The 72,089-nt window shown below is 41.5% G+C and overlaps 3 protein-coding genes across 4 annotated transcripts in view; 1 reads left to right on the forward strand and 2 right to left on the reverse strand.

Moving 5' to 3' along the window:
• The first annotated feature begins 9,394 nt into the window (after positions 1 to 9,394).
• LOC115400594 (TRPM8 channel-associated factor homolog) lies at positions 9,395 to 21,589 on the forward strand. Of its 2 annotated transcripts, none has more exons than XM_030108588.1 (12): positions 9,395 to 9,482; positions 12,553 to 13,220; positions 13,440 to 13,656; positions 13,858 to 14,143; positions 15,177 to 15,469; positions 15,710 to 15,884; positions 16,037 to 16,131; positions 16,957 to 17,167; positions 17,566 to 17,802; positions 19,851 to 20,074; positions 20,245 to 20,358; positions 21,022 to 21,589. In XM_030108588.1, the coding sequence occupies exons 2-12, from the start codon at positions 12,592 to 12,594 to the stop codon at positions 21,262 to 21,264; spliced, it is 2,724 nt and encodes a 907-aa protein (XP_029964448.1). In that variant the 5' UTR covers positions 9,395 to 9,482; positions 12,553 to 12,591; the 3' UTR covers positions 21,265 to 21,589. The 2 variants fall into 2 exon arrangements, with proteins under 2 accessions (XP_029964448.1, XP_029964449.1); XM_030108589.1 differs by having other exon boundaries at positions 9,416 to 9,477.
• An 11,394-nt stretch (positions 21,590 to 32,983) lies between these two features.
• LOC115400763 (endonuclease domain-containing 1 protein) lies at positions 32,984 to 35,021 on the reverse strand. Its single transcript, XM_030108784.1, has 5 exons — positions 34,944 to 35,021; positions 34,746 to 34,846; positions 34,320 to 34,434; positions 33,756 to 33,912; positions 32,984 to 33,375 (listed from the first exon to the last, which is right to left on the reverse strand). The coding sequence occupies exons 1-5, from the start codon at positions 35,019 to 35,021 to the stop codon at positions 32,984 to 32,986; spliced, it is 843 nt and encodes a 280-aa protein (XP_029964644.1).
• A 15,091-nt stretch (positions 35,022 to 50,112) lies between these two features.
• Positions 50,113 to 72,089, reverse strand: part of dpf1 (double PHD fingers 1) — a 49,677-nt gene continuing 27,700 nt past the window's right edge. Inside the window, exons 9-12 of the mRNA XM_030108100.1 lie at positions 55,617 to 55,736; positions 52,522 to 52,634; positions 51,415 to 51,496; positions 50,113 to 50,311 (exon numbers count right to left, since the gene is read on the reverse strand). Of these exons, the coding sequence (XP_029963960.1) occupies positions 50,241 to 50,311; positions 51,415 to 51,496; positions 52,522 to 52,634; positions 55,617 to 55,736 (386 nt within the window). The 3' untranslated portion in view covers positions 50,113 to 50,240. The remainder of the gene's footprint in view (positions 50,312 to 51,414; positions 51,497 to 52,521; positions 52,635 to 55,616; positions 55,737 to 72,089) is intronic.

Raw genomic sequence — 72,089 nt, forward strand, 5'->3', positions numbered from 1 at the left:
TTTCTATTGAATTAAAGATCTTGTGCAGAGACTTCAACGTTTCGAGCATTTTTAATCACTCTTTTCTTCAGTTTTTTGCTCAAGTCTCAACAAAATACACTCAGCCGCACCACATGGCCTGCTCCCCATTCTCCCTGCACTACTAAAGTGAGAAATAAACTCCCGGACTCTCTCTATAGTCATGATTGATTGGGCAGGTTGTAAACCTGGAACAAAAACATACATTATAACATCAGTCATTAAATGTTACACCTCTTAGGGACATGATTGTTTTTAACTTTAACTCACCGACACCGTGTACACTCACACATCATGAACTCACACTAATGAACACACCACAAAGTCACACCCCCTTGTGGCACGCTTATATATACATCCCTCCCAAGATTTCAAACACACGCATTAACAACATTCATATGTGAACAAATAATAATGATCAACAATAATCAAACACAAATATGCCTATCTTTCTCATAAAAATAACAGAAATAATATTTCAATCTCTTTCCACACTGGAAAGTTATACATTCAGGATCCTGATGCCCTCCTGCCATACCTGATCAAGAATGACACCTCCATGCCTGCCGTGTACAACCAGCGAATCCAATTTAATGTTAAAACCACAGGTCAGTGTTGGTAGTAAATGTATCAAATGGCAAGATGATCATGCACATAGCTTACATGTAGCACCTATGGTGCCGTATTGTACCCTTGTATATTTATGTTAAGCAATTTAGCTGCCTCAGAAAATATGAAAATATAAGGGACTGTTAGGCCAGATGAGAAACTCTAAGTTCGGCTGGGAGCCTAATGTAAAAGCATAGACACACACAGGAGTGCAAGTAAGGGATATTTACTTGCAAAATAATTTGAATGCCAAAAAGGTATGTTTACAAAAAACAAAATTCAGCTTTCTAATCTTTTATAACATCCTTTATTTATCGCAGGTGCAACGACATTAGATGACTGGGCAGTGCTGTGATCAGCTCCTTCACCCTGGACAGAGTTGAGTTTGACAATATCATCCTGACTTTACCATCGTGCTTTGCCCGTGATCTGGAACGCCCCGATGAGGTGGCCGTGCTCTGGAACAGCATCATGAAAGGCATTGCAGAACTGGCGGTCATACCAGAGAAATTTGCTCGCAAGGAACGCATCGTTGCAGATTTCAGCTGGTGAGCATGTTTTCAGAATGTTACTCATGGCTGCATTCAGAGTGTGGCATCAAGCCTCCATTTCACCTATAGGCTGCAGATTAGCTTCATTGAAATGAATTGATTTTATCAAAAGATATTGATCATTTGAAGGCATTTTGCATTCATTCATTCATCTTCTGCCGCTTCTCCCTTTCGGGGTCGCGGGTGGCTGGACAGGTCGCCAGTCTGTCGCAGGGCTGACATATACAGACAGACAACCATTCACACATTCACACCTAGGGGCAATTTAGGGTGACCAATTAACCTGACATGCATGTTTTTGGACCGTGGGAGAAAGCCGGAGTACCCGGAGGGAACCCACGCACACACAGGGAGAACATGCAAACTCCACACAGAAAGGCCCCGAGCCCGAGCAAGAGCGCTAACCACTGCGCCACCGTGCGGCACTTTGCATGATTAGATTAACTCTTCACATTTACTTCTTTAGATGATTCTCTGTCATTTACTTTAGTCAGGGGAACTTCATGTCATCAGGTGTTTCAACCCTGAACTGCAGCACCCCTCCAGTAGTGGGTTGGTAGTGGGAGCCAAATCACTGGCCATCTCCTCCTGGCTTCCAGCTTAGCTGCTTTCTCCTGTTCTATATCCCAAAACAGGTCCTGGTGCCTCCTCCATGCTGGCTGCTGACTTTTCTCCCTGCTTTGCACATTTGATTTCTTGTTGGTATTTTCCAATATGGTTGGCATTTCCTGCATCTCTTGTGATCCGTTGTGCCGGCTGAACACCTCGTCATGGTACCACCTAACCTCGTACACCAGCCCCGCCCTCTCCACATTTGGATTGTGGCGCTAGGGTGGGTCTGGGGACAAGCCAATACAAACTTGGGGGCAGGGAGTGTCGGTTACTCCTTTGAGTGACAGCGCACTTCAGCCAATCAGCGCTTCAAAACAAATATGTCATCAAAATGCGTTAGCTTCTCTACACGCAAAGACACGAAATCGTCCTTTCCTGTTAGAAACTCACCAGGCGCAGACTCTTGCTCTTGCTCGATTGTTTTAATACTTGGTATTTTGACGAGAACTTTACTTATTGCAGCTTTCAGACGATGGTTAAAGTACATCTCCATAATCTCCGCTATGTCTGTTTGGAAGAAGCGACGCACAGTGATGGCATCACTTCCAATTCTGCCACCAAAGTCGCCCAAAAAATTTGAAAACGAAAAGCGGCAGCGCTGATTGGCTTGGCCGTAACACTGCTCCTGTCACATTCTCTTTGTATAGAGTTGGGAAGACCACGTGACCTACACGCAATGCATGATGGACGGGGGAGGCCGGGAAATGTAAACAATGAAATCGAACGCTATCACCAGCGAGCTGACTACGACGTAATTACAGCTACTACTCAATTCAGCGATTTAAAAAAACAGAAGGACGTTTGGATGGTAGAAAAAAATAGACAAGGCGAAGAAAAGGAACGAGGAAAAAGTACAAAGTCTGAATGGAGTGGACCTGTATGAGCACGCCAACTGGATAACGTCAGCGTACTGCCAAACTTTCAGCACGCACACATCTAAACTCTTAATCTGAGTGACTCCTTTGACAAGATCGTTGACCAACTGTTTAGTTTTCCTTTGAATGCTCTCTGCACTGCAACAGGATGGCTTTAACATATATTGAAGGATTCCCAAGCCTGAGTGCAGGCTTCCTCGTCATACAGATGTAAATTAGTCCATGGCTAACTCGGGCATATTTACACTACTAGTGAAAAAGAAGTGTTGATCAATATGCGTTGTCCCCGATAAATCAATCAATCAACAAATAAATAAATAAATAAATAAATAAATAAATAAATAAATAGTCATGGTACAAAAAGTTCCCTCTAACACACCAAGAGCTTCTCCACTTACTGTATGTATCTTTTCAGATGGTCAGTCTGTAACGACTCGCCTGCCTTTTCCAAAAGTGAGTCACGGGCAGATTAACACCTAACAGCAGGGATGATTAACAAACAGACCAGAAACATAAAAGTGAGTACAAACCCGACATTTATTTTACCAAGAATCCCCCCAACAGAAAACCTGCTACTCGTCGCTCGAGCACTCCTCCTAATAACTTTAACAGAAAACACCACATGTATATAAACGTGCATAAATGTATACATGCTACGCATCATTCTGCGCTGTGAAAACTGTGAAAATACATGTCACATATTATGTATATTTTATTGTATATACTTTTTCTTTTCTTTTGATCACTTGCCTCTGGCAACATATTTTGTTATGAAAGTCATGAAATAAATCTGAAATGCTCCTCAATGTCCAACTCCGCCCCAAAAAAGTTTCCCAGTCCGAAGTGCACGTCTCGATTGAATGGGCCGATGACAGATACTTACTTGCGGCCAGTGGCGGCTGGTGACAATTTTTTTTTTTTTTTTTTTGGGGGGGGGGGAGGGGGGCAAATTATCTTGGAGGCACAGTTGATGGTGCAAACCTAGCCAATTTAATGTCCAGTCCATGCAGTTACAGAGTTAGGAGGAAAGAAAAACTGAGTATATGTATTTAATCAAACATTGTCATCTGTTTTATTTTGAAAAAAATGGTATGTCTGCCACATCCACAGGTCCATTGTTCACTGTATTGGTCTTTGCAACAATTACACATTAATTATAGAACCAGACAGAAAAAATAACTAATCCAGTTGCCTGGCAATCAGCTTATTTACACATACAGTAATATCAACATTTTCTGAGCAGTTAATTGTCTCAGAAATTATTGCAATAAGTGATAATATTGCACTAAACAACAATGTTACTTTGAGACCATTTTCAACTAATATAATATGCCATAATAATGCAAGAACATCCTATCAAAATCAATAAACTTTCACTTCTAAAGAACATTTTATCCTGGAACTGGAAGAAAATTTAAACCACTAAACAAACAAACAAACAAAAAAAATAATACATATATATATATATATATATATATATATATATATATATATATACATATATATATATATATTACACTATATATATATATATATATATATATATATATATATATATATATATATATATATATATATATATATTACACTATATACATATATATATATATATATATATATATATATATATATATATATATATATATATATATATATATACAATGGGGGAAATAAGTATTGAACGCATTAACTGTTTTGTCATTACATTTATTTCCAAAGATGCAATTCATGTGACATTTCTTCCAGACACTGGTATTAACTCAAATAATCCACACATGAAAAGAAATCACAACATTCAAATCCATAAATAGTGATTATGTGGAATTAAGTGCAATAACACAGGAAAAAAGTATTGAACACACCATGGGAAAGCTGTATAGTTTGTCAAGGAAAGGCACCATACCATCTCACACCTGAAAGTAATTAGTCTTTGTACTTCCTATAAGTGCAAACCAACATCAGCTGGGTTAGTGCTGATTGATGGCCCTATAAACAGGTTGTTTTTTCACCAAGTAGTCAAACAAGACACATCTCATGATGGGTAATAGCAAGGAGCTCTCTCAAGACCTTCGCAGCCTGATTGTTGCTCAGCATCAGAATGGAACTGGTTACAGACTTATCTCAAAGAATCTGAGTATTCCAGTAAGCACCGTTGGGGCCATTATCCGCAAGTGGAAGAAGCATCACCTTATCATCAACAGGCCGCGCACAGGAGCTCCTCGCAAGATTTCTGACCAGGGAGTCAGAAAGATGGTCAGAAGAGTTCTCAAAGAGCCAAGGACCACCCGGAAAGCACTCCAGCAAGACATGGAGGCAGCAGGTACAAGTGTTACAGAGAAAACGATAGGCAATGCACTCCACCGCCATGGCCTCTATGGACGCTCAGCCCGCAAGACTCCGTTCCTCAAAAAAAGGCATGTTGAAGCTCGTCTAAAGTTTGCTAAACAGCATCTGGATAAGCCTGTGGAATACTGGGAGAATGTTGTCTGGTCAGATGAGACCAGAATTGAACTTTTTGGCTGTCATACTACACACCATGTTTGGAGGAGAAATGGCACTGCACATCACCCAAATAACACTATACCAACAGTGAAGTTTGGTGGTGGAAACATCATGGCATGGGGTTGTTTCTCATCTCGTGGTACTGGCAGACTTCATATAATTGAAGGAGCAATGAATGGAAACATCTATCGGCAAATTCTTGAGATGAACCTCCTGCCATCCACCAGGATGATGAAGATGAGACGGGGCTGGACCTTTCAACAGGACAACGATCCGAAGCACACGGCAAAGTTGACTCTCGAATGGTTTAAAAAAAAAGAAAATCAATGTGTTAGAATGGCCCAGTCAATCACCTGACTTAAATCCGATCGAACATTTGTGGAAAGAACTAAAGATAAGGGTTCACCAGAGGGCACCAAAGAATATTCAGGATTTGAAGACAATCTGTGCGGAGGAATGGGCAAAAATCACACCTGAGCAGTGTGGGCGATTAGTTCATACATACAACAAGCGTCTGGAAGCAGTCATTGCAAACAAAGGCTTCTCCACAAAGTATTAAACGAGTCTCAGATAGTGTGTTCAATACTTTTTTCCTGTGTTATTGCACTTAATTCCACATAATCACTATTTATGGATTTGAATGTTGTGATTTCTTTTCATGTGTGGATTATTTGAGTTAATACCAGTGTCTGGAAGAAATGTCACATGAATTGCATCTTTGGAAATAAATGTAATGACAAAACAGTCAATGCGTTCAATACTTATTTCCCCCATTGTATATAGGGGAGAGCGGGGTAATTTGTGCCAAGGGGCAAGTAGTGCCACCCCTATTATTTAGAAAACCATAGTAGTTTTTGGTCATGTGACCACATATTTTTGAAGAGGCATCCATTCCGCTCATCTTGCAAAAAAGGGAGACACATGGCTTGAGAGGTAAGCACATTTAAGTTCAAAAAACATTTTTTTGCCCTCCAAAGTAAAATTTCCATGGTTAAGGTTTTTTGATTGCTGTGTTTGAACAATTATAGAAAACTTTGAAAACATTTCACACATGTTTTATTGCTTTAGTAAGCTACTTCATGAGTCCATACAGTTAACATGATGCTAGCTCAGAACAGCTGGAGGAGGCATTTTTTTCAAAATGGTGGGCCTGGGGTAATTTGTGCCAAAGGACCTGGGGTAAGTTGTGCCACTGACACAACTTAACCTAACTTATGATTAAGTTAGAAGGGAGCGCAAGTTCATATTCCACTGCAGCAGTGACAAGTGGAACATCCAGTAGTAGGTCGAATCTGTGAAGATATTAAGATGCAGTTAGGTGCTCTTTTTTGATTTTTGATTTTGTTCTTAGCATGTGTTCATGTGGCACTGGGCCTTGTTGAAGCAAATTGGCCTTTGATGATGTTAAAACTTTAAATAAACATTAAACAAGTACTTTTGTATTTAATTTGTCTTGTTTTTATCTAGCATTATCATTTTTATATAAACTTTATTTCAGACACAGTTGGTCCATATGAAAAATACAAAAAACATTACAAAACACTACATTTCTGATATTAAAATGATCTTTTTTACTTCAGTTATAAGTGGCACAATTTACCCCAGTGTATTCTGACTAATGGCACAATTTACCCCACACTTGGGGTAAGTTGTGCCACAAAACCACTTTTTTTCCAAAGCTATATTTCTCACACAGTTTATTTAAGATCCAAAGTGATTGCTCCCAGGGATGCACAACATCCTAAACTGTATGAACATATTTTAGTTGCAGGTATTCCTGTTATCCCCTTGTGTAAAAGGCACTTTAAGTAAAAAATGGCACTACTTACCCCACTCTCCCCTATATATATATATATATATATATATATATATATATATATATATATATATATATATATATATTTATATATATATATATATATATATATATATATATATATGTATATATATGAATTTCATTAAAGTGTGCAAAATTAAGTAATCAAGTGAGATACATAAGAAAATAAAGTTGACATAATACTGCAATACTCAAAAGTAGCTGCCATGCTTTTGCCTTGGGTATCCAACATTTCCACCTAAAGTGCAAAATTAAGAAAAAAGCTTCTTACAAAAAGAGTAACGTATGTAAAAGTATGTGAATGTAAAATGTATGAGAAATGTTAATAATTGTATGGTCAAGTCTGTTTGTCCATCCTGTCTTCCTGCCGGTCCTCGTCGTTGCTTCGTCTGCTGCTGCCTTCTGACTGCAACTTTGGTTACTTCTTCCTGTGATAACAGAAAGACAGATGTTGTTTTTGGTATTTTTTTTTTTGCACTTTGCGTCAGCAGTGTACCATACTTCTATTTTGGAGATGTTTAACTTGATGTGTATTCAGCCCTTTCAGGCAGCACTGTGTTGCAATATTGGGAATAACCAAAATGCCATTCAGTTTATTTTTGTAAGACCCAGTATCACGACAAAATGTCGTCCCAGGGGACTGACAAAATCAAGTTATCATTATTATTATTATTATGGAATAACATTGTGCTATGCACACTCAAAACAACTATACAATATTATACTTAAGAAAAATAACTTAGAGCAAAATTAGAATGTCCACGTATCTATTTTGTGCATCTGTGAAAACAACTCTTTGCACAGAGTGCACAGAGTTTATGTCCTAAATACAATCTTATACCTTCCGATGTTTTGGTTGGCATTCAAGACGAGCTGCTTTTCAAAGTTTCTGTCCCCCAGCCGGTTTCTCCTGGGCCTGAAAGACAGAAAAAAATAAGAAAAAAAATTTGTTTTTTTTGTGATTATAATATACCCTAATTACTGTTTCTCAACTACTGTACATCACTATACCTATGACATGCTTTTATTTACTGTGTGTTGTGAAGACCATATTATTGTAAACTTGATATTGATAACACATGTTGAATATGCAGCACAATCATATTTATCATTACCTGAATATTTGACCACCGATGCTGAAGAGCCTCTCCACTGGCGCACTTCTCTCTAACTCGGTGGTTAGGGCCTGTAGATCCGCTCCGCGGGGTTGAGGTCCAGCAGCACTCGGGCTGCTTCTCCCTGAAGCGCGAGGGCAAGGCTCGTAGCGGTCTCCTCAGGGCTCCAGCTGTTTCACTGCGCTGCTCACTCCGCCTGAGCACGAGGCAAGATCTCTTTCTCCGGTGTATTTAGGCAGCTTGACGGGCGCTCTTCGCACGGCGGTGGAGACGGGTTTCGTCCCACTCTCAGTCAGATTAGCCGTGGCGTTAGCCTCGAGTCAGCGGTGACGTTCTTCATGTCGGCGGGCACGCCGTCTGCTTCTTCGCCGTCTGTAGCTGTCCGCTGGGCGGCCAGGTCCTTGGTGTGGTGGAGCTGTCAGGGATATCGGGAGCATGCTGTCCACTGGCCGACTCTTGGGAGCAGGCCCAAGAGGCAGCTCAGGCCCTTATTGACAGTTAGAAGAAGCTTTTCCAGGTCTTCCTTCCCATGCAGTCGCGAGTGCACCATGGCACTTCTGACACCAATGTGGCAACAAGCAGACTTCGAGGTGCAAGGAAACATAGGAAGCTTCACTCATGCAGCGAGGGCTTTTATTTCAAAAGCACACAAGCGAACACGCACACAAATATGCCGGCTCGCAGGACCCAGGTCATGTCCCCAGCAATCCCCCTGGCTCACGGTCCGACCATAAATAAACATAAATAAGCAAAAAGGGCAACAGAACATAAGAACAAGACAATAATCACAACTTCACAATAAAAGGGAACGACACACAACACAAATAAAACATCCCCACGAACGGGCCCAACACGAGTCCTCCCAGCTTGCCTCGTGGCATGCGGAGCGTGACAGCGACCCCCGGGTCACCAGAGTATTATAGCCAGTACATCTTTACTATCATGAAGTTAGAATTTCATTGACAATAACTTTAAGCTCCAGATTCATTGCTTTTATTGCAAGTGCTGTTGGAAAGTTGCACTTTCAATTTCTCTTCCTACACTGCTAAATAAACCATCATATAAGAATTTAACATTAGTATTATCACAAGAAATGATCCTATAACCAAGACGTGTATTTTTCACTTCAGCTCCAGTGCACTTCCTGTTGGTATTTTCCATCCCATGGAGGATGAAGGTGTGTCCCTTACTTCTGTCCACACACACACCCCATTCTGTTTCCATCCAGGAGATATAAATACAGGACTCTCGTCCTTTTCTCTCATTGCAGTCCTCCTGCAACTGAAGAGTTACCAGCTGAGGCAAAAGCAGTGTCTGACGTGGACCTGTGATCACTCCCGACTTTCACCAGCCCAGAAGTAAGGTATAGTAAAGTCCAATAGCAATCAATGTCATATATTTTGTCTGTTTCATGCATTTTCAATGTATTGGTGTGTCACATAAACCGCAGCAACCACTTAACCATAGTGGGGATAAATATTTGGTTTATTTCAGCGATGTAACTTTTTTTAATCTCTTAATTACAACAGTGACAGCTTATCTGGGAGAATGCATCTGTTTTCTTATTTTGCAGTATAGTGCATTGAAAAGGATAACTTACTTTAAATGACCTTTACTTATTATCTTTTTTTTTTTAATTGTCTCATTGTCTTGGGGAGCTAACTGTGTGCGCACCTTGAAAGAAGAAAAAAAGCAAGCTTAGTTTCCACTATTCATGTTCCAGAGTGTTTCAAAAGTTTGAATTGTCATGACTCTCTTTCAAATATCAAAATCTGATAAAACCCCTGAAAGCTTACTGACAGTAAGCTATCCCCTCATTAATCTGCCGTTACCCCTGCTCCAAGAAACAGGTTTGGACTTGAGTCAAATTTACACTGCTCATCTCCTCCTGTTTCCTCTATAATACTAAGTTTTTTGTCACCTTAATTTTAATTTTTGTTTTTATTTTCTGTATATATATTTACCTTGCTCGTATTGTGCTATTGTTGCACTGACTGCTCTAGGTGCCTTTTGAATCGCCCCTTGGGGACCAATAAAGTTTTTTGAATTTGAATTGAATAATTTTCCTAAAGTCTGAACTAACATGTCTGTTCACGGCGATGAGGCAGACCTGACATTAAATTCCAGCACATCAATTACCCTTTCCCCCCGTGTCATTAAACAGGCATTTGGCCTTTTTCTCACTGGTTACTGGATATGGTGCTATTTACACTTAAACTAAAACTCTAAACATAATTTATTTCATTGATATCAAATTCAGTAAATCTGTAGGTTAGCTTGGATTAATGTGGAACTGGAGCGTCAATAAGAGGATGAAAGGGGGGTAGATAATGCTGCCTGGGGAGACTGAGCCCAGATCAAACTTTTGGAAATCCAGTTTACCTGGATTCCATGAAGCCCAATAGATAAAATACTTCATTGTGATTTGTCTGTTTGACAAATCATGTTTGACACAAAAATCATGTTTGTGTTTGACCTGTGAGGGATTAGCGGCTTAACACTAAACTACCGCTTCTCAACAAGCAGGTGGTGTGAGAACAGAATTATGCACACTCAGAAATGAAGGATCCTCACCACAGCTGCCTGCTCCCCCATGGATATGAAGAAACCCAATGATTAGACAGAAACATCAACATATCTCAGCAAACCAACAGCATGCCAATACAAACAACACTGTGACTCATGTCACAAATCATGTTTGGGACCAAACTGGTCAAAACTCAGGGGAGGAACTCCACTCCTGGCTTCTTGCTTCTAGACTGGAGTGTATATCAGATAAATGCTCAGACGGGAGTATATGTTAAGCTTCACATGACTCTGTTAATCCTGCACTTGCAGAGTGAAGCCGAGGTTTATTTTCTTGAGAAGTTGCTTTCAGATATCTATCAACGACTTATTATAATGTTCATGACAGGCGAAGCGCTGGCAATTTAGGAGTCAGACGGAGGATAGACAGATGGCCAAAGAATCATCAATAATCCTACATTTGTCTTGATCCAGAGAAACAGCTTTGTGCGCATTCTTGTTATTGTAATTCCACCAAGGCCATTCATCATACAAATTAATTCATACATTTAAAAATGAATTAAAAAAAAACATTTAACACGTTTTTAAAAATAAAGCGCGCGCACACACACACACACACACACACACACACCAAATAGGTATTTTAAGAGGAAACATATATACAAATTCAAAGTGTTTGGTTTTAAAGAAATGTCTGTAATCTGACAAATTTTTGCAAGTATTTAAAGCGATACTTCAACATTTTGGCAAATTGGCCCATTTAGCGCAATTCTTTAGTCATTTCGAACAGCATACTTACTTTTTTTGTGAGGGCGAGCTGTTGTTTATTCAGAGGTGAGTCGGGGAAGGTTTTCGGGACGGACACAATGGAAGTGGAAGGTATTTTTGTTCCCCCTGAACACTAACAAATAATATTGTAGCGTTACGGCACTGAAGCAAATACTGGGAACTACTTTTTCTTTTGAAATCACTACACCCAGACGCCATGTTTAGTAAGTAGTTCCGTCTTAGCAATCTTCACATAAACAACTCAATCTCGTAATTTTGCATTAATATTTCACAGCGTAGTGAATGTGCGAATTATAACGTGTCCACCAAAGTGTTTTGGGGTTGTTGGATTGTGTATTTGATGAGTTTGACGAGGGGAACCAAAAATACCATTCACTTCCATTGTGTCCGTCCCGAAAACCTTCCCCGACTCACCTCTGAATAAACAACAGCTCGCCCTCACAAAAAAAGGAAGTATGGTGTTTGAAATGACTAAGGAATTGCGCTAAATGGGCCAATTTGCCAAAATGTTGAAGTATCGCATTAAGTAAGTCAATTTTTAAAAATTATTTGTACTGTACTTTTCACCGGCACTAGCAACACATTTCATTGACATTGGACAATTTACTGTCATGAATGAATGAATGACAATGACAGTAGTGAAAAATATGACTTCTTGTGTATATTTATAAAAGCTAGGCTGATTTGATGTTTCTCCAACCTAATGATAATAGTAATAGTATGATCATAGCTTTTTTTTATTTTTTATTTTTAATTCTGTGACCTCAGTTTCATTTAAACTTGAAACCACCATGCACTTAACATTTGTAGAAAAGAATGCTCTCATGGCGCAATAAACACATCGAACTACATGATCTCATGCAGCTCCATTATCTTTACCGTCAGTTAATTTTATTGACCCAGGGCCAATAAAACCTGTTCTTAGATTTCTCTTTAATTTCTTGTTCCTGCATGTTTATTATTTCAACTTCAAATGAACTCTCAGAAAGGTGATCTCTCTTGGTAATGGAAACAAACAGAGTTATGCTGTTTATATCCAGACTAGTTGCAGTTTTGAATTCAAAGATTGTAGGAAGGATGTGATGGAATATTAAAAACAATTCTCTTTCTTTTAACAGATCTTTATACAAATACAACTAACTTGAAATCAAGCTACAATGAATTCCAGCATGTGCCAGGAGTCCTACCGCTCTCTGATGAAAGGCCTGAGAGAGTTCGATCTGCGGAAGGAGGCTGTTCCCGGCGAGCTTGTGCTGTCTGGAGACGACGCTTTTCCCCTCTTAATGAACGGGCAAGGCCAGGTCCTGATGGCAGCCTCGCTTTATGGCCGTGGAAGGATCGTGGTTTTAGCTCATGAAACCTACACCTTCCCTGCTCTGGTAGAGAACGCCGTGACCTGGCTGAGAGGGGATGAGAAGAACAGCAGCTCTGTAGGGGTGCACGCAAAAATCAGCGGAGTTGCTGACAACCTCCGAAATTCTGGTTTCCAAGTCAACGTCGCCGATGCGTTCAGAGATGATCTGGGGGTTGGTGTGTACGTGACGGATGCCTACTGTGTGGATGCAGATGCAGATAGGCTGGTGGATTTTCTGAAAGCAGGAGGAGGAGTGCTGATAGCAGGGCAAGCAGGGCACTGGGCCTCAGTCAACCCAAACAAGAACACATTTCTCCAGTTTCCAGGAAATAAAGTGTCAGGAGTGGCAGGGATCTACTTCACAACGCAGTATGGATCAAAAGAAAAACTGCCTGTTCAGCCCCAAGTTCCATCATCCTGGAAAGCTCTCGGGTAAGAATATATTTGTCTCTTACGAGAATTAAAGTAGTTGTAAGTGAAACGCATGCATTGTTCAATTTGTTGTCTCAAAGTTCATCTGTATGATATCCATTTCTGCAAAAACATAGTCTGCTAAGATTTGTCCCAGAAAACCACATAAACATTCAACAATCTCTGAATTTACCACCGTGTGAACCCATGTTTACATTTCTCTCCTCTTCTTTCGTACAGTGTTGGTAAGGACTTCAAGGAAGACCTTGCGTTCCTACTGAACGGGACTTCACAGTCTGACTTTCGTTCGAATCTTCTAACTTCTGACATTCTGACCCATGGGCCTCTGGCCTTCCCGATTGGAGTCACTGGGAAGGGCCACTCTTTCCTGGCAGGAGGCTACTATGGGCGAGGACGGGTCATTGTGGTGACCCATGAAAGGATTCCTTCCATCGGGGTACAGCTCAAATTATGACTTCAGCATTTGTTTTTATTCCTTTGATAAGATGCAGCATAATATATGATGTTTTGACAGGCAAAAATTGTTTGATTTTTTGGGGGTTTTAAAAATAGCACTACTGAAGCTGGTTTAGCTAAATCCATACTACATTGTCTGTTTTAGCCATGAACTTATTTGTTTTGTTTTTTTTGTTTACAGAGCTTGGCTTCATTTTGGAACAAAGCCATTCAGTGGCTGGCCCAAGGCCGGAACGGGGTGGTTGGTTTTGACCAAGGACTTGATCTCATCAGTGGCGTGGAGCTAAAGTGCGAGAAAACAGCTTTCAGGAGGGACCTGAATGTGTTCGTGTGTAAGGCGTACGACGATAAACATGCAGAGGAAATCCAAGACTTTGTTGCGCAGGGAGGAGGCCTGCTGATTGGTGGACACGCTTGGTACTGGGCATCAACTCACCCTGATCAGAACCCAATGACTGATTTTCCAGGTACAATGATAACTCTCAAAAAATTGAAGAAAAAGTGCACTTCTGTTATGAAACAAAATGCAGCCAGAAAGAATCAACAGCATTATTTTTTTTCAGCATTTTGTTATGTTTTCACCTTATTCCAAATTGAATTCACTCCAGTGTGTTCCTCAAAATATTCCTCACAATACCCGATGCTGACACTGTCGAAGTTTATTTGTTCATATGAACTTTGCTGATTTATTAAACATTTTTAGAGAAATTTCAGAAATCCTTCAGGAATAAAGCTTTAGCACGACAAAATGTGGAAAAGTGAAAAGCTGTGGACACTTTCCAGATGTACTGAAGCATGATCATACCTGTGTGGAATGTTGGGCTGCAGTAAAAAAAAAGAATAACTGTTGCTTAACAAAATAAAGAAAGGAGTAAAAGAAAACAGTCATCAAAAAAATGTATCAGCATGTACTTACAAGACAGCACAGGAACAAATGTATTGGAGGGGATGAGGAACATACAACCCACAGTGGAGAATCTATAATTAAAAGCAAAAAGTGAGTGGGTGACAAAAGTCGTCAGATACCCTCTGGAGATCAGTTTATCATGACTACACAAACTGAAAACATGAAATACACAGAGGAGCTTATGAGATCAGACTATGACTAAGAAAGAACAGGAGATGATGGGACAAAGTGAGACACACATAGAAAGTTATGAGCCTGAACCTCAGACCATCGAACTCTAGACAACTACTCTCTAGTTGTGCAGGGAATTTAGAAGGGAATTTAGAAGGAATCCTGAGTTGCATTAATAGTTGGCCACTGGCCCCATTTTACTGTGAATGGGAGTGTTCAAAATATTTTTGAAAAATCTGACAAGATCGTTTGTTTTTTTTAAAATAAAAACGATTTTTTTATAAACTGTTATGTTATTGCTTGTAGTAACTAGTAACTATCAATCAGTTGTTACTCTGCATGTGACTAAAACAGAACACATCTATTCATTGTCGCACAGAACAAGATGAGATCAAGTCACCTTTATGTTTCTTCCGTTTCAGGCAACAAGATCCTGAACAAAATGGGATTGAGTGTGTTGAAGGAAAAAATCGAGACAGGCGATGCTCCTGAGCCAAAGCAGCCTTTGAGCAGCAACTTCAACTTCCGTCAACTCCTGAAGCGCTTTGTTAGTCACGTCATTGAGGGTGAAGAACTTACCGACCAAGAGCAGCGGTGGCTTTTAAAGCTGGGAAAACAGGCTGTCAACTACCTGAACTTGAAGGCTCATGATAGCTACGCCTACACACAAGTGCTGGCTTTCCTCACCGAGATTGTGAAGCGTGGCGTGCCAGAGGTGAGCTTCATGAAATTCTATGAATTTAATTACTTGTATTGTAAATTATCTTCCACAATATGTGCTGGCAAAACACACGAGTAGCAAATACATAAATCAAATCCATGTTTAGCTTTTCTTGGTGATATGTGAAAAAGTTGCCCATTGCTGTCATTTATTCATTCCTTAGGATTCATAAATTCATACTGTCAGTCGCTCTTTTAAATGGTCTGTTACTCTTTTTCATCAATTGATTTCAAGGTGAGTGAGGAGAAACCTCTGAGGAATCCCAAAGACCTTCTCCTCCTTCACGTGGCAACAGAAGTGTTCAGAGTGTCTCGGGATCCTGATGCCCTCCTGCCATACCTGATCAAGAAGGACGCCTCCATGCCCGTCGTGCACAAGCAGCGAATCCAAATTAATGTTAAAACCAAAGGTCAGTGTTGTTAGTAAATGTATCCAATGGCAAGATGAACATGAAGGACAATTGTTTGTCCAGTGCTAATTTATATCACATGAATGTAAATGTTGATTGTGATTGTTTCACATTTGCCCCAGAGTGATGTTTTGCTTCCTTTTGGTGAACAGATGGAGAGGAGTGGATCAGCACAGGTCTGTACCTCGCTCCTGGCGTGAAGACCGACATGATTATGCCAACTAGCATCGTCAACAGGAGATGGATGGTAAAGAATAAAAAACGTGCTGGGTACATCACTGTTTCGTCAGTTGTCTGCTAATTCAGGCTACCAAGTCAAGCTTATCTGACAGTATGAAAATATGAGTGAAAGGGGGAGTCCCAGTTGGCTTTGAGGAGTGACCTCCAGAGAATGGGAGCAGAAGCAGATGTGAACTCTTCCACTAGACCTCTGCTTTACTGTACATGTGTGGGCTGTGACTGGAGGTTACTGCTGGCTGAATTGTGCTGGTGAAGGAGTTTGGACAGATTTGATGAGCTACAGGTAATTTAGGGCTTTGCAAGTCATGGAGATGATTTTGAACTGGGCAGCGATGGAGTTTTTGGAAAACAGAGATGATTGGATGATGAGCATGAGAGTGGGTGAGAAGTGGAGCAGCACAGTCCTTGATGTGCCAGAGCTTCTTGAGAGTCTTTGTTGGTGAGCATGTTAGTGTTGCAGTAGTCCAGCCGGATAGCCAGGTGTGATGAGGGTCTGGGAAGGAAATGCATGGGTGGAGCTTAGGATCGTGTTGAGATGGAAGAAAACCGTTTTGATCAAAAGAAGATGAACCTCAGCAGTACAGGAAACTGCGGGCCTGTTGTTGCTAAGACTGCTGTTATGGAAGTATTTTCTGTGTGTTTTTTGGTTTACTGATTACAAGTAGGTTAAGCCAGGTGGCCAGAGATGGTGAGATGGGATCATGATTTAATGCATGGTCAGAACAGTGAAAGAAGAAAAAATCAGAATGTGACCATGGCGAAAATTTGACATGTTGAGTATTTCAGTGAAGTCAGTTTTAAAGTTGCTGCACCCGCTAACTGTTGTCCACAGGTACAGATAAGCTGCCAGACCGACTACCTCAACCACGGAGAGCTGAAGAGGGCGCCGAGTGTTTCTGAGCGATTCCCAATAACCTCAGAAGTCATGCAGGTGTGGAACCTGTGGGGGGGGCTGATCTACCTGGTGGCTCCAACTAAGACAACCGTGGAAGGGCAGGAGGTCATAGTGCAGACAGCTGTGTCTGCCCCATACTACAAACATGGTGAGTCTGCGTCACTGTGGTTTCAGAAGAGTCTCCTAGAAAAAGCACCAATCCATGATGAGGGAGTCACATAGTTATTCATAGTTATCATTTATACTGATTCTGCACGTTGTCTAAACCTCATAATTACTCAAGGCTCGAGGTTGTGTCTAATTTGTAGGAAGCATGCGGATTATTTAGCATTTGTTGAGTGATAGTAAGTTCTGTTCTATGCAGGAATTCCATTTAATCTGCTCAAAGAAGACAAAGGATAAATCTGAATTTTGCAGATTTATTAGTCACAATTAGCGTCATTCTTGGGTGTCTGCCCATACTTGTGTGAACTTATTTGTCATTCATTCTGCCCATAATTCAGCTTTCTAATCTTTTATGACATCGTTTTTTTTTTTTCATCTCAGGTGCAACGAAATTAGATGACTGGGCACAACTGCGATCAGCTCCTTCACCCTGGGCAGAGTTGGAGTTTGACAATATCATCCTGACTTTACCATCGCGCTTCGTCCGTGACCTGGAGCGCCCCGATGAGGCGGCCAAGCTCTGGAACAGCATCATGAAAGGCATTGCAGAACTGGCGGTCATACCGGAGAAATTTGCTCGCAAGGAACGCATCGTTGCAGATGTGCAGATTTCAGCTGGTGAGCATGTTTTCAGAATGTTACTCATGGCTGCATTCAGAGTGTGGCATCAAGCCTCCATTTCACCTATGGGCTGCAGATTAGCTTAGTTTAAATGAATTGATTTTATTTAGAGTGACCAAGCGTCTTCTTTTACCTGGACATGTCCACTTTTTATGTCTTGTCCGGGGCGTCCGGGCGGGTTTTTTAAATTCAGGGACATGTCCGGGGTTCACTGTTTCTCATTTGTTAACGTAAATTGACCAGCGCTTTGCACACAATGCTATGATGATACTTTGTCACGTGACGTAATTACCGAGAGGCTGCCTTGTGAGCCGATTTGCGCCGCACGCACACATACACAGACGGAGCGGAGCAGAGCAGACGGTTCTGCTCAGACAGCGGAGCACAGAAAATGCCTCAGCTTAAAGCTCGTATCTGGAGTTTCCGTTTGTTTCCGACGGATTGTGGCAATCTCGACGGGCGGCGGCGACAGTGAAGGAGACCACTCTTTAGTTCACAAGCGATGAAGTTTATTGTTACAACAACTGAACCCAAGTACGCACCAGCACCCTTCCAACATCGCACACAGGCAGGTCCCTCCCCCACAGGTCCCCCTGAGCCACAGTGCTCAAACAAACGAAAACAAAGGGATATTAAACAGTGGCAACAGCACACGAAGAGTAAACAAAACACACCCATAATGAAACGAAACATGAATAAACCACACATAACACAAAAACTGGCCCGAAACGGCCCAAAACCCAGTCCTATTACCCATGGTGCCTAGCAGCAAACACAGTCAACAGGGCAGCGGCCCTCGAGCGACCCCCGCGGCTGCTACAGTATGTATAATTTTTTAACAGAGCTTAAATACGGTGTGTTTCCACCGGATGCAACGCAAATTTTTTGTGCGATGACATTACATACAAAGTCAATGTAATGACGCGATTGTCGCTCAATCTTGAGCGACAGGTGGGGGACGGTGAGCGATGACATGGCGGGCAGCTGGCGGCGAGCGTTTCCAGCGAAAAATCTGCGCGCCCTTCAACTTGCACCAGTCGGCCCCATCCACCGCTCGCCGCTCACCGCCCGAAGCCCGCCGCTTCATCACTCGTCGCTCATCGCTCGAGTTGAAATAATTGAACTTTTCAAGCGAATTCGCGCCAGGACAGCCTATCAGCGTGGAAGTCTTCACGGACGTGCTGACGTAGGGCATGTAGGACTCCGACCACGCAAAACAGTGGGCGTGATGCCAAGGCGAGCGGCGTGCTCAATTGTTCACCGCTTCTGGTGGAAACACAGCGTCAGCCTGAAGTAGCGCTGGAACCGGTTGTCCAGGCGCAGCTCCTGCAGAAGACGGTGGAACTCACCGAGCTCAGACCGCCTCCGGAGGGCAGCATGCATCCAGAAGCGGCCGCAGCCGGAGCTAACTTCCGCATGCCAAATACAGAGCAGTGATGGCGGTGGGCAGAGCCATCTCAATCTCAATATTTATTTGTAAAAGCACTTCTCATATTCATAAAAAAATGCAAAGTGCTGAACAGTAAAAACAGTCATAAAAACAAAAAAAAAGAACAAAAACCGCACGATTGATCAGTATGTACTCACACACACACACACGCACACACACACACACACACACACACACACACCACACACACACACACACACAAACACAGATCGCCAGGTGCACACAGGACTGTGGGACAAACAGAAGAATCCTGCCCACTGCTGCTGTGCAGGAGACGGTGATGAGGAGGGCTGTGATGTTTCTGCAGGATGTTTTGTGTTGCATATTTGTACCAGCGTGACGCGTCGCGCGACTGAATTCACACACCAGGGACAAAACTCGGGCGTCTAGCGTGGCACGGTGTCATTTGTCACGCGAATGCAGTCGCGTTAAACGCGTCCGATGGAAACACACCGTTAGTCTGGTTCGATACTATAATATAATATTAGCATAAAGCATGTAAAGTAAAGTAAAGTAAAGACTTCATGTAAAGTATTTTCACCCATAGTTACTTTCAGCCAAGAGTCAGGACAGATTTTTTTTTTTCTCCTTCCAGGTTCTATGCATGCAGGCTATCCAGTCATGATGCGCTCATCTGAAGCATCTGAGCTGGTTAACCTGAAACGTGCCAGGATCAAAGGTCTGTGGGGAGAAGTTCATGAACTGGGACACAACCAACAGCGAACCGCTTGGGATTTCGAAAAACAGACCGAAGAGGCCACATGCAACCTTTGGTCAGTGTACGTGCATGAGGAGAAGCTGGACCTCAACAGAGCACAGGTACTGTTGAGAACATCTCGAGCCACACCTGAAAAGACCAATTTTGAAGTGTTTATCATCTTGCAGCTCTTTATCTCTACTTTGTGGTCACTGTGTTTCAGTGGATTGTTATTTTGTTTTTGTTTACAATGTATGTTATTCCTCTCATGAGTTTGATGTCTTCAATGCAGGCTCATTCTGCCTTGACCAAACAGAGTCGAGACTCTACTGTTGATAAGTATGTCAAAGCGGGAAGAAAGCTCATCGAGTGGAACAACTGGACAGCTCTTGAGACCTACTTGCAGGTGTGGAAAAAATGTTATGGGATAGTCTTTGGTTGTTGTATGGTACTTCCAAATTCACAAATGAAAAACTCACTGAGTATATACAAATATACAACTTCAAAGCTTGTTGTGTTGAAACACTGCAGAGGAGAATATTAAAAACTGTTTTGTTTTGTTTTTATATGAAGACATTTCTCCACGTAAGAAGCTTTGATAGACACCACACGCTGCACAGGGGTGTAGTGGTTTACACTCTCACTTTCCAGTAAAAAAACCCCAGTATGAGTCCGTGCCAACCGGATCTCCCTCTGCATGTGTATGCAATTGCTCCAACAGTACTACGACTTGCATTAGTATGAAAGTATGATTATGTGGTATTCAAAATGAACCTCTCAAACCTTGTAGGTTTGTTTTCTCTTTGTTATATCAAATCATTTCTCGGCTTGTCATGATAGCCTAAAGACCTGGTTTATATAATTGTTTATTAAAAGTAAACACGGTTTATCTGTTTATCTGCTGATGATCTAATATCACTAATTAACTGACAGTGGGCTCATCGATATTACATTCTGGATACTCCTGTTGTCATACTGTTGGGTAAAATTGCTTTCGACTCCCTTATTGAATAGTCAAGTCTTTTCATCCCTTTACGTCTGTTCACATTTCTCTGTCTTTGTCCTGCAGCTCCAAGAAAAGTTTGGCTGGGATGCCTTTAAGCAAGTCTTCTCTGCCTACCACACCATGAGCGATGTCCCGCGTGACAACGTAGGGAAGATGAACCTGTACACCGAGACCTTCTCACAGAAGGTGGGGATGAACCTGACTGGGTTCTTCAAGGCCTGGGGGTGGCCCATTGAGAGCGACACCGAGAAGAAACTCTCCCATCTGCCTCTGTGGAGCGATCATCCCATGGCCAACTACATCTGAGTGTTACTCTGCCACTGATTGAGATCCACATGACAACTGAAAGTGAATAATGAGTGGTTTATCTATAACAACCCTCACAACTGCTGATTGTTTCAGTGATGTCAAGCATGAATTATCTATCTATCTATCTATCTATCTATCTATCTATCTATCTATCTATCTATCTATCTATCTTCAAATGAATTTCTATGAAAATGAGATTTGATATGGCAAAGTGATTTCTTGATAATGATCAACTGCACAAACCTAAGCAGAAATTAATCATGGAAAAAATGTAGGAAGTGACTGGAAGAAACCAATAATCAATAAAGTCTTGTCAACAACATTGTGAGCAAGTTTTCTTTAAGGAGATTTGAATCATTCTTTGAAAAGTATTCATGCAGCTAAGGCTCGAAATAAAGTATGCCAAAAATGGATAAAACTTGATTGCTTGAATACAATATAGAAGGTATACATCCAGACCACAATGGGGTCCTAACAAAAACCCTAAGCTGCTTTCACAAAAAATAAGACATCGTCAACTCTTATTCGGACTCAAGTCAGATCAAGTGAGGTTTGTTCACTGTAAAGAACTGTACTTTAATATACTGGAAAAAGTATATGCTCAGCTCTCCAAATCGTTTAATTCAGGTGTTCAAATCACTTTCATGGCCATGGCTGTGTACAGTCAAGCACTTAGACATATAGACTATTTCTACAAGAATTTGTGAAAGAATTGCCCGCTCCTGGGAAAATTAAAAACGTGTCATAGGATTAAGTATGATACATCATTGTAAGGGACTTGATCAGGCGATTACGATGATGTCAGACTGGAAGTTTGAATTTGCTCCTGCTCAGAGATATTGACCTTTGAACTTTGACTTTGGTGCTTCTTTTAAAGGTTCTTTTTTAACAATAAAAAATGCTAGAATCATGTCATTGTCATATCAATCATTTGTATAACCAACTGTTATACAAAGCTCTTGAACTCTCCTTTCCTGTCAGGTTTGATTTGATGTTATCACCAGCAGGGGGCTTGACGATATCTGGTAAAAACTAAATTGCACCTATGTATATCAGTTTCGTTTGAAAAAATAGCCCAAAGGAGCATGTTCCTCGTCAATCTAAACCCCTAAACGTGCTTATTAGGGACCGAGCCCAGAGGGCAAGGTCTCTATTGTTCTTTGTCCGTTTGTTCATCTATTACTCTCCTGACCGGAGTTTGACCCCAAATTTGACCCCCTAAATATGAACAAAAGCTCATCAAATTTGGCACGCACATCATGACCGGTGAAAAATTTTATAAAATGGAAAAATTTACCCCATCTGCTCTCTAGCGACACCTAGAAACAGTAAAATAGGCGCCACGGCCCGTAGGAATGTCGCAGAGAGATCAAACCAATGTTGACGCATTCGTCTCATCAAGATCTACATTTCGCGTGCTGACACCCCTGACCTAAATCCAACAGGAAGTCCGCGATTTCCCTTTCAATGTAAAACTTTGCTCAAAATCACTCCTCACAAAAAAATTTTCTGCTCCGAGACCATTTGTCGTACAGACATCAGACTAACGCGACATGATAGAGGACACGTTTGTCTACAAAAGTTGTTAAAAACTTTGTGAAAGTTGGAAGTCTGAAATCCAGCCTTGCTCCTGCCCTCATCCGTTATAATGGGAAAAAAAAGAAGAAAAGTCCCCTTTTTTCAGCACTTCGAACAAGTGTGGAGTGTGGTTAAACCGTGACTCCTATCAACAAAACGAGCACACGTGAAGCATCACAAGGTCCTTCTGAACAAGATGATGTAACATAAGTGGGGAAAGTTTCATGATATATGTACGTTTTCACGAGTATGAAAAGGGGTGCGCTCTACATTTTTTTTGCACTCAGTTATAATGGAGCCGGATGGCGGAAAATCTCGCGCTTCTCACAAACTGAGGCCCCTACCGTCCAAACTAAAAGTCTGACTGCTCTGAAAGCCTCACCAACTGAAAGACAACTAATTTTCCTATCAAACGTGATATTTTTTGTTCAGTTTTTCCAAACAGGAAAGAAACAAGCAGCAGTTGTTTCCCAAACAGAAACTTTTATTTTCTCCTCTCTCCCACTCTAACTGACATGACCATATATGGGCGTACAGTTTAGGGCTGAATGATATGGGAAAAATTTCATATCTCGATATCCATGCCAGATATCTCGATATCGATACGATATATTACAATGGATTCAGTGAAAGTTAAACATTTTTCAGAAAAATAAAAGCATACAGGGCATGAAATTCGTCAAAATTTTAACAGGCCCTCCAAATATTTTCAGCAGGTCCTCAGAAAATTTTAACAGGTCCTCACAAGTTTTAACAGGTCCTTAGTTTTCAATTTTGTAAAATGCTGATCAAAAATAGGATCCAACAATAATTTTTTAATTAACTGTGGTATTTTGTTGTGCTTGTTTAGTTCTGTTTATATCTATTTGCTGCACTGTGTCTGGGATGGTATATCTTCTTATGCTATATGGCCCACCCTAAGTTGCAAATTTATAAAATGATTTTTATTTTGTTGCAGGTATGCATGTTGCTAATTGCTGATTGAAGCATCCCGGCTTTGACAAGTTCCTTTGGTGGTGGTGGCACATTAACGCTAGAATCCATACCAGCACAAATCACATTTCATATAATGTAGCTGCACCAAATTGAAACAAAGTATTTTAGCTAAGATCCTGCTGATGGCTGTGAATGTTAGTGTAGATTCTGATTCTATTCAGTTCTTAATCTGACCAGGTTTTGTCTCTGTATGTATCAGACCCTAGAGGACCTCTCTCACTGATGTTCATGGATGTCGTTCTGTATTTGCGCCCATGCCTGCAGCTGTGATTGCCTCATTCAGGGGTGGAGAACTGTAGTATCGCAGTAAATCAATAACTGTTTCGGTAGATTTGCACATTTACAGTTACTACTGTTTACACCCATTGCTGTCCTTGTGTTCTGAAGTATTTGTTGTTTGGAGTTCACAGCAGCGCCTGAATCAAGCAGTACCTCCTTCAATCCAGCAGAGGGCGCATTGTGATTGTTAGCTGCATAGTGCAGCGTGAAGCACAGAGAAGAAGAATGCAAAAATGGAATCCCAGAGTTACGAGGCGTGTTGGTTATGACTGATTCATTAAAAGAGAAGCAACGCAATGTCATGAAAAAAAAAAAAACCAACAGGCAGTAAGGACCTGCTTATATGGCACCTAAACCGGCGGAGATTCCATCTCAATTGGTCCCCGCCGCCATTTTATAGGGAATTTCGCGCCCTGATACAAAAGAATGTAAAAAAATGCATTTTTTTTTTTTTTTTTAATGAGAACTCACTGCCACTACCACCAAATTCGTTTCTGCAGATTCTGCAGAAGCCCTCTCTACAGCTCTCATGTTGTTGTGCTTTCTCCGCTGCATGTAGCACATGCGAGTGTGCGTCTCAGTCTCCCTCCTGCCCCTCCCTCTGATGTTTCTCATTGGCTGCCATCAGCTGTCAACCAGTAAACGAGGTTTGTGGTTGGCTGGCCTGACCTGTGCACGGGCAAGCTTACATGCAGGGCAAGCAGGGGAAATCTTGATATCGTCGATTTTGGCAAACTAATGTCCTGAATGTTCATATCCCGATATCGATATGATAACGATATATCGTTCAGCCCTAGTACAGTTCATTTAAGGTGCGTTCACACTGGACGCGTTGCAAGCGTCACGGGCGTTACTTTTACATTCAAAGTCTATGGTGGACGAGCTTCAACGGACCTAACGCACGTCAGACGCTTTTCGAGCGTCGCTTTCCGAGCGTTTCGAGCGTTGGCGACGCGCGTCACGCGTTGCAGGCGTCAACGCCTGAAGTTGGGAAAATTGAACTTTGGAAGCGCCAACGTGCGCGTCATCCAATCACAGACGAGCACTCCGAGCGCTGATGCGGGCCAGAAGGTCGTCAAACTGGGCCCGGGAGAGGCGGAAGTACCGCTGAAAGCGAACCTCATCCTCACGCTGGCCCCGCGATCTGGGTCCGGCCCCGGAGGGTGTGAGAAACTCTTTGCTCGCCGGCGGGCCCGCCGCTGGGGTGGCGCGCCGCACTGGGGGGCCCGGGGGTCCGCCGCCGGACTTCTGGGACCGACTCAGTGCAACGCCCGGAGCGGGCCCGCTCCATAGGACCGCTGGGTGAGACCGCGCATCTCGGTCCTACTGCGGGTTGCCAGGGAGCCGGTCGGAGAGGCGGGAGCGGCCGATGGTATGATCCGCGTCACCTGCCACTAAAGCCCGACCGGGCCTGGAGGCTGGGCCGCTGGGTCGGGGGAACAGCCCGCCACAGCGCTAGGCACCGTGCCAGGTGGGGGGCCCCCGTGGCGGGTCCAGGGTTCCTGTGTGCTCTGCTTCTCTCCCTGTTTCTCTGCTTCTCTGACACCTCGGTGCTGGAGCCGCTCACTGCAGCTGGCTCACATTTCACCGAATTCGTCCGAACAAAATCATAAACAGTTGGTATTCGGACAAACAAACGACACACTGAGGCTCTAAACGACCACTTTGTTGCCTAATTTAAAAAAAAAAATCTCGATAAAGTTATACATTTGAAGAGGTTAGAGCTAAAGTGAAATCAGCTTTAGCAGGTCGATTTCAGCACCGATTCCGCCATTATCAACATGAAGACAGGACACAAGCTCCTCCCACTCCCGCCAGTGAGCTGCCGCGCGTCGCGAGCGTTGCAAGCGTCGTGTGTAATTTGAACACGCGTCGAATTCCGCACTTTACACGCGTCAACTTTGAGGCGCGAGTGACGCTTGCAACGCGTCCGGTGTGAACGCACCATTACACAGCTGACAGCAGCTGTCAATCAAACTCTGACACTCAGTGCCTTCATTCAGTGACTGTTTTCGAAACCGCATACTTACCTACTACTCATACTAACTTACTGAGTATGCAGTGCGTTTACACTGGCAGTATGCGATTTGTGAGTATGCGAGAAGTTCCCGGATGCATACTGCATTCGCCAGAAATGTTGAGTATACATCGTGAGTTCACTGCTCATACTGAAATTACCCAAGATGCAACGCAACAGACAGCAGGAGAGCTTATTTGAATAAACTTTATTCAGTTCACAATGACTGTTTCTTAATGATGTACATTTACCAAGCTGAGTATGGTTATAGATATAATTTTCCCTCCAATTATTGTGGTAGTAGGTATGTTGTGTTAGAGATTTCTGATTGGATTTACATTGATTTAAAAAAAGTAAAAACAAACAAAAAACAAAAAGACACTTACATCTGACAACAAGTCCATGTTGAAAGCGACCATGATGTACCGAAGACGGCGAGCCAATCTTCGTTGAAGAGCCGAAAAAACTTTGTCACCTAATTTTAAAAAAAAAATCTCGATAAAGTTATACATTTGAAGAGTTTAGAGCTAAAGTGAAATCAGCTTTAGCTGGTCGATTTCGGCTGGGGAAGGAGTGCAATGCATTGTGGGTTATGTAGTATTCTGTAAACGCTTTGCATACTGTCTGATGGACTGGGTATGCAGTATGCTGTGATGGACAGTATGGGTATGGAAGTATGTAGTAGGCAGTAGAGATGCGCGGATGGCTCATTTTTCCATCCGCAACCGCTTCTTAAAATCTCCATCCGCCTGCTATCTGCCCGCACTAAAGATTTTTTATCAATTTTCAAAACCGAACCCGCCCGCCATCGCCAGAATAGTGTTTTGGCTATTAAAGTGTTGCTTTTTTTTATTTGAGTGCTTCAATATAATTCCGAATATAATTAAAATCTTAATTTTTCGACACGTCATCTGCCCGATCCGCGGTTATCCGCGGGCTCCGCGGGTGCAACCGCAATCCGCGCATCTCTAGTAGGTAGTATGCGGTTTCAAGCACAGCCAGTGACTCTCAAAAGCAGATGGGAGAAGCTAACAACTCCATGTTAGTAGATGGGACATGCTAACAGCTGCATGTTAGTGGATGGGACATGCTAACAACTCCATGTTAGTGGATGAGAGATGCTAACAGCTACATGTTAGTGGATGGGAGATGCTAACAACTCCATGTTAGTGGGTGAGCGATGCTAGTGGTGCTAAAAAAAACCCATGTTAACGGATGAGAGGTGCTAACAGCTACATGCTAGTACATGGAATGCTAACATTTCCATGTAAATGAATGAAGGATGCTAACAGCTACATGCTAATAGATGAGATCCTAATATCTTCATTTTAAAGGATAGGAAATGCTAACAGTGCTACAAAACAATGCTAATCGGTGAGATATGCTGACAGCTATATGTTAGGCATTACTCCCTAACGGAAACAAACTCAAATTTGACCCCCGAAACATGCACGAAAACCCACCAAATTTGGCACGAACATCCAGACTTGTGAAAAATGTTATAGAATAGAAAAAATAACCCCATCTGCTCTCTAGCGCCACCTAGAAAAACTAAAGTGGTCGCCACGGCCCGCAGGAATGTCGTAGAAAGATCAAACCAAGACTCACGTGATTGTCTCATCGAGGTCTAAAAGGTTGTTGGAGTGTCAAAATAAGAGCCTCAAACCCCTTCAAAATAAAAGTCAAAATTTTGTGAAAAATGACATTTAAAACAAAACACATTGACAATTTTGGGTTAACCAGTGTCAATGACAGCGTATACTACTTTTCCAAAATAAAAGCCCAAAATTCCTTCAAAATAAAAGCCCTTTTACAACAGAAAATGAGGTAAAATCAGGAAAATAGATGTTTACAAAGTAGCAAAACTCCCGACGACCTGGATTTCGGCCAGCAAGGTGCAAGGACGCCTCAGTTGTGGGCCGGCAGGGTGGCTCGGTCCCGATCAATGCCGCTTGCAGCTTTAATTTTTTATATATCCCTCTTCTAGTTAGGGAAAACAAGTTCTGTGAAGATAGAACTACAACTCCCAATAGTGTCATGATGCAAATCCATTTAATGCTTCATGAATTTGTAGTTCTTTCTGGGGTTTGAAAGTATAGGGTTACGTTTCTGAGTTTATGGACACCAATAAACTATATGAACAGCTGAACATGTACAACTGGTAAAGTGTAATGTGTGCCTGATGAATTGAGTGTGAAGAAGTACATCGCTCTGGATTTATTTCTGTGATTTGTAGCCCTGCCAGCTATCGTGTGACTGCTAATGCTACTATTCTCGCGAGATCTTGTGTTCTCATGATGCCGCCAATCCCGCTCCCAAAATCTCAAAAATTTGTTTGACAACACAAACTGCTTCCTCGTGCTGCTTCCAACAACCATAGTTGGTCGCCATGGCGATGCCCGGCCTTTTTGCCCATTGACAGTCTATAATATGATTTTGATGCAGGGCCCCAGGCAGATGTGGAAGCCTGGATGATCTGGTACATACACCTGCCAAACAGATGTGCATATGCGACGTACGCAGCGGGTTATTGTGCGACCACCTGGTTGTCAGTCCATGTTGTTCTGAATACGGTTCCCATAATGCTCATGTGACCTGGTCACATGAGGAAACGACCTCTGCTTGCTTATCCATGAAGAGGAGCTTCGACCAAGATTCCTATCAAGTTGTCAAATTTCTACAAACACTTTACTTTTCTGGAAAATGATATTTTCCCACAATTTCTCACCTCATAGCTCTACTCTTTGGAATAAGAGAGAAGTGATAATAAATAGAAAATCTATATTTAAAAAAAAAATGGTATGAGAGGGGCTTATGCTTTGTGACCAATTTGTTGGATGAGAGAGGGCATTTTATGGATTTTCAAACTTTCACTAATAAATTTAATTTGAATTGTTCCAAGTCAAAATTCACAAAAGTATGTAAAGCAATTCCACTACCATTAATACACCTGATTCAAAACACCTTACAATATTCCAGTGTGGTTCCTCCACTGCCTGAGCTGTCTGTCCAAGGATGTAAGTAAAAATCAAAAGGATTTAACAATAGGTTTGTGAAAGAGAGATTTAAATCAATCATTTTTTGTAAATATGAAAGACAGATCCACCCACAATTTTCTGAAGTGGAAACTTGTTCAAAAGTGGAAAAAGCTCAAAAGTGCTTTATGAAGTGGCCAATTCCTCCAAAGGTGAAGGAAACACATTTCAAAATTATTCATAAGATTTACCCAGTTGGAGGATTCTTAAAAAATAGATTTGGATTTGAAGCTGATCCTTGTGCGTTCTGTGACGAATCAAATGAATCTTTCGAACATTTTTATTTTGTGTCCTCTCAAAAACATTTTGGGACGATGTTTGAGATTGGATTTCTCTCAAGATCAGTGATGTTAAGAGTTTGAACCTCTCTGACATTTTATATTACAAAACGTATCCAGACACAGCTTTATCCACTGTTATCATTCTTCTGTTGGAAAAATATAATTTACATCGTAATAAATGGAAGAACAGAAAACCCTCCTTTAATTATTTTAAAACCAGTTTAACCTTTATTTTCTGTCACAGAATATTGTCAAGACCTGTTCTAAAATTACAGGTGTGAAACAGAGACTTGCATTCTCTGTGGGAGCGGCAGGTGCTGAGTAAAGCACAGAGTATCTTGGCTCAGCCTCTTCATCCTCTGACCCCAGAGTTTATCTTGATGCCTTCTGGATGCCGGTATTATGCTCCAGCTCGGAAAACTAATCGTTTTTCGAACTCTTTTGTGCCTTCTGCAATCAAATTATTGAATTCCAGTTCTTAAATTGTTTATTGTATTGCTTGTTTTAATATCGTTCAACCTGAGTTCCACTTGTGGTTGAACTGGACTGTCTCATGTTGTATATACGTGTGAAACTGCTCGAGATGTGCTGCAAACGAATTGCCCTATGGGATCAATAAAGTTTTCTGAATCTGAATCTGAATCTGAATCTCTTAAAAGGATGTCAGGTACTGTTCCCAAAGAAATATGCTGTGATATGTCTCGTTTTCTTTTGATTTGATTTCAACGTAGAAGAACCCAGACCAATGGACATTTAATGGACGTTGGCTTGTGTTGATTTGCTTGCACCATGTTTGATTGTTTGCACACACACACACACACACACACACACACACACACACACACCACACACACACACACACACACACACACACACACCACACACACACACACCCCGCCGTAATTCTTATTTTTTTGCTTGTGTTCTTTTCTTGATTGTTTGATTGTTTGCCAGAGTTCGTGAATGTTCTTTCTTTTAATTAAAAAAAAAAAAAAAAAAAAAAAAAAAAAAAAAGCTTGGACCATCACGTCACTGATAAACATGAGTATTATGGGTATTGTAGTGCTTCTCTGTGATATGACATTGACAATAATACGTGTTTTCTTAAAATAAAGTTGATATTTCACTGGACTTTTTGACTCAGCAGAAGCACATATCATTGTTACAGTCTGGCTTGGATTTTTACACTGTTATTTCTAATAATCAGTGTAGCGGCCCCCTTGGAATCTTCCAGACAACGAGCAGAAAGTTTCAACTGATGTTGTTTATTGCTTCTCAAGGAGACTTTCAGTAAACACCGTAAACACAGTGAAAAATACAAAAAGAATAAAGCAAAAAATAAACATTTCTTTATAGCTTCACAATATAACATACAACTGATTTTCACACAATTCCAGATAAGTTACACAATTAGATACATTTTTTTGTGTTTTACTAATGCAATATATGCACAGTTTTACTAATAAACAAACAATGACATTCGTAAGTAAAATACTTCCCCATTCACCAACAATAGATAATATATATACTTTTCTGCTTTCCAAGGCGCCGGGGTTTTCAGCCATTAAGATGGTTAATATATTTCTTTGGACGTTTCAGATTCATAGGGCTTATAATGCCTTGGTTTTATATAGTGCTTTTCTCGACACTCAAAGATGCTTTAAATTGCATTATTCATTCACTCCATACTGGGTGGTGGTAAGCTACTACTGTAGCCACAGCTGCCCTGGGGTAGACTGACGGAAGCGAGGCTGCCAATCTGCACCATCGGCCCCTCCAACCACCACCAACCATTCTCCATACTTAGGCAAGGTGGGTGAAGTGTCGACAGTTTTACACCTGCAGGAGTGGGGATCGAACTGCCAACCTTCCGGTTATAAGATGACCCACTCTACCAACTGAGCTACTGTCGCCCCTTGATAATTAAATAAAAGAACAGATGCAAACAATAAGAAAATGACACTAAAAACTCTTACTAGATAAGTTACAATATCAATCAATAATAAATATTTAAATGTATTTGTAACGAACTTTTACTGGTCTCCTCTGAGCAAGTGCTTCTGCGGAGCCATGGTCACTGGCGCTTCACAAAAAAAAAAAAACAAAAAAAAAAAACCGGAAAAAGCTCATCAGAAGAGAAATTGTGCCCTTTAAAATAAAGGCATTTAGAATCAGATCTTTCTTCAGAATATCGATTAATTTGCATTTGCACTTCCGGGATCTATGAAACAACACCCATGGCGTGACGTCTTTGAAGTTGAGAACGCGTGTTCCCACCACGACACGGATTCTGGAGACTGTTTGTGTGGTGACTACACGCAATTTTAACACAATGCGTGTCAGGAGCCCATGGATGGAGTTACATGGATGGTGGGAAAAATCCCACTTCCTAATGGGAAACATGGCTCTGAATATATAAAAAAATTTAATTTTGAAGCACTTTTAAAAGCAGGTCCAACACTATTCAATATGTCAATGGATTTAGTGAAATATAAGAAGTATCTTTACCTCGTGCACAAAGAAGTCATTTTTGCTTTTTCTTATAGGCACCAATTTCTCCCTGTTCTCATCACTTAAAAAGACAGACCTGCCGTTTATTACCAGAAAGTGATTTATCAGTGGTTTCAACAAGATATGTAAAAAACAGAGAGGATGTTTGTGATGACAAGCTGATGTTTCTCTTTTCTGAACTCAGCAGCCATAAAGCTGTACTGCTGGCGGCAGCCATATTGCCTGTATGTTATTATATTGCTTGTATGTTATTATCATCCCAACGAGCAAATGGAATCTTCCCAACTGGTAATCATCCCAGTTCCCAGCTGCATGGCTGAGATGTGAAGGGAAGGATTGCTCTCTTCTTATCCTGGAACCAGTGAATCACAGCAGAATACAGCAGAGACTTTTGCTGATAAATTTGATTTGTATTTCTTTTTTAGTTTTGTGTGTTCAAATAAAACAGGAGTGGGACGAGCTGAAGAGGGCGGTCAAAGTAGTAAAAGAAAAAAAAAAAAGAAAAAGTTACAACTGCTGTGAAGGGTTCAAATTTAAAATCCAACTCATTGCTCAGTGTGAATATACTCAATATATCTCTGCATAAAAAGGAATACGGGATAATTTATGTGATAATACTTCATAACTCTTGACATAATACTCTTACCATATTAATTAACATAGTAAAAAGAGGTAAATGCAAGAAGTAAAAATTATGCAATTCAAAAGTTGTGAAATAATGTTTTTTTGTTTTGTTTTTTTGACTAATGTCAACTAATTTGTTTGGACAACAAATGCATGTCTCCTGTAGGCTGTACAATGCTCAGATAAAAATAGCCAACACATGATTGAGAAAGACTCTCAGAAACAACCACAATATCTCACTGCTTCTTTTTTATTATTTATGTGCCCTTTGTTTAGTGGAATACATAAAAATTCTTTGTTATTTTAAGGTGCACATGACACAACCCCAGATTTTTATTTCTTTTTTATTCCGAATTCCATATTTTGAAGACCAGCATCATCCTTCTTTCACATATTTAAGCCTTGCAGTTATTGTAGAACAGCTCCCCTACTGGTTCATTGGAGAACTGCTGCAGGAAGTCTGCCAGTTGGGTCACAGAGATCTTCTGCACCTTGTTCTCGTCTGTGTTTCTGGCTGTGCCTGCACCACTGTCAATGGGCACGCCGTTGTTGTCCACGCAGCAGTAGGCGTTCCACACGTAATCTGGGATGTTGACGCGCTTCACGTTGTTTTTAATGATCCAGTTGTTCGCGGAGGGGACCGCCCCGACCAGCACGTAGGCCTTGGAGCACTTCGCGTTGAAGAGGGTGGTGAGGTCGCTCTCATGGATTCTCCAGGCATTTTGATTCGTTGTTGGGTTCTGAGGGACGACGTTGGTGAGGGTGAACGTCGCATTGCGGCTGGGCACTGCAAGATAGACGAGTGAAGGAAGGCCATAGGTTACAGCTTGTGGGTCTACAGAGGTTGCAGGTAAGGTCCCCGATCTCACTCCATTTGATACCGGAATGCCTCCAGAGGATGTTGAGCAGCTTACATGGCAGCCACCACCAGTGTTAAGTGTGTCTTTAAGTGACTCACAATTTAAAGTGCATTGAGGATGAGCAGTGAAAAAAAGGAGTCACCGGTCAAGCATTATATTATAGGCTATGATTACAAAAGTGTCCCTGAGATCAGCAGTTTGAAACCCAGAATTTAAAGCAACAAACAAAGTTGTGCATCAAAATATAAAATTTTTCCAGAGCTGTCATGCCACTTGCAGCCTCTTCTCCAGATGTAGCCTCCTCTACCTGCATGGTGTCCGTTGGGGTTGAGGTGGCCGCGGTCAAAGCCGGAGTTGGTGTAGTCTTCATTCAGAGCTTGATTCTCTCCAAGGTAAACATCAGGATAATCTCTTCCCAGCCAGTAACCATCCTTCATCTCTGCTTGCCAGGAGGAATCCACCAGCTACAAACCACATGGACAACCTCTGAGTTTGATTTTTATCAGGCTGACTTTTAGACTTTTTAAGTTCTTTCAGATCGTTATCTGTACACAGTGGAATCACTTCGCCATGCCTGTTTCATTAATTATCTTAAAAATTGTATGTAAATGAAAACTGTGGTCGCTCATAACCATAGAAACAAGAAAAAGTAAGGATGTTGTCAAATGTCAGAAGATTTAGATAAAACATAGACATCTCTCCCTAAATATATGAACAAGCATCTGTTCATTACGGTTCAGGTCTGTTTCTCACAAATCCAACTAATTTGAAAGAACAGAGTGAAACACAACTCAATCCTTTGGATACATGTAACCTATTCCTTTTGGCCATATCAAACAATACACCCAGACAATACTGGTGTGGCACCGACCTGAGGCTCGACAAACCATCTGCTCTCCCTGCCACCTCCATTGCTGGTCTGGAATATGTAAGCAGAGTAGACGGCGATGCGATTGATGGTGTTGTACAGCGTAGCAAAGTGGTACCTGATGGAGCAAAGGATGACAGTAGTCAATGGGAAATCTGAGTTATTCCAACTAGCAATAAATACCGAGAAATTATTCGGTGAATGTGAAATAATGGGACTTTTCAACATTTTTCACAGATAATGACACAGCAGCAATGAGAACACAGCACTCTATATACCAAACTATATGAAATATTTAAACTATCTAATAAAAAAGCACCTTGCCAAACCAATAAAGATCAAACACATGTCCTGGATGTCTTCACATTTCACTCCTGAGCGATGTTTCTGTTTCCTGCGTTGTATGCCCCAGTCTGAAGTGTGAACTACCTGTTCACAAAGCGCTGACAAAGACGTGCAACACCAGGTGTAGAGGACCCCAGCTCCGGTACCTTCTGTTTGTAAAAATACACCAAGCAATCGGGCACATCCTGCAGAAAAGTGACAAGAAAACACAAGCCCCTCCTTTAAATGAATCCAGAAACATATATTTTCTAGGTTTCGGAATGAACAGTAAAAGACACAAACCTCAAATCGATTTACAACATCTGCGTGGACATAGAGGAGGAGCAGGAGTGGAGCGCACAGCCTCACCAGAGCGTACATGATGGCTTACAAAATGTGTGTCTCTCACGATTCTCAGCAACTCTCTGGAGTAAAATGGAACAAAACACAAGTAGAAAATGAAAACTGTCATAGTCAGGACAGCTGTGTATGGTACAAACTATGCAGATCGATTTACTAGCACAGTCCTTGACATGGGGGGAAGAGTTTGTATTTCCACTCACCTGCTGGTGCGCCAGTCCACTGCCCCAGAAGAAAAAGTTTCCTGAAGAAAGTGGCTTTTATATATGACTTTGTCACCTTTCTCCCCATTTGCTCCCTCCTATCTGAGGCCTTGCCAGCTAACTTGAGATATTTGTGTGACAGAGCAAGTCCACTCGATCGGCTGCAGACGGGGACAAGGGTCAAACAATCAGTTTTGAAGGTCTCTGAAGGCTGCCAAAGACTCGACCCTTCAACCTTCACAAACAAATCGTGTGCTGTATGTCACTGCCTGCATGTGTTTTCAGTTTGTAAATCATTATTATTCTTTGAAACAAACAACAAGTAGTTTTTGTGGTGTTCATTTGGAAATAACAGTGGGTTCTAGTCCTGATAATGTTCTCAATCAGGGGTGTATTTTCACTGCGTGCTCATCTGTTTTTAGCTTTCATCTGAAAACAATCTCATTTTACTCTGAAATTCAATTCATTTTAAACCCTTGAGGTGTGAGATGAAACACAGAACCCAAATGAATGATCCCCTTAATGAGATCTATTATAATAAAATGGTACGTTAAAACAATGTTTTTCTTTTGTTTTGTTTTTTTCCCACCTATTTTACTCCTGGAACATTCATAATGTGCTTTTTGACCAAATCACCTGTAATCTCCTAAAAGCAGCCTTTGTTTACATAACACTGAGCTGTCTGTTCAGGTGCCACTTTTCCCATGATCACAGTCCCGATCCCCGCCTGGTCCTCACATGTAGACTCCTCCCTGTTTTCTGGCCCCAGACCTGCTCGAAGTGTGAAACGCCCAAATGTGTTTGTCCTCCGATTAGCTCCTCGTGCCTTGAGAATTCAAGTCACTTGAATATCACTGACTAGAAAGGAGAGCGCCGCATCATGAGGTGTTTGTACGATGATAAAGATTTATCAAACCTCGATTTTTCCATTTTCTATTATTCAACCTTTAGAGTCACGGGGTACTTGAACCGATCCCAGCTGACTATGAGCGTCGAGTCCATCATGAACATGAAAAACAGAGAAATAGATAACTACACTCCCAGTCCCACCAACAGCTATAACTCACAATCAACCTTTAGCTTCAAATGCATTTTTTTTTTACTTAAAGTTTACAAATTTGTACTAATAATGTTAGACATGGGAAGTTCATATTATTACTTTAAAAACTATCATATATCTTTGTCCATCTTGTGTGATATTGATTAGTTCTGCTTAAGTGATTATTTTATTTGGGATTCCAGGTATTTGTAATGCTTTCTGCATTTTTTTCCCCAAAAGCATAAATGAAGAGCTAACCTTTTGACGAAAGTGACTGTAAATAATTTCTCATTCCAATGGGAGGAAAAGTTTCTCCAGAACCACCAGGATCTCCAACACTTTTGATTGTCCCCCAGTTTTTTACAAATAGCTTCTCATATTACTGCAATTATTTAACAGTTTTGACGATTTGACTTCACTGAAGTTTTTTATTTTATTCTTACCTAACTCCAGTTTGCATTAAGTGATGTACTGTGTGTTTCTTTCAACATCATGACTTTCTACCCAGCTGTCACCGGCCTGATTTATAAACAGGGTTTTTCATTTGCATTTTGAATCCAATAACTTTATTTCAACAGAGAAAATGTGTGATTCCACATTCAGTAACACAAAATTTCTGCTATGTATGTTTTTTTTTTTTCTGATTTGTGTGTGTGTGTGTGTGTGTGTGTGTGTGTGTGTGTGTGTGTTCTTGTATTTCTATCCTTGTCGGGGCCAAATGTCCCCACAAGGATAGCAAAACGTGGAACAACGTGCCTTGTGGGGACCTTTTTCCGGTCCTAAGTAGGAGAAACAGTGTTTTCTTGACCATGTTGTTGTTACTGAAAAAAGTAAAAGTGCAAAAACATTTCTTTAGGGTTAGGCTTTGTTGTGGTGTGGGTTAGGGTTAGGGTAAGGGTCAGGGTTAGGGGCTACAAATGAATGGGAGTCAATGGAAGGTCCCCTCAAGGATAGAAATACGAGACTGTGTGTGTGTGTGTGTGTGTGTGTGTGTGTGTGTGTGTGTGTGTGTGTGTGTGTGTGAAATGTGTTTTCAGTTAATTTAGGTGTATTAAATTGAATGTTGGGATTTGGTTGAGATGAGAATAATTCTGTAAGTGGTTTATAAGAGGGGTGTTTTGTTCTTTGAGCTGAGTATTCTATTTACCACAGCACTTTTCCTTGAAATAAAAAATTTTAGGAACAAAAAAAAAATCCTAAACTTCACCAAATTGATAAGATATTCCTTGAAGGTGTTTATGTTGGTATCCTATTAGGATTTTTTTTGGAAGAATTTTGTTGGTTGTTCCAACTGAAATAAAATTTACATTAAAAAGAAAGTTCCTTTATAAACAGTATCAAAAAACGTAGTAATTTAATGATAATATGGTCTTTAACTAAATCAAATAAAAGCTAAGCTAATTGTTTCACACTTACATCATTGACAAGTATACAAAGTCTGTCACAGTCTCTATAATATCGTTTCCTGACCTCAATTGCTCCATATACATATTTGGTTATAAATGAGAACACTGGAGTTTCCTTGGATGTTTGATGAAGCCTATTTTCTTTATGATCAACAATTTGTCAAATGAGTGAAGGTCTGTTTACCTGTTTTTGAAGGTGAAAGAGAGGAGAGGAACACAGCTCCTCTCATCCAGCAGTGCTGACCATGTTCCTTCTCACAGCTGGATTTAACGTGTAAATGAAGTCCCCTCTCCTATAGTACAGCAGAAATCCTGTGGAAGTTGTAGAACAGGAACTCGAAATACTCCATTTGAATAGATAACGTTCAAAATACAGCAGGTTATTATTGTAGGCAATGATGGCATCTGATCAGAATTAGATTAATCGTTGGAAGTGGCGTATTGCACAGGAAGCAAAACAAAAAGAGATGTTTGTTTCCTTCACTTGTACCTTTTCCCTGTCATTCAGACGTCACCTGGCTTCATCCTCACTGACTGGCTCCTTCCCCAGGAGTGGTTTCACCTGTTCTCCCCTTCCTCATGTATGAATCGACCTTGTTCTCCCTCTGTCTTGTTGTCAGTGTGTCGTGTCCTGTGAGCGCGTTTTTGATTTTGATTTTTCATCCTCCTTGAGACCACCTTTTGCATTTGAGTAAAATAAAAACTTTGGATAAACTACTGTCGTTTGAGTTTTGCATTCGCTCCAATAATTTTGTGTCTGTGGTCGTGACATCTTCATGTATAAGTTCTGTATGTGCATATTGTGTCCACTTGGTCCCATTCTGCCCTTTACCTTTCCACCATTAGTGACCTTCACCTGCTCACATCTGGACTGGTTCCACCTGCACTTATTGAACTGAGCCGAGCTTTCCTAGAACTGCATCTGAGCTCTGTGCTGGGCAGTCTACTGATCATGTCTTGTGTCTTGGAAGAGCCAGAAGAAATTTGACAATTAACTAATCAGAATTGGAATTCTTTACCATTTAACAATAAAATAAATAAATAATTAAAGTTATTAAAACTCCATTTCCACCAGTTTCAACAGTTGCAAACACACACTGATGTACAGTACCGGAATAATTTTCCATCCACTCATTCATTCATTTATTCCTCTTCTATATGCATTCCAGACAGTGTCACAATGTTAGTAGAGAAGACTCAACAAATATTTATAAAGTGTCTCAGCTATTCATCCCAGAAATGAACGTTTCACATTTGTAAAGTGTCACAAATTAAAAGGCAAATAATCATCGGAAATAAACACGTTTCCAGTATTGTTGAGATACTTTTTAAGAATAAAATAACATTCTTAAAAAACACATTTTCTTTTTTTTGTTTTCTTGTGAATCCGAAAAGCCAAACCTCAACATTTTACTTATATAATTTAACTTTACTGCTCGCATTTATTTCTGCTCAGTGAAGTTATTACATGAAAGTTTTTATCTTGCCAGGATATTTGTTTTGTTTCTTCACTCTGCTGCTGCAGCCCCTAAGCTGTTGAATGAGCTGCCTCTGTGCATCAGACAGACCCCCTCACTGTCCATCCACTGTCAAGAGACCTTAAAACACATTTATATTCCTTGCTTATTAACCCAGCCTGAGGCTCTGCTCCTGTTTTCACTGTTCCATCGATGTCTTTTATTGTTTTCTTGTATTTTATCTTGCACTTCATCTTTTTAGTGTACAGCTCTTCGTGCCAGCTGCAGTTTTTTTGAAGGGCTTTAAAAATAAAGTTGAGTTGAGTTGAGTTTACACTGTAAGTGTTTTATTTAGGTATATTTAATAGCTTACACGAGAGGTTTTCTAAAAGTTGAATCAGGCTTTTCTCATGTGGAAGCAGTTTCACTCTACTTTTAAAGAGAGACTTTTTTTTTCTGTTGAATAAAGCTTACAGTAGCGCCGGTTCGGGTCACCCTGTCTTTTCTCTCTCTCTCCTATAGACCACATTTCTCTGAGATAACATTGGACAACAGCTCAAAGGGGTTAGGTTTGCCATATTTTATTGTATTTTCTCTGTTTCACAATTGTTAAAATAAAATTACAATGAAAAGAATAAGAAATAAAGAACAGTTTTTTCATTTCCACTTTCACCTCTGCTACTTGGATTGAATGTGCCTTCAAAAGATTGAGTTGTTTTTGACTCTATAGAAATAGAATTGAATTGGAATGCTGTAGATGTTACTTTCAACCTCTCAATGCAACAAATAAACAGCAGGATAGGAAAATCAAAACCACGGCGAGTACAGTTCATTTATTCGTGCATTTATTTATGTTCCACAGAACACTTCATTATATTACTACCACCATATTTGATAGATGCTCTGGTGCTTTGGTTGGCTTTGCCCCTGTTTTGAACCTTACTCTGAGTTTTAAAGTGACTGATGGCGCAGGCCTGAAAATCCTGTGAGGTCAAAGCGAACACAGAAAGTTCAATAAAATTGAATAATGAAAGCCACCAAGGCTGGTTGATGCCAATGAAAACATAGAGAGCATTACGGATAAGATAGAAAAAAAAAGACTGCAGCTTATTTAATCAGCCTTGTAGTTTCCCATTACTCTGCTGACATTCATTTTTCACAACAACACCATCAGTGTGAATCTTGCAAATCATGATCCCAACAGAACATGACAGTGTGTGCTGTTATAACCGTGTTTGCTCAGTGCAATTGCTTTATTATTAAGGGAAACAAATGAATGTAAATTAATGATCCATACTGTTTGGCTTTGTATCTAATTTCACATGTAAACATCCAGAGTGAGGAGAAAATGGGGTGTGGGTGTTGATCAACCCGAAACATTTCACTGATAGCTCTTCATTAGATTTCAGGTTTTTTTTGTGCAAATTCAAAGAGTGGCAAATATAACTATATTAATAAAAATGGACAAGTAAAGGCGATGACATACACACCTTACTTGTTTCACTTTGCATTTATTGTTTTCTCTCTTTCCTAGCATAGAATTACAAAATGTCATTTTCTCTGTACTGAAGTTGGGTGATTTGACAGAAAAATGTCATTTTCTATTCGCTTGTGTTGTGTGTAAAGTCTGCCACTAGGTTGCAGTGTTGACTTGTTCTTCCAAGTTGAACCTGTGAGGCCTGTGTCTTCTTTTTGATCACTATTGCACTTTTAGATTATTCAAGTGCTCATCCACCTGGAAAATAGTCATTCTGCAGACTGATGATTCAGCCATTGATTGGCTGTGTTATCAACACTCAAAACCAGTAAATTACAGATTTGTCTCAATTGAAGGCTTCAAAGCCACAAAACATACCGAAAGTGACGCCTGTGGCAGATAATCATTAGAGATGACACTCTGAATGACAAGGGAGCACACTGATCTGCCACTATGATGGATTTTAGCTATGTCTTTTATTCTTTTGATTTGTCCCGGGAGTTAATTTTAGTGGACTGCATCTTTAATTGACTTGAATGGTGCTTTGTCGCTTGCAGAGATCACAGGGAGTTGAGATCCCCAGACACAGATTTAGCCTAATCCTCGACTCCAAAGCATCTCCAGACTCTGTCTGTAGATTGGAAGAAGCTGAGTGTTGTTCTGCAGGAAGACTTTATGTGTGGTAGACTATAGACCAGAATGGACACAACATGTTTTGGTCGGTGTTGGTCTCAGTGACGGATTAGATACTTTGAATAAGAACAAACATTCTTTCTCCTTCTTCTTCATATTGGATGTTTATTCGTTTTCCTGGTGTACTAATAATTACTAAAGGACGTTATTTTGTTCTGACAACCTGTTTTGAGATCAGAAAATGTGAAGAAGACTTGTTTTTTTGTTTGAACTATCTGAGATCACAGCTGTAAATACATGAATAAACACAAAGGACATTTTGCTCCTTTCTTGTATGGACAAAGCTCTTTTATGCAGCTCCACTGTCCTGAATTCAAAACAAGCCTTCGTTGGTCTCTAAAATACAGTTGACCAATACAAAACCTCTTACATGCCGTTGCATTTTGTTTTAAGCAGCACTCAGGGAACACTGATCATCTACAATCAATCATCTATTATTGATAACAGTGCTGGTATAATTCTACAACTACCTTTGCAACATTATTCTTTATTCATTCAAGCAAAGTGCCTTTTTTAAAAAAAAAAAAAAAAAAAAAACTAAAACAAAACAAAGATTTCAACCTTCACAGGTACTATAGCTGTTTAAGATAAATCTATATAATGTTAAAAAGAAATATTCCAAATGAGACAAAATGATGTACTTGTTCGGGCATACGTTTTCACTAAGCAAATAAAATACACAAAAAGTCAAACAGCATTGTAAATGAGAGCCAGGCAGCATAGAGGCATGATTCAAATATTACATAATGTCCCTTTAACAAAAACTGACCTTTCATACTTTAACACATTCCACATACATAACAGTAGGTTGAAAACATTAATATTTATCAGTGAGTTTAATCATCTGATATAAAATTCTTCTTCATGTGTTTTCTGTTTTTTTTGTTTGTTTTTTTTTTTTTTTTTTTTTAATGACCACATGCTGTTTATCTTTGGGTTTTGATAACAACTGCAGCTTTGGCCAAGTATCAATAACAGTATAAAGAATTGTGAAATTGTCTCCAAATGGTGTATTTTGAATGTTCTTTGACTCCTTCACGTCGTCGGTCTGCAGTGGTTTTCAGATGGTTGCTGGGATAGCCACAAGATGAAATGCAAAAAAGTTTTAGAAGAATAGAAAACTCACATGATTTCGAGTTCAACCATCCATCCATCCATCAATCCATCCATCCCTCCCTCCCTCTCTATGGAAAATTTAGTTCCCCACAAAGAAAAACCCGTGCATGCACATGTACAACATGCAAACTCAACACAGAAACATTCTAAATCTAAGAATTGAGCCAGAATCTTCTTGCAGTGAGGAGAGATAGCATCCCACTTCATGCTCTTAGACTTCAATATGCTACTCTTTACTTTTGTATTCTGATCTTCAGACTATTTGGCATTTTATTAAAGATATGAGCGATAATGTTTTTGAAACTGAAAATGAACCGCTGAGGATGACTGTAAAACTAATGGAATTGGATGAAGAGGTGATATATTTTCATCTTCTGCCACATAATCATGTTGCCAACATGACTTGTTTATTTTTCCTCAAAAAAGTACATTTTCGGACGAAGAGCAAGAGGAAAAATTTGAAATTTCAAAGCTAGTGCCAGACTTGGACATATATGACTTATGTTGTATTCAATTACAAATATTGCTAAAGAAGTCCTCAAGTAAATTTATGAAGTACTTTTCCTCAAGCCACTTAGAGTATTACTTTTCAACCATTAGAGGTTATATCAAAAGACTCTGGATTCAGTTTTGCTGTGGAAAAGTACATTTCTGAGAGAAAAAAATAAAGCGTATGAAGTTTATGGTGTTATAAATAGTTTGCAGACACAAATCAGAAATTTGTGCTATTGAAATAAATGAATATGAATTCACTTAGAATTAAGTAGTGACGAACGAAGCAGAGTGAATTAAGCACAACACAAAGGTTAACAACCAACAGGAAGTGGGCAGAAGGCAGCGGCTTCACACCAGAAGACAGACACAATCAATCAGGTAGCATTTTGGATACAGGCATGATGTTGTCTGGGATATTGGAGTTCATATTGTAGTTTGAGAAGGAGTGGGTGGAGGGTGGGGGGTGGGGGGCTGGAGGGGGGGGGGGGGGGGGGGGGTGAAGTAGTTCCAGCAAAATACCGACTGCAGTGCTGCTGAAGAGGCAAAAAGGTGAGACTGCATCTTTCCACACGCTTACCTCTCTGTCTGCTCCAAGGACAGATGGCCAGACACGTCTCAGCCCAGACACAAGAAGGAAAGAGAGGAATTCAATCACACACGCCACAGATACCCCTCTCCACCCCCTCAACCCAATTTCTCAATGCCCCCCCAAACCTCCCCCACTCCCCCTTTATCATTTTTCTCTCATTCTTTATTTCTCATTTTTTTAAGTCGCTTCATTTCAGATGCATTCATACATTTCCAATATCTTTATGTATGAGTCTGTCTCCCTCCCTCCCTCGCGCCTCGCCTCTGCTCGCCCCTCCCATCCCTCCTCCCCGTCTTCTCTCTCTCACTCTTTTCTGTCTCTCACTTTCATTCTCACATCTTTCCAGACCTCAGTCTGTCTTTCTTCCCTGCTCCTTCCCCATCTTTCCTCCTTCCTTTCCTCCCTCTATCCCATTACTGTAATCCATCACTCTTCCATCAGCCACCATGCAAACAGGCCTCCTGGTTACCATGGCAACCACCTCCGGCCCGGCAGTGCGCAGCCCCTCTCCGATTGGCTGGCAGGGCCGAGGCAGTCTCAGTCTGTCTGGGAGATGTGGTAATTGGCTGGGAAGTCTCACACACACACACACACACACACACACACACACACACACACACACACATACACACACACACACACATACACACACACACACACACACACACACACACACACACATACACACACACACACAACACACACACACACACACACACACACACACACACACACACACAGCAGTACAGTATCATACAGTGACATACAGTATCCACATACACACTCAAACAAATACACAGTTTTACTTAGTATGGAACTAAATAAATACACACATTCTACTGGGTATTAACACACACACACACACACACACACACACACACACACACACACACACAGTATAAACATCCTCAGAGATATGAAAGGGAGACTGGGGTCAGAGTAATGAAGCTCATAAGAAGATGAGGGCTGTAGGCTTTGTGTGTGTGTGTGTGTGTGTGTGTGTGTGTGTGTGTGTGTGTGTGTGTGTGTGTGTGTGTGTGTGTGTGTGTGTGTGTGCATGTGTGCCACACAGGCAGTTTTGTTTTTTTGTGTGTGTTTTTGTATGTAGTGGATTGCTGGGGTTGGGGGTGGTGTGCAGGATTTTGGATAAGGTTGGAGCTCTGCCAGAGGATGGATGGAGGAATTGGTTTTTTTCGGAGCATATTGTTAAAAATACCTATATTCCCCCAAGGAACCAAGTGTGCACTAGTTTTCTGTCTTCTGGAAGGAAGCAGGGAAGGAAAAAAATGGAACTGTTGATCAGCTTGACTTCACCCTATACCGCTGCTGCTCAGCCAGGTCTGGCCGACACAGCAGCTATGATGAATGTCTCATCTCCAGAAATACATCACAAATAGCAAAACTGTATACCTGCCCTGAATAGCAAAGTGTATTCTTTCCTGCAGTGCTGCTTGAAAACAATTGTGGGTGACAATGGGGCTCTTTTGTCCCCCTATTTCCCAGTTTTTCACGTCCGCTTTAAAGGCAAAACAAAGGCATTTCTTAATCTTTTGTCAATTCACTGTCATTGTTCAAGCACATGAATAGGTTAAAATGTATCTAGTTTGTGCTGCACAAATAGGCATTTGACTGAGGATGTTTTAGCTGAAAGGTGCTTGGTTTAAATTGGAAATGGTAATTAGTTAGTCTGGATTTTAACACTGGCTTTGAGCTCACTGCTGTGATAGATTGTAATCTACACAGAAAGTGAGAATAAAAAGTACACGGCGAGCGTTGGCCTCATCTCCAATCCCGCACGTATGGCCGCATGAGAGAAAAGGACCGCATGGACGAGTCGGCCCCACCTGAGAGGGAGAAAGCTGCTACACTGACTTGTGAGTCGCCCTAGTTGGCAACAATTCATACCAACAGACGAGCACACAGACAGACTGACTGCTGTCCAAAACACACACACACACACACAAATACTCAGTGATTTACACCACGGGAACGAGAAATAACGAACAAACACATACTCACACAAACACATAATGACAACCAAAGGTAAAGCTCATTTTTCAATCTCATCTTTTTTAATGGGAAAAAAAATGAGTCGAGGGAAGAGAGAAAAAACCAGGTAAATTGAGAAAGCTGAATGAATTCACAGAGAATGACTGACAGCAGTGATGACAGCAATGCGGTCACAGTCCACATTTCAAAGCATTCCCAGGTACCAGACAGAGAAAGAGAAAAAGAAGGAGAGGAGAGCGGAGGAGGAGGAGGAGGAGGAGGAGGTGGTGGTGGTGGAGGAGAGGCTAAAAAATGTCCAAAAAGATTTAATCTCCCTCCCGAGGTAAAAAATACAAATGAAAAACTTTATCTCCATACAGTGTCGTTTACAACAGACAATCACGTTTAAAACAAACAAACAGAAACAAAAAGCAAATATTCAGAATAAAAAAAGTGCAAACCGCACTCTCGCCCGCACATACTTACAATTAGATTCTTGTCTTTTTTTGGAAGGGGGGGGGGGGCGGAAAGGAAAGGGGGGAAAGTGCAAGCAAGATCACAGAACGACAATTTACAAGAGAGGTCGAAGTCTCGGCTCTCTGAGCTGCCCCTCCAACAGCCAAATATCGGGATGGGGTGGAGGTAATGGCATCGACTCCAGGCCCAGAGGTTCCCGGTGTGGCCAACCTTCACCTCAGTTTTGTTTCATCCATTTTGTACAAAGAGAAGGCTCAAGATTCATTTAATATTCACACCCCCTTCCACCCAAACCAACATGGCTTCCCCACCCTCCCCCAGACAGTACAATCAAAATTATCTTGACTCCACCATGCTTCTCCTATTAAGTGCCAGGAAAGCTCCCAATGTAAAGGCTTTCAGTCACCATTGACATCATCATCATCATCATCATCATCATCATCATCATCATCGTCCATCCAGCTCACAAACACTTCATTGTAGAACAATCACCAATAAATATTTTCACTTCACCGTCAAACGACTTGCACTCAAACACACTTCAAGCCGGGACGTTAGCTCTGATTGGATCATGGAAATTGAGGATTTTTGATTGGATACCAATGGTTTTTGTGAAATCAATCGAAAACACCATGAAATGAAAAAAAAAACAGACAATCCAGGTGCCCTGGGTGGAATGTGTACACTCCAGTACAACTTAACGGCAATCTGGACTCAACATGACAATCCTGCAGCAGTGCTGTGCCATGCAACTGGTTCCACTGACAAAGGAAAAGGAAAAAAGATTCACATCATTTTGGTTTTCTGACCTTCCATTAGTCATAATTGGCTACACACACATAGACTAACACATACGTACACATACACACACACACACGCACACATGTACTGAGGCGTAAACACACTTAAAGAGCAAATGCAGCCACACTGTGCAAAATGTGAAAAAACAAACACAATTTACAAAACTGAACAAGGAACCAAACAGAAACAGAAGGTAAAGTTTCTTTTTTTTTTTTTGTCATTATTTTAAAAAAGCGGTAGTAACGATATCAAAATATGAATTCAGAAACATTTCTGGTGTCATTTATGCAACAGTAGAGTTACACTGAAGTCCGGGGTAGCACAGTATTTGCACCTACTATTCTTCTGCGTCAGATGGCAAAAGGAGTTGAGCTTCATTCTTTCAGGCCATCTGATTGCAACAGTTTCCTTTACAAGGGACATGATGCAGCATTTAAATGAAACATCATTCGAGCCGAAGAGAATCCACTGTTTCATACCTTAATGTTGACTGAAGACTGAAGTTTCAGTTTGATCCCATATTTACAGCCATGACCTCCAATCTTATAGCTCACATATCAGCGAGGGGACACCTTCTAAAGCTACCTTTTGAAAACAACTCCCAAAGTGAAATGTTTCAAGGACACTCTGACTCCATCTCCCCGGAAACAGGGAAAATACAACTTTTTGAAAATGCTGCTGCTGCGTATGTGCAACACAGTTTTCGTAAATAGTTCTTCTGCATATGACCTCATTACCCAACATGAAAACTACATCATTTCCAGGGTTTCTGCTGTTTTGGTGTTTTTCAAATCCTTGCCGTGTAAAACATGAAACAAGAATGCAAAAACAATGCATTTTTACTTGACACACTGTCGTATAACCGCTGCATTAGAAACACCTGAATCATTAACTGTCTTAAGGTTGCCTTGAAAACTCCAATTAGGATAACATAATGGACCAATGAGTTTATAGATATGTTTTAATTCTACTGCACAAGTTCACAAAAAATGCATGCTGGTCGTCATATGGTTCAGGATCGACCTTCACGCTGACTCCCGATGCGGGGCTCGGACCGCCAGCGAGCAGAAACTCCTTCACTCAGCTCGGTTCATGCCAGGACGGACACAGACGTGATTTGTTTCCTGCTAAATCTGACTCGCCACTTTGACCTTAAACCATTGTTGCTTCATTTATACGTAAATCTTTGGGCCCCACCAAGCTCGGAGCTATCAAAGCTATTTCATCTCCACGAATATCAAACGGATGCAAAGTATTTTATGAGTTCGACGTTTTCGTGACGCGACTGTTTATCTCCTTCGAGATAGTGGATTAAGTGACATGAGTGGTTTAGTGTATGATTAAAATCACCCTTGAAGGTGCATTTGATCTTTAAAGGGCAATTGGAAGGAGGATTGCTTTAAGCTAGTAACAAAGAGCTTAGCATATCTGCAAACATAAAATCAATGACCCCTGACATTGTGCTATGGTGATATTTAACTGGGATTTGATCTCTTACATGTTCTGAAGATGGCGGCAGTACTCACACTGGAACAACTTGATCCAAGAAATGTGCGGTGTAATTAAAACATGTTATTGTGTAGCTTGTAAATTGATTTGAATTTGGCAGAGAGCAAGCCTCTTTGAGACAAAGCTCAGAGTTTCTGAGATTTGACCCCAAAGCTGGTATGATTCTTCTATTTTCTCAGTAATCAGAGAGCTAAAGCCACAAGAAAGTTAGCTTAGCATAAGCTTGGAGACTTGAAGGGTTCTTCTGTCCAAGCGGTGGCTCTAACAGCGTCTCTACACTCAAAGATTAACGCAGATATAAAAAGAAGTGGGATAGGCCTAACTCACATTTTATGTTGTTTACAGTCAGCTATGAGCCAAATCATTTCTTCGCTGGACACAATGACGTCCTGTCGTCCCCGCCAAGAAACGGCCTGGCGCATAACTCCTCGCCATGAAACTTTCAAGCTATTTCTTGTCTTGTCTTCATCCGAGGACTTCAGCGCCAAGACTCAACTCACTTCTGCCAGAATGCCCAAACAGGAAAAATGCTGACTTTCCCTACAATCACGTAACCTTCCTGCCACCGAATGCAACTCACAGATATCTCCTAACACACACACACACATACACACACACACACACACACACACACACACACACACACACACACACACTTTAAACGATCCCCAGTTTGGCCAAAAAAGTTTAGATTACAAACACATTATTGCGGATTAAGTGTGCTTTCTTTTCCATTTCAATTAAAAGTGTTTTTTTTTTTTCAAAACAACTGAACAACATGCAAATGAAAACACATTTAAAAAAACAAAAACAAACAAAGAATAAAAAATAAATTTTCAGGACAAATATCTGCATTGTCCACACCTCAGTCCTACATTCTTAACACACAGATAGTACACACCAAGCACCAGGAGCGTTTCCGTCTCGCATTGGCTTCACAGTCATTGATTTGTAAAGGAAATGATGAATAAAGGTCAGGTAAATGATTTGTGAGAGATGCTAAGTCTAAATTGTTTTTTTTTTTTTTTTTTTAATACACTGTAGCTGATTGGAGAAAAAAAATCCTTCTCTCCTCTCATCCAAGGAGCGTGGAAACGGTCAGTGTCAGTCCCAAAATGCATCAGTAATCTGTGGAAACTCCGTGCGAGGAGGAAGGACCCGGTGAAAGTCAGAGGCGATCGGCGATCCTGACCAGATGCTCCTCGTTTTTCCACTGAGGGGAGATTTTCATGAGTGCGTAGAAGAGTCAGTCGGAAATTCTGTACAATCCTCTCCCCCCTGTTGGAAACTGCACACGGCAGGGAGCCCCGCAGTCAAGTGAAGGAGCAGAGTTCAACGTCCAAACTCTGCCATAAAGCAGTAAAGGACAGACGGAGGGAATGAGAATTTTCGTTGGGTGTCTATTTCACAGTTGGCTAGCACTGAAACATACTGCTCCATGGTTTTCCAGGGTCTTCCATACCCCGTCCTCTGCCCAACACCTATCCATCTTATTAATTCTCACTCACTACTTGACTGAGTTGCAGCTGAAGATCATTAGGGCTCATCTGAGGGCCCTTATGAGGGTTCCTGTGGAGTAGTATGCCTCAGAAGTGCCCTTGGCGGGCTGGAGTGTGTGTCTTGCTAGCAAAGTTATTGCCAGCTGATGAATTCCTCAGTTGAGACAGAGCTGGAATGTAAGGAGGAACGAGAGGAGGAGGAGGGGTTCAGGTCAAACACAACGGGGAGTTTAATTGACAAAAAATTATGAAGGTTGGCTTGCCGCTGGAGAGGCATTGGAGAAGGGGTGCAGCAAGGCTGCTGTGGGCTCGGCTGTGGCAAAGGTCACAGGAGGGCGGGGGAGGAGATGAGTGTTTAAAGAAGCCAGGAGGAAGGCTTGGGGTGGATGCTGGAAGGGGGGGGGGACACCCAGGCACAAAGACGGGAGGACGGCGAGGTGGTTTGGGAGGAGATGAAGTGCCACGAGGAAAAGAGGCGCAGCTCCGCAGATTAAGTGAGGGTGATGTAGGCCGAGGCCTTCTCCTTCAGTTGTCTCAGACACAGATGACAGCTCCAGCTCCCTGTACAACACACACACACACACACACACACACACACACACACACACACACACACACACACACACACACACACACACAGAATGAGAGAGAGAGAGAGAGAGAGAGCACATCATGGATCGGAAGTTCAATCACTGCTATTGTAAAGCCTTGTGGATTAATCCCTCATTTCACACAGAGCGTTAAGTAACACTGTAAATTAAAGCCCCATGTTAAAGCGCCACATGCTGTGCCTGTGGTTTGTGGATGCCGGGGATTTGACAACGAGTTCGGATTTTGGCACAGGATTTGTGACATTAATTAAACATCAACTTGAGACAGATGCTAAAATGTACCTCTCAACCTTAATACTTCAAAGTGAGTGTGGATCTTGCCTAAAGGTGTTTTTGTGAGCGAAAAAGCGTGGTGCGGAAATTATTTTTTAAAAATATACGTTTCACCACCGGTGTGACAGGATTCGTGAGAGCGTGGACCAGAAATAACTGGCTACTTCTGGAAAAAGGAAAAAAAAAATGCTTCTTGTAAAAGAAAAAAAGCACTGCATGTGTGGGCAAAGCTTGACACTGTTAGTGAGTGTTGAACACAAGTGGCACCGCAACTGTATGTTCAGCCAAGTGACACTTTTGCCATGGAAACAGATTATCTTTCTACTACTCATTTCCATGACAACGCTGTCAAACACCCCGAGGCAGCCATCTTGTGTGGAAAATGACAGATTTAAATAGATGTACCTGCTCCATTTGTGTGTGACCATGAGCTCTGCATCGGGCCTCTTTCAGCCTGGTACATTCAGATTAGGCTGCTTCAACAAAGAGCTGCACAGTCCCGGGGGCTGCTACATTTCTCAACCACAGCGAAGTAAGCACAGACAGTTACGTGTCTGCGCTTACACCCAAAACGCTCTCAGATGAGTTGCAGCTCTATGTGACAAAATGCAGGTGTGAGCGCACGAGGACTCCTGAAAGCCAGATTGTCTAAACCAGCTCTGCAAAAAGCAGTTGTATTTCTACATGTACACTAATCTCATAATGTCTCACTGACCTCCCGTGGGACCGTCAGTGCGGCCTTTAAATGACCAGGATTACATGGCGGTAATACACACGTACCCTCTGGTGGTTCAGACATGGGGGGGCTCAGGCAGTACATATGGTAGCCTCTGTCACAATCATCACAGAACAGCAGCTGGTCCTGCAACAGAAGAGCGCAGCACAAGTTATGATTCAGATACAGGTCAGAAATCGAAAGCAGCAAAAAGTCATGTGCGAGCTCATTTAGATTTTTGAAGAGTAAAACACATTAAATTAAACATTTTTTTGGTCAGTTTCGAGATATTAATCCCGTCGTGTTAAATACTATGAATTCTGAGTAAAAATCTCAGGAACGAATAATAATTTTTATTAGAGCGCGCTCAAACTCAGCATTACAGTGTCGCTCTGTTGAATATGTTGTTTATATTTGTGTCTTCGGATGTCTTCTTGGATTTAAATATCTTGCTTCATTCCAGTCGCACCTTCAAGAAAGCAGCATCAATATCAAATAGATGTGCTCAAATTGCAAATCATGAACTTAACTTTTTGAATGCTGCATGAATGAGTCCTAATATTTAGATAAATGTGCCGAAAGTAGGAGTTAGCAGAACCAGGTTAGGCTTAATAGTTCCTGTTCAAAGCTTTTTTTTTTTTTACATTTTTAATACATTTTGAAATAGGGAGGTGTGTTTGTGCACAATACAGCTTCACATTTTATTATACTTTTATTATTACAAAAACTACATGTTGGCAGATATCTTAGCCATGATCATTAAATATTTATGCATCTTAAAAAATGTAATGAAATGTAAAGAAGCTGAACAAAACCACTACAGCAGCTTTGTGTATTTGAGCATTTCCCAAAGCTATTCTAAGCTATCTGAGCTAATCTACAACTTAAAGGTTTGTCAGTTTGTAGCAGGGGGCATGATAAGAGAAAACGGATAAAAATGCTAAATAAAGACAAGTTTCTTAGCAACAGTGAGACCAAACACATGCTAGGTTTCTTTTTTAAATCCTGATATAACAATAACAGATTATGATAAAAGTCATAAACTTTTAGACTAGTCACCCCTGCCGCACTGCTTTGTGCTGTATATCGGTTGAGTGTGTGTGTGTGTGTGTATGTGTGTGTGCAGCCACGTGTGTAGAAGGGCTAGCATGTAGTAGAAAGTGAGCGCCTACGTCGTTCTCAGAGGTGCCACACAGGCTGCAGGACTTGCACTCGATGCACTGCCAGCGATAAGTCCTCACCGCAGCCGTCATGTTCACTGTGAACTGCAGACAGGACGGGTGGCCTGGGTGCACACACACATACACACACACACACACATGCAAACACACACACACACACACACACACAAACACATACACACAAGCACATGGCCACTCATATTTTTGGTTCTCTTGACTATGGCTGTGACTATTTTATCCATCTATCAGTCTGCTGGCTTGATGTGGTCTGTCAGAAGGAGAAGATATGAAAGATTGAAATCTTTTTTCAAAGTGGATTTCTGGGGGGAATTACAATATTTGACAAGAATAATGGAAAACTGCTTGGTGTGGTGTTGATTTAGTCTTGAAAACTGTCAAAAATTACACAAATTCACTTAATTGTTTTACTAGTTATTCACAAAAATACAGTTTTCCTTCAATCACCCTCTCTACTATTTCAAATAAACTACTGACTCAGTTCTTTTGTTTTTGTTTTCCCTGCTACTTGCTTACAACTGTAACAGATTTATTACGTCGGCTTCACTCCCTGGTCTCTGTCTGTCTGCTCTGCCAGGACCATACCAGTGTTTTGCATGCATTAGCCCATTAACTACAAATCACATACATCTTTTTTTTTAATTCTCTTCGTTTATTTTTCAAAAAAGGAACATGTGGAAGGGAAAAAAAAAGTATATTTATGTAAATACAGTACATGCAATCGAAAAAGTACACACCACATACACGGTAATGTATGACCAGAAGGTACAAACACATCCCATACCAAAGCTTTGGATGGAAAAAAAAAATACAACCATTGTAAAAACAAATAAAAGAAAATACTGCTTGCAATTCACAACCAAAAGACACACCAATGGTAAAAACAGTCTCTCACAAACTCATGTATTGTCCTTGTTACAATGGGATACACTTGCGAAGGAAGAATCGGACAAAGTTTTAAGAAATCACACTTGGCTGATGCACAAGCAGCTAAAACTGAAAAGTGTGCAGCACATAACATTCTCAACAACTCTGTGTTTTTGGCCAGACGAGAAGGTCAAACCAAGATGGATCGTTCACATGTCAGTGCCAATAAATCTGTCTGTATTAACTACAAAGAAGAGATTCAGAAGTCTTGAAAATGAACACAATAAATGTCATTTTTTAAATCCTACTGCACCAGTGCATGTGTACACAAGCTGCCACGACCAAATAACATTGATTTGTTATTTCTAATTATTTCCTTTTTCACTCCCAACTTCATGTTTCTTCCATAAATAACTTATTTTTGCCAATTAGGTTTACCCTTCATTATACCTCGTAAGAAAATCCATTATGTATGATGCCTATCATTATTGACTGGGAATTCTTTAACAAGTGAATTCTACTTGCAGAAATGCAAACAACGCCCTGTTTATATGTATTGGTAAATATGAGAAAAGTCTCGTAGAAAAATTTACATTACAGACAATGTTTCCCGAAGGACATCACACTCTGTTTTGTTTGGTTCTGAAGTGTTTTCTGATTTTCAGACAGCCATTGTTTGCCATAGATTTCCATCCAGTATTCAACTTGCAAAGACTTTATCATGAGTTATTATATCACAATGAATATCAATACACATTTACTTATTTATTTATTTTCCCAGAAGTTGCATTAATGCTGCTCAGTATCGTAGCTTCAGACAGTGGATTAAATCAAAATGTAACTGCTCCTCTTGGCTGGTTATGATACAATTCACTCCTGGTCACTCCACCAGGACCAGGAGCCAAAGTTAAAAGCTCCAAACACGCATTTAGCATAATATTCTCCAAAAACAATGCTGTATGGATTGAACCATTTGCTGACAATAACCCAGTTTATACAGTAAAAACAGCTGAAAAATGGCCGATGAACATATAGTTTCTTGGCATTCCGATGAAGTGATTAACAGAACATCCCAAGAATATAATGAGGAAATTTCCACCTGAATGTCAACCTCACATGCACCCTAATTTTGTAAAAATTCCATAAGATCCCAGAGAGAATGCCTTCCTACTCACTATTCAGATAAGCTTCAGACTGATCGTTCTTTCGGAGTCATAAAACAGGGGTGCAACATTGGGAATGTAAATCAGAGGTCCCCATTGTTTTTTTAACTCTCTGAATGGCTGTAAGAAATGCTGCACACCCCCTTTATGATGTCCCAATTTATTAAAACATTCCAGTGATTCCAACACTGGCAGAGAATGGCCACTTTCATCAACATACAAAAACTGAAGCTTTGAAAGTAAAAGCAGCGAGTAGCTCCTATTTCCGCACAACATGCAATAATCTTGACAAGTATTGCAAAATTATGATTCGTGATGAATACGTAAATAGAAGTTAATAGATGGAGAAGTAGAAGGTGTTAATGTCTTGTTAAGATCTGTTAAAGGTGTTCATTTTCTTGCCTGTGAGAACCATGGATTTATGTAAAGTTAAATTACTTAATTCAATGTGATTGAGATGTGAGTGCAGCTCCTGCCATGGTTACTGTTCAGGTTAGCACACACGGCAACAGGAAAATGACACTCACTAATATTTGGCTTAACTTCTGTAAATTTCTCTTCATATTAGATATAAAAAAGAAAAACTACATTTAATATGCCTCTTTCAGTATGTTTTCGCACTCAAACATCTCAACTGATAAACAGTTCAAACTTCAGACATCACCTGCATGGTAATTGTAACTTTTGGGATTTTTCTCCGTGTGCATATTTCGGCGCATGTTGTTGGATTCCCAGCATTTTGCTGTTTTGAGTTATCACTGTGGTCTCTGCAAGTTGATTTTCATACTGCAGTGTAATCAAGACCACCAATGGCCGCCTTGAATAAACCTCAACATCACATCAAATGACTAATCATACACTGTACAAGATTTGTACTATATGGGCTGAAACAGGAACGCTGGTATGGTCCATCCATTTTACACTTTAAGAAGAAAACTTGCATTTTTTTTTTTTTCCTTATAAAAAAATATTCCAGAATTGTGCATCAACAGAGCACTGCCTTCCTTCGGCCAATCACCCCCTTCAGCGGTGCCCTACCTGAGCGTCCACAGTCCGCACAGGAGATAAGGTCTTCAGGACAGCCCGTCTTCTTTGAGCCCCCGAGGCAGAAATCACAGTAGCCATTTGCGATGACGGAGCCGTCCGGTGCTTTCTTGGCTGCGAGGAGAAAAGACAAAAACAAAAAGGTATAAGAAAGTGTGCGACTTTACCTTTCTACCAAGTGGACTCTTGGGAGAAAAGGTTGAAGAGTAGAGTGTAAACTCATAAGTCAGACTTATGAAACGTTGCCCTGGAGTGAAGAAGTCGTATCAGCCTCACAACAGTGAGACAGATTGAAGGGAGAAAAACTATAAAAGTCCCCGGAAGATCAACAAGGCAGCCATCATAGCGGCGTACTGAGGAGTGCATCGACAGAGAGAGGTTGATTAGAGATAAAATGTCGAGACGTGTGAAGAGAGAGAGAGAGAAAAAAAAAAAAGAAAACACGCATCCAAGTCCCTGTTGATCCCCTGTTATTTGTTTGCTTTGTTGAATACGAGGCCACATCTGAAGCCTGGGACTCTCCAAACCCCGGTTCTACCAGGAAGTGGGAGGAAGGAGGGAGGGAGGAGAGAGGTGCAGGGAGGGGCGTCCGCTGGGAGCCCCCGGGGTCTGGTAAATATTGTCAGGAGTGGAGGAGATGGAGGAGGAGGGAGAGGGGAGAAACTGAAGAGGGAAAAGTAACAAGCGGGTGTGGGTGCGTGTGCGTGCGGCGGGAAGTTGCCGGGACAGACCTGCTCTCACGCTGAGCACAGAACGGCAAGTGCGCCATGTGAAGCCATTTCATAATAATTATTAACAAGAGAGAAATTCCCCACGTCTGCCACGCTGCTGTGTATATACGTGCAAATCCGTGCGTGTGTGTGTGTGTGTGTGTGTTCCACATCTACCCCCCTCCATCTCTGCCTGTCTGTCTCGCTGCCGTTGATTGCATAATCACTTTAATGGAAGCAATCGCATAACCACCCCAGTCTATTTTGCACGTAGGCTTTCTTCTAGAAGACGTAACGTGGCGGACGGGGTCCCTCACAGTGAGTCACCGCCCGACAGGACGGAGCGAATGCGAGCGCAACAGAAGTGGATTACACAGGTACACACTTCAAACTCCTATACACATAGAAAACCATTCATCCTGCAGGGGGAAATAAATAAATAAATAAAAAAATATAAGTGCACAGCGGCATGCAGACAGACAACGCTCGAGGTGATGCTGTGCATGTAGGCTCACATGAGAGACAGAGAGGTCATTAATCCATCCATTTTCAGGGTGGAGTCTAGCTTTGGCCGGAAGGGGGGGAAAGTGAGGAGAGGGTGAATTTGATGGAATTTGATGGTGAGAAAGGGAAGGAGGAGGAGGAGGAGGAGGAGGAGGAGGAGGAGGAGGAGGAGCGAGAGGGAGAGATTGGGTTTCTACTCGACAGGGTCTGGCTTTAATCCTCAGAGAAATAAAATAATAAAAAAAGAAAGAAAGAAAGAAAGAAAGAAAGGCTCTCTCTTGATCAGGATGAGAGACAGGCAGACAGACAGGCGGAGCAGGGAAGGGGAGGGAAGCGATGAGCTGTACCTGCTGCTGCAGGATTCAACAGGGTTACGCTGAACCGAAGCCACAAGCGAGAGGCTGTCGTCTGTATTGTGCGAAATACAAACCGCATCAGACTCCGGAGCCGGGCTGCGTACTTTCACAAGTGGTGCAGTAGCATCATACCAGCGACGTCTACACCGCGGTATCAACCATCCCTAAAACCGAATAAACTGAAGGTGTTCGTTCCCAGCATGTAAACAAGAAAAGAAATTTCAGTACAGATGAAAAAATAGCAGATGTTCACTACTGTTCATGTTATTTTTTTCCACACCACGTCCCGCCACCCTCATAATACCTAATAATCTTTCTCGCAGTGATGATACTATGAGATTGTGCTGGTGTCAGCTTTTTCAAAAGATGAGATTTAATTGAGAGAAAAAAAAAAAGAAGAAAAAAAAAGAAATTACCTGCACATTATCAGACGCGATGCGCAGTGAAGAGAAATGTACTGCTCTTTTTTTTCTTTTTTTTTGTCCTTTAATTAAACTCATCATTCAGGCATTGTGGTCTTTTGTGAATCACATTGTTGCAACGATACAGTGTTAATAAATTCTGTATACACACTGGGGAGGTAGAGGGAGATTAACAGGATATATCACTATTATCAAAATATTGTCCTCCTGTTATTAAGAGTATAGAAATGGCATCGCCAGGATTTCAGCTGCTTCGTTGGAACAACAGTGCTCTGAGTCAGCATCTGAACACAATGAGAAGTTAAAGATGTGTGTATGAATATATTAATACTCTAACATATACGTTACAGTCTGTTTATGATGAACATGGTTTGATTAAAATACCTAAAAATGGAACTTTAATGTCATCTGGATTGTTTGAAGTGAGAGTTTTTATCCAAAATCTTTTAATGATGTCCCAAAAGTCAAGAAAGAAAAATGCCAATATATGCCATTTGTTTGATAAAAGTGCAAAAGTAAATGAAATCATTCATATTTCAGCATTTATAGCATAAAAATGGTTTGAATGGGACACATTCCCCACTGGCTGCTTAACATGTCAGAAATATGTCCATAAATCTGATGCAGTAACTGGAGGTGGGGGGTGATTTCATGATCAATACGTAAAGATGTCATTATCAGAGAAGCTGTAAACAGCTGTTGTCATTATTAACACAAATTCTGAAAACCCATACAGAACTGTTTTCATGCTTTCTGTGATTGCTATTAACTAGCAAGGCAGCATGAAGAAAATCTGCCACATCGATAATATTAGTTCAAAATGTTTATATGTCGCTGATACCGGCCAACAGCCATTCAGGAGGAGGGATATTATTTTAGTGAAGTACTGCCTGTCATTTGTTCCATGAGATCTGTGGAAGATTTGTCCTGTACACATGATCAGAAGGAATTGATCCATCCTGTTTACCACTTTATCCAAATTATAGTTTAAGGCTGGATGCACCTGGGAAAGGTCACCAGTCCATCACAAGAGACACAGATAACACAAACGAATCTATTAGAGTCGCCAATGAATCCATGTTTTTAGGCTATGGGCATGTCTTTGTATACACACGTACAAATTCCTCAAAGAAATAAAGACCCACAACTTCAAAGTCAAACTGGGGACAGACTGTCACTGTGATGGGAGAGAACCGCTGTGGCACAGGAGAAATCAGTTTTGTCTTCTCTCAGAGTACACATATACTCTTTTTTTTTCAGTAAATGACTGGTGAGCATGTTCGTTATTTTATATTTCGCTATCTTAACATGCTCCCTTGAAACACACAAAGTTGAAAGTCAAAACGTGTTTAACTTTTCACAAAGCTAAGTAGAAGAAGGTCACAGCATGAGTCATAAATGTAGGGACGCTTAACCATCCATCTCTGTTTGGGTTCAAAGAAAAAAAATGTATTAAATCAGTACCTGGGAATGTTCTACCATACTCAAATCATTTTTCGGCATCCGGGTATACTTCACCGGATCAAACTGGCTGCAGTTGTTGCTGCGTCCACTAGGATAAGCTGAAGAACAGCACATCTCGGAAACACAAAGGAGCTCAAAATAGGTCATATCAAAAACACAAGGATACAAGATGACAACATACACACTTATATAACACATATAGTATAAAAGTGTATTTACTTTTGAAGAAACCAACAGAGCCAGATGTTTACAGAGTGCAGCAGGAGGATACATAAAGCTGAGGAGACGTATGCGGCGCGCCGGCCTGAAGCCAACGCAAACACACGCTTTTGTCTTTCTGTTCTGGTCAAATAAACCGCTTTTATCTTCACTGCTCTTATTTTGTCTCTCTGCAGCTGATTGCCCCTCACTGTCCCGGGTGGGTTCAACTAGAAAGGCACACATGTGAATTGCCCCACATGTGCGCACACACATGTTTCCAAGCTGATTTTTAACTGTGTGTTACAGCTATCAGTGCACGTGTATCTTTGTTTGCCTTTGAATTTCTGCATGTGTGTTTCTGTGTGTGTGTGTGTGTGTGTGTGTGTGTGTGTGTGTGTGTGTGCGCGCACACAGACCCCAGAGAGTGAATCAGCAGGTCCTGACGCATGTGAGTGAGTCGGGGCTGCCCGCTGGCCTGCCTGCGTGGAGGAAGAAACTCCATCAATGATTAAACGCCCGCGGCCATGTTTCAGAAGCCGCCTGCAACCACTGACACGCCATCGCCGGCGAAGGAGGGAGGGGAACGGGGATCGAGAGCGAGGGAATAAAAAGGAGTGAGCTAATGAGCAAAAATAAAAGAGATATATGCCGAGCGGAATGAAAGAAAGGGAAATTAAAGCAAAGAGAGCGAGGCACCATCGGGCCGCTTCCTTTCTGCCCTCTTCCTCCTCTCCATCACCCCAAATATTTTTTTACCTGATCCAGCCACCATTTTCACCCTCTTTTTTTTTTTTCTCTAAATTCATCCACATCTCCCTCCTTTACCTGACTGTCCTCTTCTCCCCACCTCCCCTCCTCCTCCCCCTCCCTCCCCTCCGCTCCTCTTCCAATTACCAGGAGGAGTATGAGCAGAACCGCACACTTCACAGCTTTCAAGTGTTGGAGAGAGATCCTCCTGGGAATTATCCAGCAAGAGATGAATCCTCAAATGCTCCCCACCCCACCTCCTCCTCCTCTCCCCCCCACTAACACCTACCCTTCCCCACCCGTCCTCCCTCTCCTTATAATTTCGTTCTCCCCCGTCTCATTTTCTCTCTTTTCCTACTCCATGCTGCTCGTTCGCTACCTCGTGTTGTTATTTCGCCTCCCGAGCTACCGCAAGCCCTACTCTGTCTCCACCGCATTGTCTTTTTAACCTCTAACATTTCTGGGTTTCTTTCTTTTTTTTTTTTTTTTTGATAAATCTATTCATATTTCCAGTGCATTTATGGTTATGACTACAAATTTTTACAAAGTAAAACACTGCAAGGCGGTGTGTTTCTCTGTGTTGGAGTCAGGACGAATGCTGCACCATTTCAAATGCAACTATGGTAAAGCACACACACATGCAGCCAATGAAACCCCGGTTTCAGGTTGACTATCTTTTGTTTTGACCACGATATGACAGACAAATGATTTTTCACTGTGCAGCTTTGGTTATTTTTGTTAAAGAAATATAAATGTAAATTTGAAATTTAATATTAGGTCTTCTCTTGAAAGTGGAGGTTCTTTAAAGGGATACTTCAACATTTTGGCAAATTGGCCCATTTAGCACAATTCCTTAGTCATTTCGAACAGCATACTTACTGTTTTTGTGAGGGCGAGCTGTTGTTTATTCAGAGGTGAGTCGTGGAAGGTTTTCAGGACGGACACAATGGAAGTGAATGGTATTTTTGGTTCCCCTTGTCAAACTCATCAAATACACAATCCAACAACCCAAAATACTTTGGTGGACACGTTATAATCCGCACATTCACTACGCTGTGGAACACCAACAAATAATATTGTAGCGTTACGACACTGAAGCAAATACTGGGAACTACTTTTTCTTTTGAAATCACTACGCCCAGACGCCATATTTAGTAAGTAGTTCCATCTTAGCAATCTTCGCATAAACAACTCAATCTCGTCATTTTGCATTAATATTTCACAGCGTAGTGAATGTGTGGATTATAAGGTGTCCACCAAAGTGTTTTGGGGTTGTTGGATTGTGTATTTGATGAGTTTGACGAGGGGAAACCAAAAATACCATTCACTTCCATTGTGTCCGTCCCGAAAACCTTCCCCGACTCACCTCTGAATAAACAACAGCTCGCCCTCACAAAAAAAGTAAGTACACTGTTGGAAATGACTAAGAAATTGCGCTAAATGAGCCAATTTGCCAAAATGTTAAAGTATCCCTTTAAGATGAGAAAATTGCAACTGCAGTGGATATAAGTCAATTTATCTCACTACTATGAATCAGACACATTATCTGGATCTGAATTTGGTAAACCTGATATTAGATGTAACTTTTATTTAAGCAGTTGAGAGCAATTTGTTGTTTACAATGTCAACCCTGTCAAGAGGCAACAGCAAGAGCTATTGAAGAACTTTTTCTCATACAAAAAATACTTAAACATGAAGGCCACACCACAACAGTTTCAACCCAGCGAATTAGATTGACTAATTACTTAATAACATTTCATTAAGAGTTATGGAAGTGTGTGTTTCAGCTGCCCCTTTCCAGTGTCTCCATGCTTGATTTGACATTTATTCAAGATGCCAGCACCAATGCAACCTGAGCAGTTGGTGGCCGCGCCCGTGGATCCACAGTGTGTCCTTTACACAGCCAAATTCATGCTACAACTTGCAAACTTGCTTCTGTAACCTTCAGACCACCACTGATGCAAAGCTATTAAAGCAAAGCAGTTAAAACAAACACACACAGATGTGCCTTTATTACTGTCCATTTCTTTCTCTTCCCTTTTTTTTTTTTGTTTTTTTTTTTTGTTTTTTTTAATCTTCACTTGGTCCTCCTCTTCCTCCTCCCTTTAAGAGTCTGACATGGAACCAGTGGCACAGCCCCACTCTGAGTGCTTGATAATCTCATCCTCTGGGCAACCAGGGGAAGCTACTTCCATCCCAGAGCAGATAATGTCGGCCTTTCTCCACACACACACACACACACACACACACACACACACACACACACAAGTGCACATGTAATAAACCAACCTGTTGACTTTTCTCACTCTCACACTACCCCCCACAATCAAAAATGTCCTCATACATTTTTTTCAGGACTGCGTACAATCCTCTTGACTTTGCATATTGAGGGATAACATTTGCATGACATTTGCTCAAATTGATTGAACTTATTTAATAAGCTTTCTTTGACTTCTGCCAAAAGTATGAAAATAGTAAAAGGCTTGCTTAAAAAAAAATGCAAAAAATATTAAACTGGCTTAATTAGGCACAAGTTTTAGAAATGAAATAATGAGCAGGAATCATGGCTCTACAATCAAAAAATGCAACAGACGTGTCGACACTGCAGGTGTAGATGGGAAGAGGAGCAAGGTGGTGCAAAAAGAGGAGAAGCAAAGGTGAGGAAGGAAGTAAAAGAAGGTGAAAGAGAGAGAGAGAGAAAGGAGGAGGAAAACGAGGAAGCACAAGGAGGGAAGAGATGGAGAAGGAGGCAAAAAAAAAAAAAGTGGCTCCTGTTGTATCGGAGCAGCGGTGTGTGAAAACACACACTCTGCACTCCTGTCGCCTCGCTGCTTAATGAGGAGAGCCTCTCAGGAGGAGCGCACGCGCGCACAAACACAATGAGAACAAACACGCACGCACACACACACACACACAAGCACACACATACAGTAGAGTGCACAGGCGCACACAAAGATTTACAGCCGAGTCTTTGCATAATAACTTTTGCCGTCCGGTTTCGGCCCCATCCCCCCACTTGCTCCCTTTAATGTGATGAATGAGAGTCCCTGTAACCCTCGTGCAGCCGCACGAGTGCATGTGCACGCGCACACACAATTACAGTCACAAGTCACAAACATTGCACACATTTTAACAAAAAAAAAAACCAAATGGACGAAGAGACGGGCAACACATGCAGGACAAAGAACACGGTGCACGTGCGCTCACACAGACACAAAATCCCAAAAGCTCAAGGAGACATTTTCAGGTTTTTTTTTTTTTTTTATTTCCTTATGCAGACAAGGAGGCAGAGATGCAGTCAGATGGAAACCGTCAGTCACACATGAAAAGTCACTGGCTTCCTTCCTCTCTCTTTCTCCATCTTCCTCCTCTCAGTCTTTCTCCCATCCTCTTCCTCCTTCTTTCTGTTTGCACTTTCATGCATTCTCATTATTGCTGCTGCTCTCTCTGCCTCTGATTCGATCTCTTCTCTGCGCTTCATTGTGCTTCTCTTTTTATTCCCTGCCTTCCCTCTCCATATTTGGTCTGTCTCTCTATTTTTTTTTTCCTGCTTTACTCTCAAAGAGGAAATTGGAACTCTTTCCTGCAATCCATCTGTTGTCACACTAATGCCTGCACCAGTGCCATGCTCTCTTCTTCCTCTGTCTTTTCCACGTGCGCGCACACACGCACACACACACACACACACACACACACACACACACACACACACACACACACACACACACACACACACATACACACACACACACACACACACTACTTTCCCTCATGTCCAGTCAGCAGGTTGCATAACTCCCAGTGCATTGTGGGGCTGGATGCATGCATTTGTGCGTGTGCTGTATGAGAGTGTGCAGTGTGAGCTTGCGTGCAGAGATGACATTGCAAAGTGAAGAGGACAGAGGCAGTTCTGGTGCATAATAAAACTTGATCTATGGCTGCTTTGTAATCACACTGACCCACAGGAACGATGCGCGCGCGCGCACACACACACACACACATACACACACACAGCCATCTAGTGTATGCACATTTAGGAAATAGAAGCACATGCAAATAAATCAGAGACTCACTACAGTATAAATCACGCATGTAAAGACACGTGCATAACACAAGTGCCAATGCGGACAATACTTTGCACATTCCTAAAAAGGGCCACTTAGCCATGGCAAGCGTGTGTCCTGTTGATGAAGAGTTAAAATGCAAATAATTAATCCAGTCTTGTTCCAAAGGGATATTCGGCAGTGATTGTGGCTGAAACGGTTGGAACTGTGCCCCACCTTGCACGGTTCACTATGTACTGACTGCATGTCATGTGGAATAAATCAATGCATGAAAAAGTGAGAGGTTCACTCAGAAGAACTGTCATATTTTCACTCTGAAACAGGAACGCTGACTCTCTCTAGGTGGGGACTATTTCTTTGTGTGTCAATTACAGTTTCATTCCAAACAAACCTCCAGCATTTCTGTGCGACACAGTCAGAGGTTATTCTGAAAACAACACAATCATTCGAACGAGGATCTATCAAAGTTGTAATCAATTAAACCTTGATTGCGTCTGTGCGGCTGATTTTGGAAATGATTCCTGTATCTGTTCCTCAGCTCCTCGTGTCCTGGCTGCGGTATGTTCAGTCACAGACAGAAAAACAGACAACAGGAGATGGATGGAGTGGGTGAGAATGGATTTTTTTGGGGGGTGGGTGTCGGTGGAGGTGGTGGTGGTGGAGGGGGGGGGGGGGGGGGGGGGGGGGGGGGGGGCTGTGGTAGTGTGGAAGCTTTATCCAAACATGGCCGAGACAACTGAGGGACCACAGAAGAAACCAGCCGGCAAGCCACAGCACCACATCTTAAGACAGAATAGCAAATGAAGCAGACTCCAATATTACCCTGCCTTCACCACTCCAACTGTCTGGGGGAATCTATATGATGAATCATGAAGAGATTTTTTTTCCCTTCTTTCTGTATAACTCTCTCTCTCTCTCTCTCTCTCTCTCTCTCTCTCTCTCTCTCTCTCTCTCTCTCTCTCTCTGCTTCTCTCTTTGTCTGTTTTCTCTTTCTCCTCCCATTCTTTATGTTATTTTTAATGAACTCCTCTGTGCCCCTGCCGCTCCTTCTCCCCCCAAACTTCTATAATTCTGCCTCCTTTTCTTTCTCCTCTCACCCTCCCTTCCTGTCTTTTCTGTTCTCTCTACAACTCTCTCCCTCTCTCCCTCTCTCTCTCTCTCTCTCACTCACTCTTTTCAATGTACATAACAGTGTACTCTTTAGGAGGGAGCCCTGGCGGTATCTATGGCAACCAGATTGCTAGGCAACAGCCATTTCTCCCTTCCTCTCCTGCGCCGTGCAGCAGCAGCAACAATCAACCAATCAGGAGCTGGACGGCGATGTCGGAGTACCTGAAAACTTCTGGACACGTTCAGAAAGCAGCCAGTTATTTCAACATGCAATGTCACACACATGTAGCTCAGATGAGCCCGTTTCCACACTCCGCATTACAATAAACTGTGTGTCATTATTTGGATTCAGCCTGGTAAAAAAATAAAACAAAAGAAAGGGCAATTAAAATCCAAGGAAACACAGACTTTCTTCTGACAAAACAGCAGTTTTGCTTTTGTTGCTGTGCACACGGATAAATATTAGATTCCACACATGTTCATTAGCATACGATTAGACCTCTGTGCACAAACCACTGGAGCCCAGTGGAATGAAGTTTCAAAGATGACTCATTAAACATAAGTGTGTGAGGGTAATTTAGCAAGCCCTGGCTTCCCACGTACTTTGAATTAAACCAAGGGAAAAAAAAAAATCAGGAAACTGTAACCATAAGCCAAAATCCACAAATAAATCAGTCGGAATCACTGGGGTTTGGGAAGTTTTGGTGGCATTCACAGCGCAAAGCCTGATCCCAGCTGAGGAACACATCTGTATCTGCCCAGTGACACTGCTATAAATGGCAAAGCAATAAACACGAGAGCTCAAATGTTTGCTCTCTTCTAATCATCTGTGCTGCAATTCTGAAGAGACAGACAGATAAATGTAGAAGAAGAAGGGAAAAAAAAGCCAGACACATGGTTGGGAGTGGCTGTTTGAGGTTGTCTCGTGTGTCGATGTTGGTTGATCAAAATTCGTCCTTTACCCCTCTGTCTGCAGACGGCAGGGAGGAGGAGGACAGGGAGGCCATTTTGAAACACAAAGGCAAAAAAAAAAATGAAAAAGGGGGAAAAAATGCACAACAACCAACAATGGTGAGTCGGAACAGAGGGATGCTGACCTTCAAAGGGCTCAATTACATGTTATACACACACAGATACACACACACGTACACACTTGATGTTGGGTATGATTGCCCCCTACTCCACATTAACACAATTCAGTGGCACAACTGGACACACAAAAACACACTGAAAATGCAAATGTGTGTATTTTCAGTATTTTTTTTGTTCAATAACACATATAGAAACCCAAGCACAGGCACACACATACATACACATGTACACACACACACACGCACACACACACTCAGAGCGTGCCTGCTGCTCCACACCGTAGGACCGTCTGTCCATCCAGATAAAGTGGCCTCTGAATCTCGGTTCTGATTTGGGGGGAGTGTGGGGTGGGGGTGTGGTTGTCATTAAATCCCCCTCCCTCCCTCCCTCCCTCCCTCCCTCAATTTCCATCCTGCCTCTCTCTGTTTTCCCTCTCCTGTGTTCTCTCTCTCTTACTTTGTTCATTCATTCACTGGCAGCAGTTGCCATTTCTCGTTGTTTATGTCCTTCTTGCAATCTATTCATGTTACTCCTGCTACTTTGCTACATTTTACTCTCTTTCTCACCTCTTTCTCTCCCTCTCTCTCTCTCTCTACCTCCCTCTCTCTCTCTATCCATACCCACAAAACCAATTTTCAGGTGGACACTGCAGGGCCGACCTCTAAAGTAAACATCCCCCTTATTCATTCACTTCTCCTCAGCATCCTCCTCCTCCTCCTCCTCCTCCTCTTCTACCCCACCACATACTTGCTACCACCATTGCATCAATGCCACCCACCCCACCCCCACCCCCCTCACACACACACACACACACACACACACACACACACCACACACACACACACACACAAAACCCCCACCCCTCCGTCCCGTCTCTCTCCACCCTCCACACCTCCAACCTCTTCGTTTTCTGTTTGGAGGAAAGAAACATAGTATGTGGTGCAGTCATGAATTTTAATGGCGATGCTCATTTTGAGCAAACAGTCTATCGGCAAGGATCCAGATATACATGGACACACACACACACACACACACACACACACACACACACACACGCTCACACAAACACCACCACCCACAAAAGAAATTAATTATAGTAGAAGGTAAAAGAGAGGACAAGAGGGTTAAGTAAGAATGCAGGAGAAGAAAGTAGCGAAAGATGGTTCGCGAGAACGCGAAAGATGGAAAACCTCATCTGTTCCTAGAACAATCTGTCATCTATCACACTGATGGAAAAACAGGAAGACAGGACGGTGATGCTGAGAAGAGACAGACTTTTATAGTTTTTGTGTATAAGTTTCCATGCGTTTTCAGCTCCCGCTCGTGCCGCGGATGCTGCATATAGCGTCTAGACAGGCAGAATATAGCATGAATTATGCATGTAGGGCTGCTCTCATTCAGGGGAGCCGTATTAATATTATTACATATGTGGCAATATACCGCAGGGTAGAGGGTGACGGAGTCTTGTCTATGACACTCAGCAGATTGGGATAATGTATACTGGCACAAACACACACACACACACACACACACACACACACACACACACACACACACACACACACACACACACATCAGCGCGCACACACTCACTAGTGTGAACAAACTCACAGAACCTTATAGTTGTGTGTGTGTGTGTGCACGTATAGACATAGACACACACACACACACACACACACACACACACACACACACACACACACACACACACACACACACACACACACACATACACACGGCCCAAGAAAATGCAATCTTCTCAGCTGAAATGAAAAAGGAAGCTTAGCCTTTTTGGATGTTGTGTGTGTGTGTGTGTGCGTGTGTGTGTGTGTGTGTGTGTGTGTGTGTGTGTGTGTGTGTGTGTGTGTGTGATTACTGACTGTTTGGGAGGGAGTGATGGGGGATATTAAACGATTCAAATGCCGTCTCTCTTGCTCTCCTCCACTGGAGAGACCTGAGACTGCACCATGGCCCTACACACACACACACACACACACACACACACACACACACACACACACACACACAGACACGCACACACGCGCACATTCGGCCAGTCCGTTCTGTCAGACAGGCCAATTTAAAAACACACACTGCCAATTAAGTCCGAGGCAGCATAGTTTCGGTGTGGACATTGTTGTGGAGCAGTGTACACCGATCACATGGGTGTGTGTGCATTTTGTGTGTTTATCTATGCTCTGTTCCCAGCAAATTGCTTGTTTTAAGACCAGGAGGAACAAAGAATGTGGATGATTCGGCTGTGGTCCCTGTTGAAATGTCTGCAGCTATTTCTCTTGCTTGTTTTTTTTTTTTTTTTTTGTGTCCTTTTTTTTTTTGAGGAGGGGGTTGTGAACGACTGTAGCCATTCTGTTGATGATTACTGACCAAAACACAGTCTCCCGTAGGATGAATGCACGCTATTGTCCTTTAAAGAAGTGTTCAAAGGCAAACAAAGCACGCAGACTGAAGACAACACTGAACAAAAACTGGCCCTGGAGATTAAAATAAATAGCCATGAGAAAACAAAGACTGCAAGTGATTGGGATGCTGCGTCTGACGGGACGGAGGCTGCACGTGGAATTCATGACCTGCACATAGAAACCCAAATATTTGCTGCGGTTGTTCACCGGCGTTTATTGCTCTCTTATCGTACCCATGATGCATTTAGCGGAACCTCTGTAGCCTCACGCTAAGTGCAGCCTGGGGATACGTCCACAACCCGCAGCAATGCTATGCATAAACCACAGTCCCATTCAGTGCTTTTTACTGCAGAGGTGATTTTGGACACTTTGGCTCTAATGTTTAAGCACATGGACAAACCTGCGTCCCTCCAGATTTTGCATAAGGCCACTTTATAGCTGGAGGAAGCCTGCCAGTACTCAATAACTCCCACACTTACTTTCAGCAGTTCATCTTATTAAATACTGCCTACTGTGAGGTAAAAGTACCACAGGGAATAATGCGGAATGAGGGCAGATCAAGGTGATATTCAAAGAGATGTACATGGGAATTTTTTTGTCTTTTCTTTTTCTTTTTTTTTTCATATTGGTACAATGAGCCTTATTACTTGTTCATCACAGGTGGAAGTAATAACATGAGATGGATCCAAGAAGTGAGCCGCAGTTCACAAAAAATCACCAGATTATCTTTAGCAGATTTACATCCATCTTCTAGAACACGGGAGCAGATCCCTGCTGTTTAAGGGAGAAGGTAGGACACACTTGGGACAGGAAATTTTGACGACCCAGAGAAAACCACACACAGGGAGAACATGCAGACTTCACCCAAAAGGCTCTCAAGAACAACCAAGACTCAAACTAGGAATCTTGTAGCAACTAATAATGTCTTAAAGGTCAATAACATAATACTTACAAATAATGTGCCTTTTCTAAGTGTAACAAGGCAAATAAAGCAGTAAAATGTGCTGCATAGTATTTATCCTTTATGAATTAATAGTGCAACTATGCCATTAACTCTATCGTTATTGAGAAGTAAACAACCTCAACTCTGCAAAAATGTAAGTTATTTCTCGGAAAAAGTTACATTATTGACTATGATCACATTGTTATGAGGCGATAATTTTACCCACTACACGTGGCCCAGCAGACTTGCAGTGTACATAAAATCATTATGGCCTCAGTCAGTTTTAGGAGCAGAATTCTGCTGTGTATTGATTTGCTGCTTTACAGATAAAACTAGGCAAAGCCAGGTCACACCCCACGCTGTGAGTCAGGCCAAATACCTTCCTTAACCACTTTATTGATTAAGATGCAAGAACAAAGGTCTCGACTTGACGACTTGAAATGTCTGTGAATCGGTAAACTTTCTAAAAAAAAAACAACACACTTTTAATACAAGGTGATAACAATTTTACTTTAATCATTCACTGTACTAATGATTTCCATCCTAATCACAACAAAATGCTGAACGATTCTCCAAATTCATGAATTAACATTAGAGTGAAATTGGAAATATCTGAATGACAGACGAACTGGGACCACTGACTATCACAAAAAACATTTTGGAAAAATCCAATAGATTAAAAATATAATGCTGCATTTTCTCTTAAATTGAACCAATTAAAAAAAAAATCTACTTTAATCAAAGTCATATTGCTTAAAACCCAAAAAGTCAGAAGGGTTGTGAGGCCACGCTTTCACGGTCTATCCATACTGAACATCAAGATCAAGCTTGATTTTCAGTTTTCAGCTTTATAACAACATTTTAAACATTGTCCCTGCTTTGTTGAAGAGCGGTTTAGTTTTTAGATATATCCCTTGTACCATAAATAGAAAAGTATTTTTAAAAATAACATTCTCCACACCACTTTTCAAATTGTGACTCTCTTTGTTTTGCAAAGGACACGCTCCATCGGGACCTAATATTTGCCACCCGCACAACACAGCTCAATATGAACGTATTTGTTCACAATAGAAGATATTGATCTGGAGCCCTTGGGATGAGATAACACAGCAACAGCAGTGACACCAATAATGCTAATGCTAGTAATTTATCGTAGCAATATGAGGTCAGACGGACAATTACTGGCAGTGCTTAAAATCCGAGGCTGGTCAAAACGTGGGATTAAAGACTGGATAGCTGCTCTGTGCACGTGATAACGAGAAACTGGAATGTAGGAAACTGTGGAGTGGAGAGACGACACCTGTAGACTTCACTGTGCTGACATGCTCTCAGTAACTTTGCTTGCATGAACACTTTTTTGTAATTTTCTCATATGATTGAGACACTCTGAGAAACTAGATTACATGAACATTTAATAATGTGATCAGCTATGAGCGCCTGATTTAGTCAGTGGATCAATTTCATCACACTCTGCACTGTGTAGTTTGGCATTTGTGGAAAGTTCATGTGATCGCTCATCCAGCTTCAGGATTGATCAAACTTATTGAGTTTCTCTGTGCGTTAAATTTGAAACTGCAAAGCATGATCAGCAAGAGATTTCTTGCATTGAGCAGTTGTGCTAACATCTCATTCTCTCCAAAACACTGTGCGTGTTACATGGTGACGTCAAATATCATGCGTGGCCAAAGCTAAACAAACCTACAGGCTTGTAGTAGGATTACACCGCTGTATGTAAAACTAAAGCTGACTATCTTCTAAGTACTGTTTACTTGTTATTTTGGGAAGGTGGGCTGTGGCTCCATTAGTAAAGCAGATGCTTAAAGGAAAAGTAATTTTTTCATGAATGCTTGTTGAATCACTCAAATTATTAACTCATTGAGGGGCCACATATAGGGCAATCTCATCTTGAGTGGGTCAAACTGGTGAAATATACATATATACATATATATGTATGTATGTATGTATATATATATGTATATATATATATATATATATATATATATATATATATATATATATATATATATATATATATTAGGGCTGTTGCGGTAAACCGGTATTGACGATAATCGTGGTATTAAAAAATGAAATTTCAATATCGTGTTCAAAATACGCCTATGATAATATCGTAAAGAGGATCTAGTCCCGCTTGAAACGTGTTCAAGTGTATTTTCAAAATCCGCTCCTGTTCTTCCGCCCTGCTTCGTCTCCCTCCTGCAGCACCCCAGCCTCTCCCTCTCCCCTCAAATGTAAACACAGCAGAGCAGCGGTAGTGGCACGGCTCCTAGCTAGCGTGGCTCCCAGTTAGCGAGCGTCACGAGTGAACTAAACATGTCGGCGGTGGCCGACAACGACAGCGAGACGCTCTATCCTAACCCGAAAAAAGTGTGTTTAGCAACACTGACTGCACGTTGAAGCTAGCCGGGTAGCAGTG

Source organism: Salarias fasciatus, chromosome 14, assembly GCF_902148845.1.
Source record: "Salarias fasciatus chromosome 14, fSalaFa1.1, whole genome shotgun sequence".
Taxonomy (NCBI): domain Eukaryota; kingdom Metazoa; phylum Chordata; class Actinopteri; order Blenniiformes; family Blenniidae; genus Salarias; species Salarias fasciatus.

Bases quoted from the DNA above. Each gene is read 5' to 3' on its own strand.
- LOC115400594 (XM_030108588.1), top strand. From the start codon at position 12,592: ATGAATTCCAGCATGTGCCAGGAGTCCTACCGCTCTCTGATGAAAGGC. The intron at 17,803-19,850 runs GTGAGCATGTTT...TTCTCCTTCCAG, and splicing joins AGATGTGCAGATTTCAGCTG to GTTCTATGCATGCAGGCTAT. The intron at 20,075-20,244 runs GTACTGTTGAGA...TCTTCAATGCAG, and splicing joins TGGACCTCAACAGAGCACAG to GCTCATTCTGCCTTGACCAA.
- LOC115400763 (XM_030108784.1), bottom strand. From the start codon at position 35,021: ATGTACGCTCTGGTGAGGCTGTGCGCTCCACTCCTGCTCCTCCTCTAT. The intron at 34,847-34,943 runs GTTTGTGTCTTT...ACTTTTCTGCAG, and splicing joins ATGTTGTAAATCGATTTGAG to GATGTGCCCGATTGCTTGGT. The intron at 33,376-33,755 runs GTAGAGGAGGCT...TCTATCTTGCAG, and splicing joins CCCCAACGGACACCATGCAG to TGCCCAGCCGCAATGCGACG.